This window comes from Ambystoma mexicanum, chromosome 3q, assembly GCF_040938575.1.
Source record: "Ambystoma mexicanum isolate Mex_15411 chromosome 3q, UKY_AmexF1_1, whole genome shotgun sequence".
NCBI classification, from domain to species: domain Eukaryota; kingdom Metazoa; phylum Chordata; class Amphibia; order Caudata; family Ambystomatidae; genus Ambystoma; species Ambystoma mexicanum.
In genome coordinates this window covers 256,570,009-256,642,097 of record NC_090926.1, presented here as the reverse complement: position 1 = coordinate 256,642,097, position 72,089 = coordinate 256,570,009, and the positions used below count along the sequence as shown (strand labels likewise).

The window sequence follows — 72,089 nt, the reverse complement described above, 5'->3', positions numbered from 1 at the left end:
AAGATTGGCAGTAAGTAATTGGTACATGGATGTCCTTGATAAATCAGTTGGAGTGATGTCGAAATATCACATCATGACTATGTACCAGATCTACATTGGAACAGTGCCTTAAATGGAAAGAAAGAAGTGCAGGTACTCACCAAACTACAAAGCCGGACATTCTCGCTCAGCGCTTTCGGTCCTGGCCGTTTCAGCGCGGCACCTTGGGCACAGGTCCCTTTTAGGCACAACCTGTTTGCAGGCAATGCCCAGTGAGATTAAATGATGTGCCAAGGAGCACACACTTCGGCAAAGCAGTGCATCTCAGATCATTTTACACAAACTTCCAGGTGTTATGCATTGCGTTAAGAAAGTTTGAATATCTATATTAAATGAGACTTTCTTTTTTGCGTACCAAGCAAGCAGATAGCAGATAGCATAGCTGTAAACTAAGCTTTAGAAAGGGAATTTAATTATTGCTGGCTTTCATTGCCTAATAAGCAATTCGATAGGTAACTGGAGCTGTGTGCGAGTTTTCAGTCAAAAACGTTCCATCACAACTCCAATTACTTAAACACAGTGCTTTAAGTGGGGTAAGAAATTGAGGGGGGGGCCCTCGTTTGGGGGCGTGGCATCCGCTGTGGGCGTGGCCTAAAAGTGCACAAATCATAGTATGGTGCGCACACAAATATATAAATGTAGTAGAGCATTTATATATTTGTATGCGTGTTAGTATGGTTTGTGTATTTTTCAAGCCGTCTTTTATAAACATAGCAATGTTACATATTTCTATGTTTATAAAAGGTGGCTTGAAAGTGTACAAACCATAGTAAGTTACGCACACTTGTGTGCTTACCTTACTATGGTTTGTGTACTTTTCAAGCCACCTTTTATAAACATAGACATTTGTAACATATTTCTATGTTCATAAAAGACGGCTTGAAACGTACAAGCCATCTTTTATAAAGCGTTTAGGACGGACACCCAAGGTGGTTTTGTCCGTCGACAAAGCTTTATAAAAGATGCCTTGAATTGTGTATGTTTCAAGCCGTCTGTTATAAACGTAGAAATATTTCTACGTTTATAAAAGATGGCTTGAAACGTACACATTTCAAGGCATCTTTTATAAAGATTTGCCAAAGGAGACAGGCACCTCGAGATCACAGAGCCCGAGGCGTCTTTCACCCTCTGGGAACCCGCGGGCCAGGGGTGTTGCTAGGTCTGGAAAAGACCTGGGGCTAAGCTGCTGTCAGAACTGTTGGAACTGGGGGCTAGCTAGTCTTTTGGCTGTAGCTCCTGAGATTCTATCCGGGGCTACAACCAAAAGACCAGGGGCTATAGCCCCCTTAGCCCCCCCCCTAGCAACGCCCCTGCCGCGGCTCCGTGATATAATCTACATATTAGATCATGGAGCCTGCAGGTTCACAGAGGGTCAGTGACCTGGCGAGGGCAAACAAAGGAACTGTAACTTCCCAGATGACCCCTCAGATGGGGGGTCATCAGGGAAGTTACAATGACTGACAGAAGTGCCAGCCAGCCTCAGCGACGCAGTGGCTGGCTGGCACTTCTGTCCACTTGCCTAACGTTACACTGGCGGGCGCATCTCCCGTCGCGGCTGCGGCCGTGGCGGGATAATGCGTCCTGCCATGGTGTGGTGGGACGAGGGGGCTCCGGCAGGGCCCCGGCTCAGCCCCACTTTTTGGAGACTGGCGGGGCCCGGCCCCGGCAGGCCCCGGCCCACTTAAAGCACTGCTTAAACATTTACATATTAGAATAGGCACTGCTAATAACAAAGAAACATCTTAAAGTAATTTCACAGGCTTCGGAAATCAATCCCTGCTCCATCTAAGGACATCAATGGTAACAGGTGAAGCCCACTTAGGGAAACAGTGTTCCATGCCTAGTGTGCTGACAGCACAGTAGATGCATGTTCGCCCTGAAGGGGACATTATGGGCACTGCCGGTGGTGGATAGAGAAGGAGGGAGAGGGTGATGCTTTGCCCAGCAAAGGCTGCAGAAGCTTAGTCCTTTCAGTTGCGATAAAGTGAAATGGAAAGGTTTCATTTTCGCCATGCACAATAGTTCCGGTACTCTCTTTCAGGTGTTGAGAAGTGCAGGTACTGAAATGCTCATAAATAAGAAGTGCCGGTACTGGGGGCCAGGGAAGACTGGCCCATTTAAAGCACTGCATTGGAATGACCGTCTCTTTATGTTTTACTCTAGCAGAGACAGCCAATGAGCACAGTGCAGGTGAGGGGAGAAGAACCCGGCGAAGGAGTGGACGTGTATTTGCATTATATTTTTTCTGTGACATATACACATTCTTGGGAGATGCTACATCGAATTAGGCGCTCGCTTCAGCAATACGCCGGTAAGCCTGAAAGTCGTAGGTTCGAATCCTGAGACTGTTGGCCAGGGACGTCATTTAGGGGTCGCCAGAGGTCACAACTGCGACCACTGAGGTCTCCCTTGCGTGCTTTAAAAAAAAAAAAATCTTTTTATAATGCAAGCTCCTGGTCTGTGGTGGCTGGCTTTCTTGTTCAGGCGCCTTAAAAAATAAGAAAAATAAGAACAGGAGTGCCACAAGTCTAACACTTTCACATCGTGTGATGTCACTTCCGCTACCCCTGGCTTTTTGGTGAAATGACGTCCCTGCCGTTGGCATACCCATTTTTTCTGCTGCCAATACGGTGAATACCATTGCCTTCATTAAGGGAACATTATAACAGCGCTTTGATGGAAGAGGAGATTGGCATGAAGCGCTATACAGAACTGTGATGTGCAGAGGCATGGTTTCCCATTGGGTCCCACTGAATATGACGGGGTTGGGAGCAGAGATCAGATTCCCCGGAAGTCCTTCAATGAACCTATCGCTGCATTCATCACACACATTGATCCTTCCTCCCTACCTGTAAAGCTACAGAAACGCAAAACTGGACAGCTGACAGACCGCCCGCACAGCAGCGCAAGGAGCAGTTAGATTATGCTGCTGATTCTAATCTCGTCCTCCAGCCCTGCTCTTGCTCGTCTGTCCGCCGTTCCAAAGGGAACGCGGCGCCTGCGTCGCAAGCCCACAAGCCCTGCTGTACGTGGCTCCGTGCCGTGGATCAACGTGGACACCCCGGATGAAGAGTGGTCTAGGAGGAACATCCTGCCCTACAGATAAGGGGAGCATCGGCCACTGTTACTCCCTAAAAACGGGCAAATACTCCTCATAAGATAAAAATAGGGACCAGAAATACCCCCAACAAAAACAGGAAATAGACACACAAAGCTCCATGGCTATGGGTAGACCAGTAGTACGCAGAGTGCCAGAGGAAGAAACGACTGCTATTACTGCTTGATCGCAAGTGGTAAAAATGTGCATAAATAAATAAGCAAAGAAGTGTTTATTACAAAAACATGACTGCATTACAGTTGAAACATATTTGTACTCGCTTATTAGATGCTTCCATTGGGAATGGCACTTACCTTTTTACTCCCTAAAAATAATTTTACACCCAACTTTTAAAAATAGGGAGTAAAATACTCGCACTGCAAAATCGTATCTGGCGCACTGGGTACATCATACAGGAGACTTTCAACTTCTTAAAGAAGAAGAAGCAGTGCACTAGGGAACCCATTTTGGGTGGCTATTCACGTGACCTCCATGTTCCTCCCAGGAAAAGACTTTGACCACTGGATATTAACATGCGTTCAGCAAAACAGAAAAAGTGCTTTGAGGAGAATAAATGGAGAATATGCATTAACGTTGGCCAGTTACATAATTTCCCTGTTGTTTTGTCCCACAATGCCCACCGCACCCCATGCTTGCCTCCATATGCGTTTCCCAAGCATGCCACAGCTCTACTCACCAGGGTCCACTGCCCCCTTTGAATTGGGATTCCTCTGCCCATAGGATTTAATGGCAGCTGTGATATTACCAGTGAACCCAATGGCAGGGTGGTGTTGCACATCTGCTGGATGAAAAGACTGCGTATCATGGCATTAGACTCAACAGCTTTGCTGTTGGCGCCTTAAAATATACCCACGCGTCTTGCCGCCATGGCCTGCCTCTAGAGCTTGTAGCGAGACTCACTGGCAGGGTGAGGGAGACTTCTAAAATGTCTTGCTTTGCACTTCATTTGCAGATGAGACTTATAATTTTAATACAGTCAAATCGACATATTTCACAAGCCTACAAATTGTAAAGAAAATGGTAACCACCCCAAATATAACAAGATGACACAACATGTCCCATGTCACAGTCATATCGTCCATTTGTATCAACTCGTGGGTCGCAAAGACACTCGTGAAAGGAGGCTACTTAAACAATGCAGCTCACCTACACATCCTATAGAATGAGAACAAATAATTGTGTTCATGTGCAACCATTATGAAGTTACCGCTGAGAACTTCTAAGTCTATCACCATACTACGGTTCCATGTGTTAATATCCCCGCAAAAATATCACCATACAAGAATGGCGTCGTATTTTTGCGGCGATATTAACCCATTGAACCGGCGGGGGACACCCCTGCAACTCGTATATTATTTTAAAGGGAGCGAGGGACACCTATGCAGCCCCCTGCTCGCATTTACCCCAAAAATTAAACCCACTAATAATATTGCTTATGGCCATTCCCGACGGTGACATTATTGCTGGGGATAATATTACCTGACACCCATGCTACGGCCAGCCACCGCCAACTTACATTCCAAATCTGAGGGACTGCTGCAATGAATACCCAAATGAATGTGCAAGGGTGGAGGGGGAAGGGGCCGGGGGTCAACCCTGCTGCTAGAGGCGCGCAGAGCAGGCAGCTGCCGGGGCGCAAAGGGAGGGAGAGGCCCAACAAAAGCAAGTGTGAATGCGCCTCAGGACGTCAGCGAGAAGAGCGCCCCAAAAGCACATGCACCTTTGATGTCCAGTGGCTATGAAAGGCGAGCAGCACGGCACTGGAATGTCTGGTGCGAATCACTGAAGCCTGGATGCACGCACTGGGTAGGAGTTCAGAGTGCTAATGTATACAAAAGGACAGCAAGCACACGCTGTGAGGCGAAAGCCTACCTCTCGCAGGAACAAAAGGGTGGTATTAGCTTCTCCAGAAAGGAGTCTTCACACTTTGCCAGTTCTTGTTAAGCACAGTGTCTTTGTTCATGTTCCTGATAAAAGCCAAGAATTTCACGGGTTGAGTGCCTCAAAGCCACTTTAATTTATTTATTTATTCATTTATTTATATACAGGAGGAACAATGCTCTTTTGAGCCCAAAAGAATGTACAATAGATAAGAAATCAGATTTGACGGGAATCAGTGTGCTTCTTACAATGAGGTGAGTTTGAAAGACATTCTGACCAGGTTGTGGAGGGGAGTAAATGGAACAGTCACCGGAGACAATGCACCAGTGGATTAAGGACAACCAACACTGGACATTTTTAAGTGCAGGTAGCCGCTACAGCCAGCTGTGCTCAGGTTGTGACCATGATGGGTGAAGTGCTAGAGTGGAGGCAGAGGAAGTGAGGGACAGAGGCAAGTTGGGGGCGAGAGACATTTTCTTGCTAGCAGGCATATGAGAGGTAGGCTAAGAAGGTAACTGAGGTGAGAAGGTAGACTTTTAGTTTGGTTTTGAACAAATACTGGCAGACTTTTTCTCAGAGGTCTGGGGGAAGACAATTCCATGCAAGTGGAGCAAGAAGAGAGAAAGAGCAGAAGCGAGAGGAAGCACAGGGAGGGTGAGGAGCCACGAGGGTAGTTGAGGAGGCAGAAAGGACATTACGAGAAGGCTTGTAGAGTTGGATAGAGGATAGATACAGTGGTGCCTTACCATAAATCTGGTCCGGTTTTACATTGCCAGCCATCCAGCCTGGTGACGGTATGAGGAAGGAGGTGTGAAGTGAGGAGTTCAAAGGGAGTCATGGTAGCAAAGTTAATAATCTCGTATAGAGGACAGAAAACATAGTTGGTGAAACCAAAGAGGATGCTGGCACAGTATTCCAGTTTAGAGAAGACAATTGTGGTTAAGAGATGCTTGGCGGTGTTGAAAGGAAGGAGGTGCCTGATTTTCGTAATATTTAGAATATTGAGGCGGGCTGCTGCTTCAGTTTTGTAAATGAAAGTAGGAAAGGTATAAGAAGGGTCATAGATGACGCTAAGGTTTCTAGCTGAAGAAGAGTAGGGGAGAGTGTCAGGTGGGAACTGGATAGGCAGAGGAAGAAATGAGAGAGAGCTTTTGGCAGGGAAGAAGAGCACCTCTGTTTTGGTAGAGTATAACATCAGAGAGTGCGAAGCCATCCAATATTTAATGGCAGAGAGACAGTTAGATATTTTGATAGAGAGATCAGAGGAGATTTCAGGATAAGAGAAGAAAATGTGGGTGTCGTCCACTAAGAGTTGGTACGGGAACCCAAACTTCAGTTCACACATCATCCATAGGAGTGTAAAATAAAAAAAAAACAGGATAAAAAATACACACACTGCTCTAAGATCACAAGATTCCCCTGGCCATTCATGAGAAGGCTATGCAGTATTGTGTATTTCCTTTGTATTCTAAAACTTGTAGTATTCCTTAATTTGTAACAGAAAAACCTACAAGTCCCAGAATTCAAAGCCAAAACAGGACTGGCCGTCCTTCTCATGCCGGGCACTTGGAAACTTGAGCGCTGCACTTTTGATGAGCAGTGAGTTATGAAAATTATGCCAAAAAGCTAGTCTGTGTGGTACGGATATGATAAAGGGGCAACTATTGCGCCTGGCTGGGGCCTTCTGTCAGCATTTTTAATATAACTAAGTGACTTTACACTTTGCTTGTAAACTTGGGGAAGAGTCAAAGAGGGCCTACACTGTCCCTTTGCTAAAATATACATTAAACAAATCCATATAATTATCCATTGCCTCCTCTTCCGCGCCCCAGTCCTTAACTCTATGAAGCAGGGAGCCTTCACACCAGTCCCTTATTGCATTTCTTTAACGCCACTCCCCCCACCACCCCGGTATGAATACAGCGCAGTACCTGAACACCTCATCTTTTGTCAGCTGCACTGCAGCCTCTTAGGGTATTTTCAGGGACCTGCTGGGCTGCGTCTGTGCACACTGATTTCCAGCATTGTGTAAGGTAGTGCTTGCGCTGAGTCAAAGTTTGAGTCATGGGAGTGTGCTGCAAACTCATGAGGGTGGGGCACATTTTTGTTGTTTGCCCTGGGCAACACATTCACTAGAAACTGCCCTGCGGGGGATGAATGGGTCTTTCTACCCACAGCTTTTCATGCTCCTGATGCCCTTGCCCAGGAATTCCAGGAACAGGCCTCTGGGAAGCAGGTGGCAATCCTGTAGGACAATCAGGAATTGGGAAAACTCTGAACAAGGCCACCACCACTCTGATCTTGTAACTCTCTGGAGGAACATCTGAGGGGTGCAGCCTCTACCAATCAGAGGGACAATGCAAGCTGCACAGGTCACAGGAGTGCAGTAATGGGACTGGAAAGGAGCTTGGTGCAAGGAACGCAGGCGGTGGGCAAGAAAGACAGAGCCGAAGGCGGCACAAAGGAAACCCTTCATGGGCAGGTTTATCACATCATTTAACTGAAGATCTTAGCCAGTGATTGAAGTGTACATTTTAAAAAAACGTTGCCGCCTCACCTGCCGTGCTCCATGCAGACCCTATACTCACCCCCCAAGTCAAACCCCACAACTGGGTCCTGCCTTTCCTCCACTTCACCGCACAAAGCTGTGTTTCTTGCATGGGGACGGGACGGCCTTGAGCCATTTTCAATTCAGGAGGGTCATGGACATGGCTTTGGAGAAAATGAGGTAACCAGAGGGGTCTTTGGTACCGACTCCTTCAGGATAGGGGCTGCCACATCAGCAGCAGAGGTAGGCCTGGGTCCGGAAGCAATCATGAGAATTGGGGGATGAAGTCTGGGTGTTTTAGGGGGTACATCAGGCCGGGCAAAATGTAGTATTAACACCTTCCTTCTCATCTCCTTCCAACTAACAGCAGCACTGAGGAGGCGACGGTCCGTCTGGGTAGTGGGGCATTCATTTGTGTCTAGGGCTGGGGGAAGCTGGACGGTAGAAAGAGAGAAATTGACTGCCAGCGAGTACTGGATTTGGTGGCATGGGGTGCCCGCAATGAGATGGGCATAGCTGCAAGGGCACATCAACAAATTGCTGGGTAAGCAGCACAGGCCTGATGACCTGATTATACATCCAGGCGGCAATGATTTGACAAGCTTGGGGAGGGGGGCTTTAATGTGGCAGATGATGTTTTCATTGCAGGAATTGTCCTCGCAGTTGGGCAAGACCGAGATCTTGTGGTCTGAAATCATTCCAAGACAGGAATGGAGGGGCGCTGAGAGTCATTCAGCGGTGGAGAAGTCGAGGAGAAAGTTGAATGGGTCACTAGCAACATTTTGCAGGAGGTGAGGTTTTCCACAGATCAGGCACAGCCTGATCAATTTGAAATCCCCGGAGTACTATTTGAAGGATGGAGTGCATTTGTCAGCATCAGGGATGGATCTGTTTTACTGGAATGTGTGCACGAAGCTCCTGGAATTGTGAAGTAAGAATGGGGAGAGCAGGGTGGGCGGTAACCCACCTTTGGCGTGGCAGTGTATTGGCGAACAGTGGCAAGAGACAGACTCCGAATGAACTGTGGGAAAGCCGGAAGGGTTTTTGCTCTTCTCGGGATCAGCGCTTCTTGGGGGCCTAAGCGGCGGGGGCGCTGGAGGTAGCAATGAGGGCTCAGCTTCCCCCGTACAAATGGCATTCTCCCAGCCCCCCAGCCCAGGAACACTTGCAAGGGCAGGCAGGGCACAGACAAGAATGGTTGGGGGAGCTTTGGCCTACTGTGGACTTGATTGGAAAAGGGGGGAGCAAGTTTTGGACATGGAGCAGTCGCCGCACCTTCAGAACTATTTTCACAAAGTTTGCTGTGTTTTGAGTTGATTATGTTTTGCGAAAATAAATCTGCGGCCTTTTTATGCCAACAAAGAAGACATGTCACATACTGCGCCTTACTGGGGTGGATATCGAAAGGGGCAAAGAGAATGAGTAAATGTGTTGGTACAAAGATGGACAAAGATGGACAAATGCCCAAGTTATGGGACTGGAAAGGAGCCTGGTGCAAGGGACGCAGGTGGTGGGCAAGAAAGACAGAGCCGAAGGCGGCACAAAGGAAACCCTGCATGGGCAGGTTTGTTACATCATTTAACTGAAGCTCTTAGCCAGTGATCGAAGTGTACATTTAAAAAAACGTTGCCGCCCCACCTGCCCTGCCCCATGCAGACCCCACACTCACCCCCCAAATCAAAGCCCATAACTGGGTCCTGCCTTTCCTCCACTTCACCGCACAAAGCTGTGTTTTATAACAGTTCTATCAAGACTAAAGACAACACAGTGAAATGCATTTAAATGACCACCATTAGTGTCAGTCATTGGCCCCACAGGATGCAGGTTTATGCGCCCTCCCCTTTCCAATCACCCATCATTCGCATCGGTTAAAGTACATGCCCAGGACTATGGCCATACACACCCCTCCCAATAACTGGCCAGACCCCTGTGTTGCAGCCATTCATGCGTAATTGCAGAAGACAGAGGAAGGTCACTGCCAGCAGGGCTTTTTGGCTGGCAATGGGCGTTATATCCCAAGCAGTCGATACCCATAAACCAACTCAATCCGCTCCTGGAGAGAGCGCAGTGAGGGGTGACACTGACTTGCTACTAGCAGTTACCTGTTTCCAATCTCTACTAGGGGAGATATATTACAACAAACAAATGTACCCATGCGGGAACGGTTCTCCGTGTGACTTAAACTAAAGGAACGATTTTGGGCTTCCCTAAAAGTCGTACCCTTTAGTTCTCAACCAGTTCGTCCTCTGCGGCGAGCATGCAAGTGTCCTCTTGCGTCATGCTGGCTGCAGTAGATCGGGTGCTTGTGCTTCGGAGGCCAGCCCCAGCGTCCCATCCTCCTCTGCATATTGATAGGCTGGTATGCTGGGGTAGGAGGAAAAACCAGAGGAGTAGGAAGGGCCAGCATATGGGTAACGGCTTCTACCACTGTGCAACCCCTAGCAATGCCTCTGGTAGCACACTATGCACATACTTTCTAATTCCCTCTTGTATGAAAGTGCTGTCTCCTGATCTAAAAATAGCAGTGACCTATGGGTTATCAGCTGGATGTAGAATCAGTGCAGTGATGGAAGTGGGACATGGAGGATATACATTGTTCTTTTTTACAATAGAGCACTTTCCATGAGAAGACCAGTTTGGGCATTTTTATCTACACCTTGACTAGGAATGCGAGGGTGCAAGCAGGGGTGTTGCTAGTTCTGGAAAAGATCAGGGGCTATGCTAATGTCGGGATTGTCGGGACTCGGGGCTCGCTAGCCTTTTGGTTTTAGCCCCTGATCTTGTATCTGGGGCTACAACCAAAAGACTCGGGGCTATAACCCCCTCAGGACCCCTCTAGCAACGCCTCTGGGTGCAAGATCACAACTGTGGTCCTGCTAGCTGTGAGTCAAAATGAGTACCCCCATTATTCCTGCGGGAGCCTCAGTCGCTCAGAAGAACAAGTAACCCCTGGGAAGTTAGCAATTCAGCCTTTACTCCCTGTTTGCAGTTACTGTCTTGAGAGCAGAGAACAACAAATGGGTTAAAAACAGTCACAGTAACGCTTCCAGACCTTGGTCAGTACCTCAAAGCTGCATTGTTTCCCATGTTATTTACACATACATGCCATCACAAAATAGTACCAACAGTGTTGCATGTCACCCCTTCCAGGGAACATGGTACCTCCCAGGTTTGTGTCATGGTCACATGGGGGTAACCATGTGACCAACTAAATAAAAAGGATGAGCCGTTTCCGGCTCGTCAGTCGATCATAAGCTGACTGCGGTGTCGTTCTTCCAGACACCAAGCTGGTGCCACATCGCGTGCAGGAGGCCCAAGGACGGGGCCCTGCACGAGGACGGTGCCCCTGCTGGGCAACACTGTCGCGCCTGAATGGTCTGGCCATGTGACCATGGCTGAATGTGCAACCCTGTCCTGGGCGCCCCCAGAGCCGGGGCTGCAGTGAGCTGGGTGCGGTGCCCCCAGCCCACGTGTCTGCCTCCGGTGGTCCGGAGAATGCAGGGTGATCCCTGCTCTGTGTCGGCTTCGTGAACGTAGCCCTGGTGTCCATGTTAGGTGACCCCAACATCAGATGGTGCTCGCTCAGGTGGTCTGGGAGTGGGCCACAACAAACACCATTCAAATGAGTACATCCTTGTCACAAAGCGAGCAGTTTAGCTCAAACTGCTAGGCCATACATCTGGGGCTGCTTGCTACCGCGAACTGAGAGGAGATGACCAGCAGTGTGGGCCAGACTGCTGCTTTTCGGCCTGGGGTGGACTGATCTGCATGACGTTGGTGCCCTTCTGCAGTGACACACAAGATCTAAAAACCAATGGAAACTGCTGTTCTATTCGCAATGATTAAGAACCATTCCAGTCCATGTTATTCTTTGGGAGGTCTGCAGAGGTTGTATGAAGTGCAAGGTTGGCATGGTGACAAGAGAAACACAGACACACAAGATATCAGTTTCAAAAACCTTTATTCAAGATAGTGGGTTTGGATGAATGCCTAACTGGCCCTAACTTTAAGGTGGGAGTAATCTCGACCATAAAGAAAATAAAAAAGAAGTCAAAGTCGGTCAGTCGAAAACATAGTGCCTGTCTGTGTGAAATATATACTTACACTCTCTTCTCTAGAATGACAATGTGTCCGGGGTTGGATAAACTTAAGTAGTGTTCAAAGTAGACCAGGATGGCACTGGAGCTTCTCTACAGCTCCCTTCCCCAAGTTCAAGACACTCTGATTCACCACAGTTCGGTAAAGTTCTCAGAGCTCCAAATAAAGTTCACACTTCTTACAATGTAGGCAGGCTTCTCAGGGCTCCCTTTTCCCAAGCTCAAACCTTCTCTTACTTTCACGCACTTCAATCAGCTTCTCAGGGCTCCCTTCCCCAAGCACACGCATTCTCTTACTTTTGCACACTTCAATAGGCTTCTCAGGGCACCCAAGCTGAAGCCTTCTCTTACTTTCACACACTTCAGTTGACTTCTCAGGGCTCCCTTCCCGAAGCTCAAGCCTTCTCTTACTTTCGCACACTTCAATAGGCTTCTCAGGGCTCCCTTCCCAAAGCTCAAGCCTTCTCTTACTTTCGCACACTTCAATAGGCTTCTCAGGGCTCCCTTCCCCAAGCTCAAGCCCCTTCTTATCTTCCACTCCAATAGGCTTCTCAGGGCTCCCATTTCCCAAGCTCAAACCTTCTCCTACTTTCACACACTTCAATAGGCTTCCCAGGGCTCCCTTCTCCAAGCTCAAGCCTTCGCTTACTTTCATACACTTCAATAGGCTTCTCAGGACTCCCTTCTCCAAGCTCAAGCCTTCTCTTACTTTCACACACTTCAATAGGCTTCTCAGGGCTCCCTTCCCCAAGCTCAAGCCCCTTCTTATCTTCCACTCCAATAGGCTTCTCAGGGCTCCCATTTCCCAAGCTCAAACCTTCTCTTACTTTCACACACTTCAATAGGCTTCTCAGGGCTCCCTTCTCCAAGCTCAAGCCTTCTCTTACTTTCGCACACTTCAATAGGCTTCTCAGGGCTCCCTTCTCCAAGCTCAAGCCTTCTCTTACTTTCGCACACTTCAATAGGCTTCTCAGGGCTCCCTTCCCGAAGCTCAAGCCCTCTCTTACTTTCGCACACTTCAATAGGCTTCTCAGGGCTCCCTTCCCAAAGCTCAAGCCTTCTCTTACTTTCGCACACTTCAATAGGCTTCTCAGGGCTCCCTTCCCCAAGCTCAAGCCCCTTCTTATCTTCCACTCCAATAGGCTTCTCAGGGCTCCCATTTCCCAAGCTCAAGCCTTCTCTTACTTTCATACACTTCAATAGGCTTCTCAGGGCTCCCTTTTCCCAAGATCAAGCCTCTTAGATTCATAAACATTCAATGTGCCTCTCAAGCTTCCCTTGCTCAAGCTTAGACCCTCTTGGTATCTTGGTTCAGTTCTAACTTCAAAGTATCCAAATCTTCATATTCATAGTTCACCTTTTCAAAGTACAAATCCTCTAGGGGTACCCTTCCCCAAATTTTACAAAGCGCTCTTCATTTGATTTTATAATTCACACATTCGCCGGGGTCTGAGGCTGGGACTTGGCGCAGTTGTGAGACTGCACTGTCCACCCACTACAGGTCGGGTAACCCAGACCCCTGGGGCTTACCTTCACTCCCTCTTTACCAATCTTTACTTTATCTTCTTGATCAACTTCCTACTTGACACTTGTATGGTTTATTTTACCTTCCAATATTTCTTCTTGGGGGTTTTGCTCACTTTTTCTTTCTCCTGTGGCTCCCCTGCAGACGCTCTCCATTTTGCTGGCTTTTCAGTTTGCACACAGCTCCCCTAGCTTTCAGAGCTTCATTCACTTTCCTTTACTTCAACAGAGGCTTTTGAGAACGTGTAATCTTGCACACGATCACTCTGTTAATTAGCATCAGATGCTTTCTTTCCTTGTCAGTTTCACGATTGCCTTTCACAGAGTTCAATGTGCGCGTTCCTTTTCCTAAGCGCTGGCTTGCAACTTTGTATACTTGTGCATTCATAAACCGGGCTTTTCCTTAGCATACAAACTCACTGGCTGTGATTTGCTTTCGCTGTTCCTCACCCTGAGGTCAAGGGTTACTGCCCACCTCTCAAGCACTCCTGAGCTCCCTCCTTATCCCTGAGGAATGAGCAGCTTCTGGACAACATTTTCCAAGGGATAAACACTCTTCCCAGCTCCCTTTCTCGGACCGTTCTGGCTCCTTGGAGACACGGCTCCCTCACCACGTTTTCGCTTGTCACTTCCTCTCGCAGGCCTTTAGCGCCTCAGCATCCGGTGTTCCTCTAGCAGGCCCTGGGCAGCTCTTGTGCTCCTGCTCCCTCTTCTACCTGCTCTCCGGCAAAACTTCTATTATGAATGAGAAGGGATCCCCTGCTGGACTCAGCCACGCAGTCTCCCTTCTGCTCTCCTAACTGCTTTCCTCTGCACTGCTGAGGGCTCTACCTTTTAAACACCTGTGCCCTGTCAAGGTGTTTCAGGTGTGAGCTCTTGGCTTCCCTTGCCTGACTCAAGTTAGGCCAGGTAATGAGACATGCCCGACTCTCAGCTCTCTTTTTCTTCCATGCAGTACTAAAGTGGTAGGCAATAGAGTGCAGGTGTGTATGGGTGTTGTCAAATGCCTGACTCTGTCTGACATTGTTAGAGGGATATGTTGGCTTCCTCCTCACAGTACTATAGGGACCGTTCCTATAGGAAATCTTTCCTAATCTTAGTTGCCTCTTCTTCGTCTCAGTATGTGTTGGAATTGGGGAGGGGAAAAACAGGATAAGATTTACAATATCCCGTTAAGGCTGAGAGAGAGATTAGGGTGATTGATAATTGGGCAAAAGGGAATTCTGTGTCTCAGTACCGGTAAATGTTGCAGGTGGGAAAACGAAGGGAGATGTTTTACTGCAACCTAAAGAGGTTGTGGGAGGGGTAAGGGTAGATTTACGGTCTGTAGGAAAAGGGGGATACCACGTCTCTCCTGTGGATACTCCACTCCTAATCCCCAAGGACCCTCCACACAGGTGATCCTCCCTCACTTGTCCACCCCCAGGTTATGGATCCAACAGCGATGACCATCCCCTGGCCACCTGAGCAGAGGATCCAGGGGGGGAGGAGTGACAATACCCTCAGGTTTCTCACAGTAGGTAAATACAGCGGCAGTTCCCTCGTGCTATGGCTTACTGGGGAGGGTGAAACCCACCTGGGGTGGCTTTATCTAAAAAGAGGGGATTTAGGAATAACGTACTTGGGCTTTACGACAAACGCATCTAGGTCTGTTTAAAATTGGCATACTAGACTAAAAGCTAAAGCTTTACAGCTAACAGCACAATTGAAGAGAATTAATTTTACACGTTGTCGCTTCTCCATAACCCCACTAATTGATTTTTATAAGGGAAAGTGATCCTATATGGACAGGAGATGTTAAAGATTTCTAGTAACATGAACTGTGATTCTGTAGAAGGGGTGATTTGGAAAAAAAAAAGTATTTAAACTTCCACTGCCATTGCTGATGATTGCATTAAGATATGAATTGGCTTGACTAGAATATACAAACTTTTTACAGGAACATACTGGCCCCTCCTAATAAATCCCTATATTCGGATATTAAAGAAGGACTGATAAGTAGAAATATCGCCCATATGGAAAAGTTTCAAGAAAGATCCAAAATTGAACAAACTAAGGCGGCTTTATTTGAAAATCTCATGAAAGTGATGAAACTCCTTTTTCGAAAGGATCGCGCAATCACGATTACCACAATGAGACGATTAAAAATGCACACTAGTGTAACAATCTTGGTCAAATCACTAGGCGTGGGACCACACTATTTAGAGCAGTGCCCTAACACCTATTATAAAGGGCAATTTCTGCGAGTCAGGCTAAATCTGATCCCAACCAGGCAAATCCGGCATATAAAGGATACAACTCAGACTCTGCACCAGTTTTGTCCATTATTTGATGGGAATCTAGAGCAGTCTGTGGAACACGTGTTATGTAAATGTAACCCCCTGCAGAATTTAAGAATACCGTTTTTCGGTGGAAGTGTACATAATTTGAATTCGCTCGCTACGCAAGATTCTTGGTACAGACTCTCAAGTGGCGAGGATAGCTCCTTGAGTATCACTGTGATAAAGTCTGATGGTTATTAATATGATTCATTCCTAAAAAATTTTGAGTATCATGCTTTTGTCCGCAGTATTTTTCTGCTATTGAGGAATATTTTTACATACCGTTTTAATTAATGTTCATAATGTTTTTATATTGTTGATGTGATGTGAGATTCTTATGTGATTCTATGTGTAAAGTTATTAGGTTAACCATTCACACTGATAACCAAAAATAATAGGGGATCTAGCCTTACCCAGACTTCTTCTTTATGGGTGGTGACGGGCTAACCAATGGGACATGTTGCCCGCTGTACTTCCAATGGCTCAGGAGCTTTGTTAGCACAAGCATTTCCATCCCATTTCTATTCTCCGTTGACTCTCCCTAAGTGGTCTTGAGATGTCTAGAGCCGAACCAATGCTCGTCCATTTTGCCAGTGACAGGCCTGAGGCTCCTTGCCATCTCCTGCGGGAAGGGGACGGCCGAGGAGTTCAAGCTCGACGTCTCCTTTCAGGTTGACTTGACTTCTCTGGAGACGCACAAAAAAGCTGCGATTATTAGACGTAAGATGTTGGGGATGGTAAAGGAAGCCATCCCGGACTGTCCTAAGGTGGTGCTGTTACACGTCTGGGGGGAGTGGGTGGGGTGGTCCGGATAGAGTGCTCGGGACAAAACACTGATCAGGACGGCCATGACGCTGTGCAAGAAAATGCTGGTGAAAGAATGGGGTCCCCTGCAGCTCCCAGTTGTCAGAGGTGGTTAAAAGGGATGGACCACTGCGCAGAGTTGGAGAGGAGGGTGTATAGAGACGGGGGGGGGGGGTTCCCCCTGAAATTCTCCAAAATATGGGCCAGATGGCTGGAGGCAGAATGATTCACCCCTTATACGTGGCTTGGGGGGGGGTAAGAGGGAGGGAGAGCCAAGGGGGGAGAGAAAAAGGCCAGGGGATAGGGGGGCTGCTTAGGGGGGAGGGAAGGGAACAGTGGGGTGGGAAGGGGAGATTGGGGGGAGTTGTTGTGATGTACAGGGATTTTGTTTTTGATGTGAACGACCTTTGGATTCATTGGTTTAAGTTGATGAACGTGTTATTTGCAAAGAAAATCAATCAAACTTGTTTTTAAAAAAAAGCTACGAATAGTGGAAAATAAAATGTCTGCATGGCACGTCCCGAATGGTGGATGGGCACTAGTCAGGCATGGCCGTCATGTTTCTTGCTCGCTCTTTCTGATACGTGGTCACATTTCCCTGCAAACTCTCTTGATAAATAACCAAAGCTAACCTCTGTTGGGTGGCAATTGCATCCATTTTTTTAGCTGTTTTTAATCGTTGATTATGTATACTGTTTGTCTGACTGCACATTAATCGCACATTTATAGGCGCAGAGTCTGTGTTTGAGTATTGTTCAAAGCCAGCGGAGCCCTGTGGTTTCGCTGCTTTACTTCGTAGGTAAGAGCAGAGCCCTACAAGGTTAGAGTCGGTGCCTTGTGCTTCTCTTCCTGCATTGCAAACATCTACAAATGGAAACACATGGTGTCTACTTGACAGTAGCTGGGAACTTTCATAAATAAGATCGGCCTGTCAGATGTCTTAGGAAGATGCTAGCCTTGTAAAAATCATGTATTTTGATTATGCACAAGTAAATAAAAAAAATAAAAAAAAATGGAAACAGCTTAGAGTGGTTCACTCGCAGGTCTGGTGACATTGGAATAAGGACTTCCTCTTCACATGGCCCAGGACCATCTGTGTTTCGGGGGGGATGGCGTGGTTTCGATCTTTACTTCCAGGCTGTTTGCACCCCAGGCATCATCTGCTGCTTTCTGTGGCAGTTTGTGGTGAGCCCAGAGATCCAAGGAAAGCTCCCCAACTGTTGTCCTGTGTTGTGGGTCCCAGGGTTCCAGCTGCATTCCAGGGTTCCAGCTGCATTTCTCTGCTACAGTGGGTCCAAAGCGATCCTAAACAGCTAACCTAAACTGCTCTTTATTGTGCTGAGTGAAGACCCCATGGATCTGCTGGAGACTGTTATTGGTGGTGGGCCACATGGGTACACCCAGGTCTTCCTGTGGTGGCGTGGAATTGGACCCAGGTTCTCCTTGCTGCTTACTGCTGAGTTGCACTTAGGGCCCAGGATTCTCCTGGTGGTTGTATCTTGTGATACATTGTAGATCCCAGAGGTGCTATTATGGTTCGTTGCTGTTCCTCATGGTGGGATAAGGGTTCCGCCCTTGATTGACTGTTGTTTTACATGGTAGGGCTTCTGTTGTCCTGATGACTCTCCGTAGTTCTACAGTGCAGGTCTTGTGTTAACCTAACGGTTGTCATGCTTGCTGGCCTGCTTGGCCCTCATGGCGGTCTGAGTGGCGGTGGAGAGAGAGGAGCGTGACATGCTGACCGTCTCCACAATCTCAATGTCCTTGCAGGTGATGCAAGCCACCAGCTTCTCCCGCGAGGCACTGGAGGCAAAGAAGAACTCGTATGAGACGCCAGCCAGCACGGCACCCAGCATCGGCCCGATCCAGTACACCTGTGCATGGGGGATGGAAAGACAAAAACATGTCAATATATAGACAATCAGCACCAGCACCAAAAGTGTATCACCAATATTCAATGACGCAAGGTATCCGGTCCTCAGCTGGCTTCTTTATAAACATAGCTCATCTGACCCACCTAATGGACACGTGATATGCATGAAGGCCATTAATCTGCAATGAAGCTATGTTGTTTACGCTTTTGCTATTTTATCCGCTTTGGTCCTGTCTGGCCATGTAGCCTGTACATTCCTTCCCAACAGTGTCATTTCATAAACTCACACTTAGATTGGCCCTTGTGCGAGATTGCTTTGGTGCACAGGCCTGTGGCCGACCCCGCATAGTCCATGTGCGTGCGAGAGGTGATCAATCGAACAATGAAATCCATCAATCAGTGCAGCACTGGCCGGGGGTCAGGTACTGGAAAGCTCTCGCCGGGTGCCGGAGTGCGCGTGGTGTGCGTGTGTGGTGAAGGAGTGTCCGTGTGATTTCAGAAGAGCGTGCTGAATGCCGAGGTTATACATGAGCACTGGTCGTCCACATCGTGGGCCTGGCCTCGAGGTTTTAAGTGGGTTACATCCGAAGGCACAGCCTGCCACGCTTGTGTCCTGTTGTGAATGATAGTCTGTAAAGTAGGCTTACCGTTTTCATAAATGTGTTCAGTTCTACATAGTGTTTGCAAAAGAGCATTTGCCCACAAAGTCCTCCTTCTAGTGGAGCGAGCTGCTGGTCTAAACTGCCATTGTTTGCCAGCTGGCCTGTAACATAGCCGTATAGTGTACTGCCCTCGCTGTAAAAAAGTATTGTTCAATAAAGGCCACATTTCCACTACCAGTACAAAGCGAACCCCTCAAGGGCGGCGGGGGGGGGGGGGGGGGCTGGGGGGGGGCGGAAGTCCTGTAGGATTTCTGGGCATCCTCAGAAGTCCTGGTCTGTGCTTGCCCATTTTTGCTGAGTGCAGATGTTGTAAATGTGCCCCTCCTTGGGAATAGCAGTTTGCGTGGCATGACTTGACGTAAAGCGTGGTGAACTCTGGAGAATGTTGTCATAGCTCCCCTACCCATCAATGCAAGGTCCTCCCGCCGGGAACACTGCAAGCGCCAGGAGGTGTCCCGGTGCCCTCCCCACCACAGCGAGTCGGCAGCCTTACTCAGATCCTCCTCTCAACTCCCCACCCTGCTTCAAGCCAAACCGGCCCGTGTAGCTGCCCATCTGAAGGCAGCGATCCTTGGCCCAGGGAAGGTAACCGCACATTGCCCCCAAGCGCGACCCAAGCCACTGTTTCTTCCTGCCCCGCAGTCCTCTGGTGTTTCATCCCACGCAGCCCCCCTCGGTAGAAGTCGCCATGGAGAACAGCAACCACCATCGACTTGCCATGCCCTGCTGTGTGCATTGGTGCATGTGTGCAAGCAGGCCCGCTTCGGGGGTCTGTATGTGAGGTGGCAGGGGGCCACCTGTTATAAATCTGTAGACAACTCCAGGAGAAAGTTGAACAGAGGGCTAGAAAAATGTTGTATAGCCATGGGCCTGGGTTTTATATCGATCTGTTTCACAAAGATGGCACCCATCTATCGGGGCACGGCATGGAACAATTTTACAGAGAAATCTCCAGTACTTTAGCTACCAGAGGCTGCAAATAACCTAACTTTTGGGGGAACACAGGCAGCCGAAAACATGCCAGTGTGTGGCGGCACGGTCCAGAGGGGGTAACCTCAGGACCCGGTGCCCAAAAGTACTATATTATTATGATATGTGATTATTGTTTATGTTTCATAACCATATTTGTAACAATAAAAACCTACGGCCTTTTATTGCTAACAAATATTGTGGTGTAATAATTAATGGGGAAGGTAAGGGTCGTTGAGATATGACACACACATCCCAGCACAACAAATGTAAGTTGCCTGCATATGGGTCCAGCAGTTATGGGCTATGCCGCCGGGCAGCCGTATGCAAGGCCAGGTAACCACTGCCCCATGGAGGCAGGCCTCAGGAGAGGGGGAGCAGCCCGCCCCCAGGGCCCAGCTCCCCTCTCCCCAACACACACAGAGACATGCAGTCTCAGCGCTGCAAAGCGCAGGAAGGGTGAAGTGTGACTTAACACCTCACCCTTCCACAACAGCAAATGGGCGCTAAGCACCCAAGGGAACCAAGGGCAGGCAGGCAAGGGAAATACAAAGAGAAGCCCCCCAGCGCCGAGAATGTGTTTCTCCGTGTGTGTTGGGGGAGAGGGGAGCTGGTCCCTGGGGGCGGGCTGCTGCCCCTCTCCTGAGGCCTGCTGCACCTGGCCTCGCATGGGGCTGCCCGGCGGCATTGCCCAGCAATGATCGTACCGGATATATACGTGAAAGAAACAAATACACTTTGAACACATTTTAGTGACAAACGTCTGAATCAATATTTGTTGCACTATATTGCTGAGAATGTCTTGTTTCAAAATGGCTCGTGCTGTGTAATTTTCGAGTGAAAACAGTGTGAGCAACAATGACCTGTTGGATTGTTATATCGGAGGAGTGGTACACACGTTGTTTACTGTAGTCAGATGTAAACACAGATTTGCAGCTCATGTGGTAAGCACGAGTGTGCCGTGCATAGTGGGACACGTTAGCCTCTGCACGCCATGCTGTATCTTATGGAAAATATATACCACGCGATCCACAATGTGCAGCACAGTATAGACTGTAATATATAACCCCCCACACGCCGTTCCACTGAACAATGCAACATCTCTACATGAAGCAATGCAACATCTCTCAGTGGAGCAATGCATCATCTCAATTAAAATGTACAACATCTCTCCATGAAACAATGCACCATCTGACGTGGACCCGCTTTAGCCACACCTGAAGACTAAGATGATGATTTGCACCATCTCACATAAACAGTGCATGCATCATCTCTCAGCGGAACAATGCATCGTCTCCCAATTGAACAATGCATTATCTTAATTAAAAAGAGCAACATCTCTCCATTGAGCTATGCATCTTCTCTCAAACATTAAATCATACCTGAATTAAATAATGAAGCTCTCCATTAAGCAACGCATGATCTCTCGACTGAACAATGCATCAATTTACATAAACAGTGCATGCATCATCTCTCAGTGGAACACGGCAACATCTCTCAGTGGAACACGGCAACATCTCCCAAATGAACAGTGCACCCTCTCTCAAGTGAACAATGCATCTTCTCTGGCACAGACGGCATGCTTCATAAGTCAACTGCTCCTCACCCAGTGATGCTCCCAGATGCCTGTGATGAGCGCCGGCCCCACTGACCTGGCAGGATTCATGCTGCCCCCAGAGAACTTGCCCTGTACGGAGAGACAATAAAAAAGGGTGAAGGAGCTATTTCATTTGGGGATATCACTCCACACAGCCGATGAAAGGAGGTGTTGTGGGAATGAATGCACAGGAGGTTGGTTGGCTACAAGATGGCAACAGCCGGGGAAGATGGCAAAGAGTAGACACCATGGTGGGAAATAATAATATTAATAGATGTGGAAACCAGGAGCATCAAAGGAAAAACCAACAGAAGGCATCTTTTGGTGTTTATAATGTTTTAAGTCCTGTTTGATGTAGGCTTTTCAGGTTATTCTGGATCTCCTTCCAGCAAGAAGTCCAACCATATGGGGTGAAAGAGGTCATACGTGCCCCAGCCCTGGGGCTACTAGCCTTGCCCAAACAGGTGTGTCCAAGCCCTAAGCACACCAGGGCATGTTGCACCATGATCTGCAGAGAAGCTCAATTCTGCCTGCTCTCAAACAGATCATTAGTGATTTAATGCAGTTGCATTTTCGGTAAATTGAATTTTGCCAATATGATTGCTTTAATGCCCAAGTTAGATTTGATTTAGTCATTATGTTTTACAATGGATAGATCTGTGCCCACCAGGTATGGATAATGTCCATCAGGTATGGATCGTTCCCATTTGGCATGGGAAAGTACATGTCAGGTATGCATGGTGCCCATCAGATATGGATCGTGCCCATCAGCTATGTGTAGTGCCCATCACGTATGGAGAGTGCCCACCTGGTATGGGTAGTGCCCACTAGGTATGGATAGTGCCCACCAGCTGATAGTGCCCAGCCGATATGGAGAGCCCCCACCAAGTATGGGTAGTGCCCACCATGTATGACTCGCGCCCAACAGGTATGGAGGGTGCCCACAAGGTATGGTCCCAGGCAGCAAGGAAGTATGAAACTGCTCTTTTGGAAAAGTTATTTACACTGTGTTCCATGATAGCTGGTGCTCCTTAATACATATTTACAAGCACATTATGTGTTGTGTGAGAAACCTGAGGGTATTCTCATTCCTAAGCCCCCTGGATCCTCTTGTCTGGTGGCCTGGGAGAGGCCATTGCTCTTGGATCCCGACCCTGGGAGTGGTGAAGTGAGGGAGAATCACCTGGGTGGAGGGTCCTTGGGAACTGGGAGTGGGGACATGGTTTCCCCCTTATCCGATTGAGACTCAACCAAACCCTTCCCGACCTCTATCGGTTATTGTAAAGCTGTTCCCCTCATTTGCCCTCATGTGACACTTGACAGTACTGAGACGAGGAAGAGGCAGCTAAGAGTAATGAACTATTTCACCACTTGGATGAAGAGGATGCCTGCAAAGAGTTGTGAAGGTCAGGCATGTCCCCTTAATCATGATTAAGCAAGCTTAATTGGGAAAGCACACCTGCAACCTGTTAAAGGGTTGCAGGTGTATAAAATGAGAGAGGGAAAGCAACATAGAAAGGAGCAGCTGGGAGGAACCTTGTTTTCGGAGAGGCGAGTCGCTGGAGGAAACTGCTGTGAGTCAGACCGCTGTGCGCAGCATGCAGAGACGCGGGGGACTACAGAGAGAGGTGGTCTTGTGAAGTGTGGCATGGGAGCTGGGGTTCTGCGGCACGGGCTGCGGGCAGAGAAGAGAGCCTTGCGGAGAGGCTGTACCTTTCCCTCTGAACAGAAGTGCATGTTCCCTTGTGTCAATGAGCCGACACAGGAGTGTCTGAGGGGCAGGAGTTGGACCCCTAACAGCAGAAGTAGGTGTGCTCCGCGTGGCAGTGAAAACTATCAATGAGACCAGTGAGTGTCTGGCAGTTGAGAAACCCGGTATAACTTGGTGTGACTGAACATATCTATTGTTGAATTATACTTTGTATCAGAGTGGTCGCGTGTCTCAGAGAGAGCGTTTTTGAAAGTCTCTGGATAAGAACATTTCCACTGTTTATTGTTAAAGCACAAAGAAGGAATACTTTGTATCGGAGTGGTCGCGTGTCTCAAGTTAAACGTTTCCGAAAGTCTCAGAGTGCTGAGCATTTTTCTTAAAGTAAAACAAATGAATACTGAACAGCGGGCTGAATGGAAATTGAACTTTAAGCAAAACTAATGCACATTGAATACCGAACTGAATAAAAATGTCACAATTAAGCAAAGTTCATTACATGTTGAATTCTGAATGGACTGGAACTTTAAAATTAAGCAAAAGAAAGGTGTATTGACTACCAAATTGAACGAAACTTCAAAATGCACGAATACATATTGAGAGCAGAATTAAAAGAAACCCTAATGTTAAACATATTAAATAATGAGTAGGAAAGGAGAGTGTTCTCCTGGCTATCTTGCTTAATTGATTCCAAGAAAGTCAATTAAGCAAGATAGCCAGGAGAACACTCTCCTTTCCTACTCAACAATTGGGGTACTGGCTAAACCCCAAAACTCTCCTGTGATCTTGCGACTTATGTATCTTACAAATATGCTTAAGTAACAATAGAGCTTAGCACGGTTGCTTCCAAACCTACAGCCAACCACGATTCTAATATTATATAATGCAAGGAAATAAAGCTTTATGGGCCAAGGAAATAAAGAAAACAGCCAAGGTGCCCACATGAAAACAGAATATTGAAAAGGGCGCAAGTGTGACAGAGAGTAATAAAAAGGCAAGGAAATTGTGATGGTTAAGTTAGAGCCTTGGTAAAGGGAACCCTGAGACTTGGGCCTCAAGACCCTTTCATGTTTGAACTGTAGTGCTTGGAGAACCTCAAGACCCTTTTTGTGTTTGAACTATATTGCTTGGAACTTGGGGAAGGGAACCCCGAGGATTGTTTAAAACTGTATCAACTTGAACCTAAAAAAGGTAACTTTGAGACTTTTTGTGGAACTGCTTTACACTTGAGGGAGGGAGCTGAAAGTCAGTCGCGAGCTGGAGCTCAGAACTTTATTTTGAACACTGTTTCTTTGGTTATTGATATCCCTACACATTGATTAGCTTCAGTTGTGAGGGCAAGGATAGGTTTTGGACACAGACAGACTTTTAAATTGAACTTCCTGACTCAGATTTTCCTTAGTTTCGTTCGGGTAGGGAAATCCCACCTTAGCATAGGGCAGGTTAGCCCTTCAGCCATCCTGACATTTGATTTAATTAACCATCTTATTTTGATCTTTGAATGTGTTGTCTGTGTCTTGCTTCATGATGCCTTCATAGTTGTTGTTTGTTATTAAAAGCAAACACGTTTGCGCCAATATTAAGTGCATTTGAAAAGGAACACCAGTATTTGGAACCGATTGAGGTTGGGCAGAGAGTTCATTCCAGTTCATAATAAAAGAATTAATAAGGCCCATATTTCCCAAATGGGGTTATTTAGGAAAAAACAATAGTGAAATACTGATAGATTCTAACATTTGCTTTATTTGAAAACTAGGAAATAACGGGTAAACATATAGAACAGTTGGTTACGTGTGGCAAAAAAAGAGGATTGCTATAGTAAGCACTTCTATATTTTAACTCAAATACACCAAACTTAGATTTTAAACACGTAACCTATAATGCTTCCAAAACTGCATTGGAATGCCCAATTCGTACATATTAATCCAACACATACTTTACTGTATGGCATGGCTGGGAGGCCTATTGGGCAGGGCAAAGGAGACAGACACAACACATGCTTCTTTTTTTGGAAGGCATTCTTCTGCATTTCTTTATCAACTGCAATAGTTAAAGGCAGCTTGGTGAGTGCACGTCGTGGCAACGTTATCATTCCGTGTTGAGCCGCGGCCCACAACTTCGAGTAAAACCTTTCCCCCAAAGACCCCACTTGTTTGAGCCAGTATACAATTCAATACAATGTGCTTAAAGTACCCCTTCACCCTCATGGACGTTTGACACCTCCAAACACCAAGCATAAGGGATGGGGAGAACCAGAAAATGTCATAGGCAGTATGCTACCTTTGATGATGTTGGATTCCCGAACGAGGCATGACCAAAAAGGGGGAGCACAACCTGGTTCCCCCACTTAGAGGTGACCCTCCGCCTTGTCTGAGACCACCTATCTGGGATTTCTGGCGCAGAGGGGTGGCAACCCATAAAGGTCACATTGTGCTGCTCAAATGACCCTTTACCCTCTTTCCCTGAGCCTAGCCCGGCACCACCTAATAGCGCTCTCCTGATGTCACGCTTGACCTTACGAACAAGCGTTTCACTAGAGAGATGATTCCAGACGTTAGCCACCCAGAACATTAAGGAGAACCAATAAGAGCCACAAGCACGCGTCACCAGTAATTCCCCAGCGTGGGTAAGGTGGAAAATCAGGAGCCTTAGAAAAAAAACACTGCGGAAGTCAGTCTCAGTTTGTCACCAAGGTGATTAGCCACCCATCCTACGGTACTTGGAGTAGCTTGGTAAAATGCTGCCTATCCCAGTGGTATTGCTCTCCTCTTGCTGGTTGCCTCCAACTTGGTAAGGGAGAAGAATTTGCAAGCAAAGATTGCAAAAAAAACTCTCCCAATGGGGAGAGGTAAAATCTATGAAACATTTGTCCTATTAAAATCCCTTTACAGGGAATCCAGTTGTCTCTACGAAATGGAGCAGGCATACAATAGTTGTCTTACAACCGGAACGACTCAGAGCACAGAGAAAAGGGGGGACACCAGGGATCGATATGCTGTTGATTGTGCTCAGAGAGCAGGACATGTGAATTGGGGAATAACCAGTGCAAATATGCTGCAGCACAGGAGACTAAGCGTCGAGATCACGGGAGATGAGGAACACAACAATCACACAGCCAAAAGAGTGTTCGCGCAGGTGGAGAACTCCAAAGAGTAGCGCTGTGAGCTAGATTTCATGGTAACCCCAGAAATCAAGAAAACTGGCAACCATGTAATGAAAGGAAATAAGAGACAAAAACAGAGAAACCACAGGTGGAGTGGGAATGTACAGGGAAAACCGGGCCAGGGAGACTGACGGGCAGAAGGAAACAACAAGAGAGGAAACAAAGCGTAGAGGGGGGACCATAACATCAACCAACAAGAGCCTAAGGAGCGAGGGGTCATGCAAGGTTCTGAAAAACATTGTCAGGCAATGAGTTCTCTACCTGTAGTGATTTTGAGGTCAAAACCTGGAAGTGCACTCAGAGCCAACATCCAATAACTGGACTGCAGCCCTTGGACACCATCTTGGTGAGGCCACCATCAAGCTGGCAATTACCCGCTTTGATGTGCATCCGGCCCCAGTCCTAGATGATTTTGCTAATACTCCCAACTCCATTGGTCCTTCAATTTCTAGTTATTACGTCATTTAGGCTTCGAACTCTGTTGAGCTGTCCATATTATCCTAACAACTGAACTGTTTGATCACTACTGTGGCAAAGGCAGCACTGCCCTGTTTTTAGTTCTCTCCATTGGCTTGTCACCTCAGCCTAAAATTGTGTGTGTTCACTGATCAGAGACACCTATAGACAAACCCTATTAAGGCTCTCAGCTTCAAACCTAAGCAGAACTGGGGAGGAATACTCACAGCTGCCAGAGCACCCGCTGTCAGGGAGAAGCCAATGGCCAAGGGGCCAGTCTCCGCCATTTCCCTCCGCTGGTGATCCTCCACAGCAAAGATGGTGAAGGCCAACTGGAAGGTGGAAAAAACCTCCAGGCCCAGAGCCTGACCGGCATTGCCATCACTGCTGACCTGCAACAAAAAGAAAACAGAAACAGAGTCTAAAGCCACTCCATGTCCCAGCTCAGCATTTCGACAAGGAACAGAGGTGTGCCAGGGAACGTAAGAAGCACACTGAGCTACTTAGAAGATGACAATAAGCCAGTTCACACACTGAGTCGTACATCCCTAGCATCACTCATATCTGACCGTCTTAGTCCCATTTGTATCAAGGAATGCGATTTTTGGACCAAAAACGGGAGCTTCAATTAGAGAAAATTGTACAGCAATTCATGATAATCCTTTTATCACAGTTCTTGGAAAAAAGTTATCCTAAAAGGTATATTGAGGAAAATGTTTTGCATTTTGGACCAGGTTTATAGACAATATTTTCATTGTGTGGATTGAATCTACTGCAGGGTTATATTGGTAAATTATATGGCTCTCATGCATCTATTAAATGTATAGCTGCCATTTGATCTTATCAAGTTCATGTACTCGAAACTTTATTTAGTTTCTTGGATGACCAACTGGTATTGACTCTTGTCAGAAACGGACAAAAACAAAATTGTGCCCATTCACAAATATTTGAACTGGAGTAAGTTAGAGATGCCCCGAGCATCTGTGATTTTCCCCTGTTACGTAATAGCCGAGTCACAAACCCTAAAACGGGTGCAAATTTTTCAATGCCTTGAGCGTCTCCGAGATGCTCTGGAGATTATGCCATTACACAGATTTGCTTGAGTGCCTCTCAGGGATGCTCCAGTATCTTCGGATTAGCCCCAGTTGTTGGCTTTTTGGCTGTTTTAGAGCAAATGAGACCGGTATCTAGATTGACCACATACGTCTAAATTATTTAGGTGGTATTTAATTGTTACTTGATGTTAGGATGTATTTGCTTTTGGCATCTTTGGCATATGCTTGCTTTTGTGTCTATCTCTCTGCTGTTTGATTCTCACGATTATGTTTTACCATTTTGTGTTTGAGTTGGTCTAGATGTGCCCCGAGGAAGGATATTTTCATATCCCAAATGCATTGGCCAAGACATCTGTTCTCCTCTGTTTTTACTGTTAATTTTTGCTTATTATAAAATTTGATTTGCTGAGTTTATACATAAGCCTCTGTAGTAATATTTCATGAACAGCACCTTTTGTGCATTCCTTTGTGAGCACGTAGTATTATAGGCTTTCTGGGGCCAGGGCCTGCACTACATCCAAAGCTCTCTTCCAAAACACCTTCCTTCTCAAGCCCTTCACTCAGCTACCTCCAACTCTCTAAGGGTTAGACTCTTCTCGAGGCAGAGAGTGCGGGTAGATCTCTCTCCTCTGAAGGTGCCTCCCTCTGGAATGGCCTTCCTGCCTCTCTCAAACTTGAGCCGGACCACCTTGTGAGGTTTGGGAGGTGGAGTGTTGGTGTGGTGCACTGTGTGAGATGTTTGGGGTATGTGGGTGGCAGGCCCAGGGTGTCTGAGACACTGTTTGGTGCCAGGAACTACATTTCCCAGCAGGCCGATGGGCAGGTACGAGGAGGGTCACATGCTCAAGGCTATCCGGCGTAACGGCTTATTAAGCCTGATTTGGCCTGTGTTGCTTACTGGTGATTCGCAATTCGCCAAGGTCAGCACCAGGTGAGGACGCGGAGTCGAGGAGGCAGCAGGAGAGTGGGTTTGCAGCAATGCGCTACAGAGCGTGTTCGCTCCTATTCCCTTTCCTTCCGTGCTGGGAGGCCAGCACACGCTGAAAGGGAAGGTGTCGGAGAATTGGACCGCATTCCGCGTTGTGGGCTGGTGATTGAGACGACGCCTGATACATCTAAGCATTTGGAGACCGTGGAAGGTTCCCCGGGCTTGAGCTAAGTACCTGCATTATCACTTGCTGTAACGTGTAGTCGAACTGAATGTGCACACAATAACAGGGTCTGCATAGAACCTGGATACTCCATAGACAAAAGGCTTCTGGAAAGTCATGCATATGCAACTCACAAGGAGCTACTTGCGAGTGAGAGAGGGTGGCATTATAGGAGGAAAGGGTTCATGTTGCCGCTAAATCCATGATCATGTTTTTGTGTTGTACAATGTTGTAATTGTGTCAATGGTTTTCGTTCTTCGATGTCTCAGTTGAGACTGCCTATGTGCATTTGCGTGTAGTACCCTGCCATTGCACAACATCTGCTTTGTTTGTGCCAGCATTTACTTTTGGGGTATGAGAGAGTGGAATGCACAGTGTGAACAGTAGAGTAGGAGAGTGTCCAAAGACTGGAGCCTCTGATTAAGGCAGGGTTTCTATTTTCCATAGAGTTTAGGGAGGGCAGGCGGAGTGGAGAAGATTGAGCAAACAGGTCTGAGTGAGGTTCATGTTTAAAGTAAGGTCATGATGTTGAAGGTTTTTCCTGTTACTTCACCCTTCCCATCCATTGCGTTTCCCTAACCCGCTTTCCGGTGTTCCTAAATCCCCTTACCTTTCCACAATTTCTTCCTAGCCCTCTTCCCCCAGCTGGCAGCCACGTGGTGCCCTGTTATTCTGAAGCAGGAATGCGTGCCAACCTAGGGTGGAGGGTCGACTAATATTCGGCTTCCTTTGTCAGGGGTGAGTTGTGTAAATAAACGGCTAGTGGGCCTTGACACACCTGAAGTTCCAGAAGCAGCTCAAACATTCCTCTTCTCTGCTTTCTCTCTCCCTCCACTGCTGACCTACCTGACCTACCTGTCTGCTGTACTGACTGGTTGCTTGGCTACCCTCAGAGCCTCACTGGGTATCGGGCTCTTTGTTTGTTTGTTTTATTCACTTTTTATGCGCACCAGACCCAGAGGCAACAGGGCGCGGCAGTAAGAAAATGCAAGGCTTACAGGGTTACAAAATATACAGACACAGAATGTTACAACAATTCACAAAAGTACTATAAGAATAAATTACAATATACACTTCTTCACAAAGTCATATACAAGGTTCATAGGGGGCATGGGAATGTATAGGGCAGGATAGGTCACAGCCTGGAGGAAGGGAGACTAGGGGTCCGAAGAGATGATGGGCCTCATTCCGAGGTTGGCGGTAAGTATTGGTTTTTACCGGCATGGCGGAAAGACCGAGTCCGATCTGGTACCACGCCGCTATTTACAGGCTATTCCGACTTCGCGGGCACGAGCTTTCCGCCATGCCGGTAAATCCCCTAGCGGCATACCGCTAAAGGGCCCGTTAAACCCCTTAGCGGCATGAAGCCAGACGTTCTTTACAACACCGCCATCGAAGCTTCGCCGTCCGTAATTAGCGGTGACCGTAATTTACGGATACCGTAAATTACGGTCACCACTAATTAACGGATACGGAAATTGCGTCATCGCACAGGAACGGGAAGGAGCGCGGCGGCCATCTTTAAAAACACAATCCATTGCCATCCTCTTCATACAGGACCCAGAGGTATATTTGGACCAGGAAAATAGCCATTAGAGAAAAGCATCATGCCTCAACAGCACTGAGAAAAGGTGCCGCCCGCATAAGGAAGGAACGCTTTACGCAGGACGAGCTCCAGGTCCTGGTGGACACTCTGCACGAACATGCTGAGATAGTATTCAGCAGTGACATGCGTAGGCCCACCGTTGTCAGGAAGAAGGAGATCTGGGACTTGGTTGCACAGAGGGTGAAACACCCCCCGCACCACGAAGGACTGCAGGAAATGGTGGGATGACCTCCGTCTCAGGGTGCGGGCCATCCTATCGGCCAACCGAACCCAGGCCCTGGGAGCAAACGTGTGCGGACATGATGGGCACAGAAGCCATAGAAGGGGTTGGCGAAATGGAGTGCGGTGCTCCGTCATCTGCTGATGGAGGTGAGTGTCATGAGTCAAGACAGTAAATGCATTCCCAATGTAAGGCACCGCCAAGGGCTGGGCAAGCTGTCACATCACGCATGGGAAACCCCCCCCCCAATGAAATCATGCCGTAACATGCCGTAACAAGTGGGACCCAGGCTGATGTCAGGTGCAAGGCTCCAACCCATATTGGCCATAGCACACAAGGAGGCAGTCAATGTGAGTCAGCACAGTACTCCGCCAACATGAGTGACCCAGACATCTGCATGCATTTTCCATCCAAGCCCAGATCACTGTCCCACTCACCACCCAAATGTCAACAAAACGCTGCAATCCCATTGTTATACCATAGGCTTGAAGAAATGCTGACCCCCAAATCATTGCTCATGCCATCTCTCTCTTCCCCCCCACAGGCAGCGGGCATGAAAGTGAGGACCAGGAAGCCACCCAGCCCTGTACCTCCAGGGGCACAGCCAGGGGACACCGTATACCTGCAAGAAAGAAGAAAACACAGGCAACACCACCTGCTCCAGCAACCCCCATGGAGGGTGCACAACCCCCACCCGCACCCCTGCCCATGCCTGCAGTGCCGCTGGAGACATGCCCCACGGTGCACTCTGAGGAGTCCAGTGTGGCAGGGGAGAATGCTGCCATGTGCCTACTCGATGTGCCAGATAGCCCCACATTAATTTCCGTTTCCAACATGGAGGACCATGATGACATTGGACATAGCCCAGACACCCCATCCTACAGCCAGGTGGCACACAGCGACTCCGGGGAGAGTGACACCCCAGGGCTCACAGGCCAAGGAGTACCACCTGCCTGTCCTGGATCCACCTCCCCTGCAGAAAGTCCCGAAAGGGCTGAAGGCTCTACACCAAGCCTGCCAAGCACATCGGCCACACCGGCCATGGCTGCAGTGCGCTCCCAGCACCTCACGGGCCTGATTGAGGACTTTATCCGGGACAACCGCGAATCTAGGTCGGAGTGGCACAAGGACCTTCAGGCTCTGGGTGAGAGCACAAACCGGCTCTGTGAGGTGCTGGGCCGGATCGCAGATGCCCTGGAGGCAGCAGCCCCCAGACCACAGCCCCAGTGGGAGTACCCACCCTCCCAAAGCTCCTCCACGCAGACCAGCCCTGTCCGTCGGTCACTGCGTACATTGCGCCGCCACAACATGGATCCCCCTGGCTCTGGAAGTACACATTAACCATGCTGCCACACACATGTGGCCTATGTTGCACTGATGGGACTATTGTGGGGTTGTTGTGGGGGGAGGTGAAGGGGGGTGAGGGTGTGTGTGGGAGTTGGGGGGGAGGGGGTGAGGGTGTGTGTGGGAGTTGGGGTGGAGGGGGGTGAGGGTGTGTGTGGGAGTTGGGGGGGAGGGGGTGAGGGTGTGTGTGGGAGTTGGGGGAGAGGGGGGTGAGGGTGTGTGTGGGTGTTGGGGGGGAGGGGGGTGAGGGTGTGTGTGGGAGTTGGGGGGAGGGGGAGTGGGGTGAGGGTGGAGGTTTTGTCATACACGTTTCTACATTATTGTTAAATACACTGGTTGATTATCCCTAAAAAACAGAGTGGACATTGATCATTGTGCATGTGTCTTTTAATGTCGCACAGTGCATGGTGTACATGTATCCCCACACCCAGTGCCCAATGTCCTGTCATCCTCACACCCTCAGCTGACTTGTGAGTCAGAAATATTGTCCAATCAATGCCTGCCGCACGGCACGTCCCTCCTGTGCATCGGCACCGTGATGCTGTCCTGCCATTCCTTCCTCCTCCCCCTCATCATCATCTGGTGGTAGCAGTTCCACGTCAGGGGGCACTGGCACGTTCCGACGGATGCACATGTTGTGCAGCATTACACATGCCATGGTGATCTTGGACACCTTCTCGTGGCTGTAGATGAGTGCCCCACCCGACCGGCTGAGGCAACGAAATCGTGCCTTCAACAGGCTGAAGGTCTGCTCTATCACCACCCGTGTACGGGTATGGGATCTATTGTAGTCCTCCTCGTGCCTGTTCTGTGGGTTGCGGACCGGGGTCATGAGCCACGGCTTCAAAGGGTAGCCAGCATCACCTGCATGAGAGTGGAATGAAGGTAAGTGTTTGTGCATTCATGGTGGAGAATTGTACTAGTCTTACATGGCCGCAGGTGATTACTGGTCATACACACATGTCCCAGGATACAGTCACCCCATTACTGGACCGGCTATGTGTCATGTGCAATGGAATGATGCAGGGGGTACCTTCTCACTGATGGTTCATGGTGTGCACTCACGTCGTGTTGCATGTGCATCGTATATGCATGCAGCAGTGTTGGACTGCATTCATTGATGTCTTGCGCGAGACTTGGTGAAAGGGGGTGTTGGCTGTATTTGGTAGCATACTCGTCACTCTGCACGGATCCCTACCATGGTGACTTGCAGCAATCCTATGGGGGTGCAGGACCAGTGACACGCTGTAGGATCCCTGTTAGACTCACTTCTATACACTCCCAGGGATGACTGTCCTGTGTGTTGAGATGCAGGAGTCAGCGACATTGTACTGCATGGTACAGGATGCCACTACGGTGTGTAAGATCCGCCGATGAGTGGTGCATGTGTTGTGGTATCTGGCCAGGTTTCCTGTTACTCATGTAGTGTTAGGTGTCGGCTCAAATTCATCACTGGGTGGTTATGTGGTCATGTGCCGTGTCACTTGCCTTGGGGCACAGTGTGCTGTGAGGTGAACATCGTGCACTGGCGTCGACATTTCCACCCAGGAGGAGTATGCATCCCCCCCTTTCCCACCCAGGTGGAGTATGCATCCCCCCCTTTCCCACCCAGGTGGAGTATGCATCCCCCCCCTTTCCCACCCAGGTGGAGTATGCAGGCAACCTACTCACAGCCCCAATGCACTGCCATGGCCCATTCAGGTTACTCACCAAGCAGCCAGGCACGTCATCCAGCATGTCGCTCCATGTAGCGTGGTAGTGTTGAGTTCCGCAGGACCAAGGAGTCATGAGTTACTGGCATTACACACGATCTGGACGTTGATGGAGTGGTATTGCTTGCGGTTGCGATACGGCACCTCCATGGCATGCGGGACCACCAATTCAATGTGGGTGCACTCGAGGGCACCTATGCAATTTGGCATGCCTGCCAGTGCATGGAAGGCAACTTTGGTGTCATATACCTCCTGGGGAGTCTGGGGTAGGGATATGTAGTCCCTTGTGTGGGTGAGGAGGGCATCCAGCACTTGGTTGAGTATCCGGGAAAATATGGGCTGTGAAATGCCATGCATGTGCCCCACTGTATGCTGGTAGGTGCTTGTGGCAAGGAAGTGGAGCACAGACACTACCTTCAGTAGAGGGGGGATGGCAGTGCTGATTTCTATGCGGCTCACTATATCGTCATGTATCAGGTCCACTATGGTGGTAATGGTGTCCCAGTCAAGCTGGTACAGGGTGTGGATCTGCTGTGGTGTGAGGTTGAAGGGGGTGGCTCTGATGCAGGGGATTGGGGGCTGCCGGCGTGGTAATGGTGGCTGCACCGGTAGGGCATGCTGGGCTTGTCTCACCCTCCTTCTCCTCCTGTGTATCCTCTGTGGTGGGGGCTGTGGTTGTTGTTGTTGCTGTTGTTGTATTTGCCGCCTTGCAAGCAGGGCCTCCAGCTCCAGGAATGCTGCTACAATTGGTATCATCTTGGTGTGGGAGGGGGTGTGGTGTGTGGGTGTGCTCCTTTTGTGCTGTGCCAGATTCCATTGACTCCACCTGTGCTGATTGAGTGCACCTGTTCCTCTTGGAAACACTGCTCTGGGTTCTTTACACCTTCTCGGCGATGCCAGTATTTACTCCATGGCGGTAAGCAACTTTGCGGTCTTGTGGAGGCCGTTTTTTCCATGTCCGCTTTACTTGGGATCAGCTCCGGTTTACGCCATGCCGCTAATTCCTGCATGGCGTGTCGGGCGCGCGCCACTAAACCGCTATTTACGGCGTCGTAAAGTACGACGCCGTAAATAACGGTCTGGTGGGTCAGAATGGGCCGTAACGGGAAACGATGCCGGTAGTCCTTTACCGGCATCGTTTTTCCCTTACCACCCAACTCGGAATAACCCCCGATGTGTTTGATAGCATTTTTCCAAAGGTGTAGATAGGGTTGGTCTGATCTCAGATGTTGTGGCAGTAGGTTCCAGGTTTTGGCCGCCCTCACTGGGATACTGTTGCCACCGATCGTGGTAAGCCTGAACCTAGGTACTTCCAGGCAATTGACATTGCCAGTTCTGGTAGGTCTGAGAGAAGTTCTTCTATGAAGGTTGTCGGTGAGGTAGCTGGGGGCAGCGTTATTTAAGGCTTTGTGGGTATATCATTTTTAGTTGTATTTTGTTGTTGGTGGAAAGCCATTTGTGGTGACGCCGGATGGAAGAGATATGAGTTCTTTTATTTATGCCAAGTGCTGCTCTCAGGGCATTTTTTGTAATGTTTGTATTCTATGGGTGGTGATTTTGTTGGCGCTGCTGAATAGGGCGTTACAGTAGTCAATTCTGGAGAGTATTAAGGCTCTGGCTAGGATCATGCAGCTGTCGTTGGAGAAGAATGGCTTGCCAGCTCTTCTCAGCTTGCAGGTGTAGGCCGTGGTGGAGGCCAAGGATTTTACCTGTTTGTCAAAGGACATGGTGGAATCAAGGTAGAAGCCAAGGGTTTTTACTTCCTTGGAGACATTAATAATATTCCTGTGTATATTGAATGAGGAAAATTCCTGGCCTAGTTTTTGATTTTGGCATTTGTGCCCATGATTATCAGCTCGGTCTTATCATCATTCAGGCAAAGGCAATGAGTGGCCATCCAAGCCTGGATGATAAGGTATACCCTGTTCATCAACTCTGTGTCCTTACTGTGATCCCCAGAAAGCGGGAGGAGAACCTGTGTATCATCTGCATAATTAGTGTAGGTCATACCTAGATGGTCCAGATCATCAAACAAGGGTTTGGTGAAGATGTTGTATAGTGTCAGGAATGGCACTCTGTCAAGAGTGGCACAGGGTACCCAGGTAGATTTTGGGTGGCTGTGCCGAAGTAAGGTAGCAGATAAGCACACACAGCAGGGAGTTAAACAAGAAAGAAGAGTAGGAAACTGTAGCTGTGAGCCAAAAGGGGCAAAAGATACAAAGGTACAAACAAACCGGATTCCCTCTTGGGGTGTATGCTGAAATAGGAAAGAGTGTTCCACGAACCTTAGGAAACGCCAGCCTTCTGCACAGATTGCTATAACAGAGGCCCACGCTGTATGCTCATGGCTGGGAACAACAGCAGTGGGTGTCTGTAACACTGAAAACGCGACAAGGGAAGGGGCAGAGGTTGCCTGCCGGAAACCAACAGGTAAGCTCTGTACAAAGGGATTACATAAGACACATGAGAAGACAAGAACAGATATATCCAGCGAAAAGGAAGTCAATGAGCAATCTAGCAGAAGGAAATGAAGGAAACGCAGTTAGACTGAAGTAGATAACCTAAGGTGGATTACAGAGGACTCAAGGAAGAGAACAAGGGAGCAGCAGTCAGGAAAACATAAGGGCTGCAAAGTAGGAAGCAGGTCTGCAGTCAAGAGTGGCACTAGGTGCAGGCAAACTGTAGTGGACTGCGGAGGACTGTAGTAGGCTGCAAGGCAGGGAGTCCAGGAGAACAGGACAGAGAGAGATTAGTAGTAGGCGACAGACAGAGAGCCCAAAAGAATAGGGCCGTGAGGTAGGGAGCCCAGAGGAGCAGGGCCGTAGGTAGCTAAGTGTAAAACAGGCTGTAAGGCAGAGGAGTGTAGCAAGCCGCAAGGCAGGGAGCCCAGAGGACAAGGGCTGTAGGCAGCAGAGGGAGACAGGCTGCAAGGAAGGAGCCCAGAGGACACGGGGTGTAGGCAGCGGAGGGAGCAGGCTACAAGGAAGAAGTTCAGAGGACAAGGCCTGTAGGCAGCAAAGAGGTGCAGGCTGCAAGGTAGGGAGCCCAGAGGACAAGGGCTTGGAGACAGCAGAGTGTTGCAAGCTGCAAGGTAGGGAGCCCAGAGGACAAGGGCAGTAGGCAGCCGGAGTGAGGCAGGCTGCAGGGCAGGGAGCCCAGAGGACAAGGACTGTAGGCAGCCGGAGTGAGGCAGGCTGCAGGGCTGGGAGCCCGGAGGACAAGGACTGTAGGCAGCCGGAGTGAGGCAGGCTGCAGAGCTGGGAGCCCAGAGGACAAGGACTGTAGGCAGCTGGAGTGAGGCAGGCTGCAGAGCAGGGAGCCCAGAGGACAAGGGCTGTAGGTAAAAGGCAGCGGAGCGAGATCGGCTGCAAGGCAGGGAGCCCAGAAAGGGCACTGGATCAAAACAGGATAATGCAGCAACAGGAACAGCATACAATGTAGCAGGTCAAGGCACACAGGAGCGGGGAGATCTCAAGATGCAAGACACTGTGCTCCTGCAGGCAGCTGCTTATATACAGCCCTGCCCTGTTCTGAGGCAGGCTAATTGACAGCACCTGGGGCAGCACACTTGATGACAATCTGCCTCCTCCCTCTCTGGTCCTGAGCAGGTGGAAGCAGCACTGGCCGTTAGGGCTTCTGGGGATTGTGGTCCCAATAATGATGAATGAGAATAGCCAGGAATTGAGGACTGTAGCCAGGTGCATTATGGTAAATGTAGTTAATTGAATAAAATAAGAAAGAACCAAAGTTGAGCAAATGGAAGATAAGAGCAAGGCGTGAAAAGGAGTTGTTCAAGGAGTATTAGGAGGATAAATGAGTACCAAGTAGTCCATGATGGTTGCCAATGCGTGTGCCAGTGGCGCGGGCATGACATATAGAATTGGCAAGACACAGGAGCCTTGGGGAACACTGCGTGTGATGGGGATGGGGTCTGGTGCTGCCGAAGGAGAGAATAATCGCATGGTTCTTTCACTAAGGAACGACTCAATCCATCTAATGGCCTCAGATGAAAAGTGGGCAGCCGAGTCCAGGTGTCTGCAGAGGACTTTATGGTCCACAAGATCAAATGCTGCTGAGAGATCAAGTAGGAGCAAAAGTGCTGTCTTCCCTTTGTCTCTCAGCTCGTCGATTTGGGATTTTAGGTCAATTAGTGCAGTTTCTGACCGTGTAGTGGGCGGAAGCCAGACTGTCCATCTCCTAGGAGTTTATGCACTTCTAGGTGTTTTTGAATCTGGATATAAGCGGCTTTATCCAGAATTTTAAGTAAGAAAGGTACCGTGGTAATGGGGCGGTAGTTGGTGGGGATGAGAGGGTCTAATGTCTGTTTCTTGAGGAGTGGGAGCACCCACAAGTGTTTTAGGTTGACAGGGGTAGTGCCTGAAGCAAAGGAGGCGTTGATCAGTTTGGAGATGAAGGGAGATAAGTCTCTGGCAGCATCTTTTATAAGTTGTGGTGGGCAGGTGTCACTTTGCAATTAACGGGTTTGAGCGAGAAAATTATTTTTTCTACTTCCAGGGTAGACATGTTCGTGAAGTGAAATATATTATTATTGCGAGCCGTGGGTGGAACACTGAGCGGCAGGGTATTAGGCGAGTGCTGTAGATTAGGCGTTTCTTTTTTTTGCTGTATTTTATTTTGGAGCATGATAATTTTATTTGCTAGTGCCTGTTGAATGTCTGTACACCAGGATTTTTTCCTTGGTGCAGATATCAGGAATGGCTATTGGTGACTCTAGTTCTTTTAGAATGGAAAAGAGTTCCTTCATGTTAGAGTTTGATTTGGCTATGCATTCGTCATAAGAATTGCGTTTAGCCAAGCAGACTTCATTCTTGTAGTGCGAGGAGAGAGATGTTAATTTGGCTTTGTTGTCGCTAGAGGGGCATAGTCTCCAATTGGTTTCACTTTTTCTTTTCAGGAGGCGTAGGTCTTTAAGTTGTGGTGTGAACCATTTATTTAGGTGGGCTTTAGGTTTGCTGGATCTAAGTGTAAGAGGGGCGATTTTATCCAAGGTAGTGAGAATGATGTTGTTGAATTCGTGGACTAGAGTGCTGGGATCTAGATTTTCTGGCAGAGCATTTAGTATGGGTAGGTTAGCAGGGATTACTTTCTCTACTTCACAGCCCCCTCCAAGCCGTGGTCTGAGCAGGAGCTCTCCCCTTTACACTGCTGGAGCAGTGCTACAGCCAGAAAATGCCCGCAGCAACAACGTGCTGCAAGGTAACCCGGATGACTTAGTTACGTCCTGATTCCGAATTGCAAGATTAATCTCAGCAGAGTTCCGGATTGCCGTGTTATTACTGGCCTTCCACTTCTAGCACCAGCACCCTTCCAGCTGATCCCTGCAACAAGCTATATCTGCATTATTCTGCGCACTGCCATTGCCTACCATGAGGCTGTCTCAGTTAAAGATGGCCGCCCGCCTATTTTGACATGCAGCACCTTTGTGCCCGAAACCCCCACCGAGCAAGCTGCCTGGCGATTGGTTGATGCCTAGTTATCTCGGGCCAATCCCACCCGGCAGGCGAGAGCCGGCCCTCCTAACGAAGGTTCTACTTACAAAGGCTCACCCTGTCCAAGCCGAACTACCTTTTCACAGCCCCTCCAAACCGTGGTCTGAGCAGGAGCTCTCCCCTTTACACTGCTGGAGCAGTGCTACAGCCAGAAAATGCCCGCAGCAACAACGTGCTGCAAGGTAAGCCGGATGACTTATTTATGTCCTGATTCCGAATTGCAAGATTAATCTCAACAGAGCTCCGGATTGCCGTGTTATTACTGGCCTTCCACTTCTAGCACCAGCACCCTTCCAGCTCATCTCTGCAACAAGCTATATCTGCGTTATTCTGCGCACCGCCATTGCCTACCAGGATGCTTTTTCAGTTAAAGATGGCCGCCCGCCTATTTTTACCTGCAGCACCTTTGTGCCCGAAACCCCCACCGATCAAGCTGCCTGGCGATTGGTTGATGCCTAGTTATCTCGGGCCAATCCCACCCGGCAGGCGAGAGCCGGCCCTTCTAACGAAGGCTCTACTTACAAAGGCTCACCCTGTCTGAGCCTGTCCAGAGTCTGCCAGAGCCCAGGGCTAGAACCTCTGCTTCGATTTGCATCTGCACCCATCTGCTGACTGTATGCGGCAGCCAGCAGCCAGCCACACTGGTAAGAATCTCCAAGTTGTTCATCTGGTCGGTTTGACTATATCTTTATCGACCCCTTATCTATTTTACACTAAGGCTGGGATTCATTGCCGGAGCACTCGCGCATTTCGATGCCACCTGTTACACTGCTTCACGTCCCTGGCATCTAAGGTTTGACCCAGCCCACAATGCACCCTTTGCCACCTTTACTTCACCTCTTAATGTTGGGCACCCGTCTTATGCTCCAATAACACTCGTACCATCACCTTACCCACTGCCATTCAGCCACTGTGGTGCCCACCTGACTGGCCGAGCGCCCTTGCCATCCTGACCTGTCTGTGCGCCGCGCGCGTGAGTCAGCTTTGTGATATTTCTCTTGCTATGTTATCTGCGACCGCTGCGATCTAACTTTACCGAGGCTGCTATTGCAGTTCCTTTTGCCTCTACAATTTAGGATTGCTGCTTTTGCATTGTTTTACCGTGATGTGCTCTGCAAACTTGCATTATTGACTCTGTGCTACGGCATTCTGCTCATCGTCTAGAGGGCACATTCCCAGCCTGCTACCAACGCTTTTAACTGTAGCACCCCAATGTTTTAAGGTCTTACGGTACTCGCCCTGCCAAGCATAACACTTCCCATAATGCTTGCTTACCTGCTATGTTCCACTGTTGCGCCTGCTTACAGATTGATGTGTGTGATATCTAAGTTAGTTTCCTTATTTCTTGTATTGTCCAAACCTGTCGCGCCCATAATCTGAACTGTTCCCTATGTATGCTACATTGATCCTTTGCCCGATAATGCTCGTTGTGCAATGCCTTAGCCTGACGTGCCACACATGTTGAACCGCGCCTTGTGCACACTGTACTACTCCTTTACCTGATTTGCCTACAATTTTGCAAGCTGTAGTGTATCTGCACTGTCCAACTTGCTGCGCCTATGATTGATTTTGTGCCCATGTTTGCTGCACTGCTCTTCGCCTGATATACCTACACTTGTTGTTAGCCTTCGTGTACTTACACTGCCTAACTTGTTGTACCTCAGAATTGATGCTGACACTGATTTGCCCACACTTGTCGTAAGACTCAGTGTATTTGCATAGCCCAACCTGCTGTGCCCCACAACGGATTTGTCCCCCATGTATGCTGCACTGCTCCTTGCCTGATATGCCCACATTGTTGCATGCTGGGTATCTGCATTCCCGATTTGGATGTGCCCCTATTGCTTTCCTGCTGCATTGATACCTCCGAATCCCAGTCCTAACCTGTCTGCCTGCTGTACCTATCACTCACAAGCAACTTAATGTGTGAGCTTGCACTACTTAGCCAAGTAGATCTTGCAACATCAGCTAGCGTCTACTACACAGACCTCTCCAACTTTGGTAACATGTTACCACGCCTGTCCACCCTAAGGTCTCTGCTCTCCTTATTACGAGTACCGCTCTTAGTGTAGGTATCTACCTGGACATTCCACCTTCCATCAACTAACCTAGCTGCATCTAGTACCTTGCACACCACAACCATGGCCTCCACTTATAGACTTACTGACCCCTATTCAAGTACTGCACCTCAGAACCCCAACATGTATCTCAATGCTCCGGCCTTATGGCTTGACCACTTCGCCAAAAAACCCACACCTAACCAACCTTGCTCCACTGCCCAAAGAAACATAAGACTAGGCTCTAGACTTATGGGCAAGAAGGGTCACCCTATGTACCCAAACCTACACTTGAAAACCCTGACGCCTAACCTACCTCCCCAAACGTCTACCGCACCCACGCCCCAATGCCTTCAGACTAACCATGCCTCAATAAGCAACGTCGGCTTAATCAAGGCCGCTCTGATCAACGCAAGGTCCTTAGCTGCTCACGCTTTGGACATTGCTGATCTTATTAAGACTCAGGACCTTGACTTCATCGCCATCTCTGAGACTTGATTACATGCTGCGTCAAGCCCTGCACTCTCTCTGGCTATCCCCACAGAGTACTCCATCTTCAGATGCGATCGCACCTCAAGAGGTGGAGGTATTGCATTTATCTATAGAAACTCACTAGAACTTAGAACCATTCCTAGCATCAATGTGGATACCGCAGAGCTACTCTCTGTCAAACTCCAATTTTCGGCCAACCAAACGGTCACCATCCACCTAATATACAGACCCCCTGGTCTTCCCTCATCCTTTGTGGATGACATCTCGGCCCTAGTTCTTGATAAAGCTAAATCTAACTCTCAAACTATCATCCTTGGTGACTTTAATCTAGGCTACCAAGACCCCAATGACTCCGCGGCTGTTCTGACTTGAGTGTCGTGTAGACCGATGAGACCTCCGTCCCCAAGTGACGCACAGGGGGACTAAAGAAACCCGCTGTGCGACCTTTGAGGCCACAGGTGGGAGATGACTTCCCAGATCCACGGAACCTCTGGAACACCGATGCTGCTGTCAAAAAGGAACGAGGTTAAGCACCAGGCAATTACAATACTATTCAGTAAATCAAAGGATCTAAAAGGTCTTACCTATCGGGTGTTCGGAAAACCCAGGGAACCTAGTAGAGGTTCGAGACTCAGATGATGCGGCAGTCCCCGAAATAGTAGGACCGTTAGAGATCGTGGATGTACGATCAGCCACCTGTAGGAGTGAAGGCGTGACTTGGATCCCTAGACGGGAAATGGCGTAGGAGTTCAGTGAAGTACCAAGGGATGATCCAAAAGGTAAGTCAGGAAGTAGTCCAAAGTCCGGCAACAGGTAAACAGTTCCAAGCAAAGGTACAAAGGGTGTCCGAAGGAGTCCGAGGTAGAGTTCCGTGATCAAGGTAACAGTGGAGCAGTAGGTAACGCCAAACAGAGTCTGAGGACAGCTGAGAAGCAATGAGTGTTCTGTCTCTCAGACCTTTATACTGTGCGTTTCTGGGTCACGTGACGTCTCTGGGTCATGTGACGTCCACCAAGGTCACGGGAGGAACGCCGCTCTGGATCACGTGATTGACGTGGAGACGTAACACCGCCCCTTCTGCTATACGATCTCCAAGGCAGTTGCCAATGCAGAAAGGGTTGCAATCGAGACCGTACCCCATAGCTGGTACGGAGTTTCCGGTCCTTTGGGTTCACCGAATCACTTGAGCCTCGAACCGTGAGAGGAGGTGTTGGGGAAATGTGAGCGGTGTTTTGGTGTGTAGCGGACTGGTGTGCAGAGGATCGCCTAACATAGCCCCTCCCCAATGGCCCACGACCCCGTGGGCAGGACGGATGATCCCTATGGAAGCGGGCCACCAACCGAGGGGCGTCTACATCCAAGGTGGAAACCCAAGAACGCTCCTCCGGACCGTAACCCTTCCAATCCACTAGATACTGGAGCCTACCCCTAAACCATCGGGACCCCAAAATGGCCGACACCTCAAAGACATCAGGAGAAGCCAGGGATACCGGCGCAACAGGGGTTTTAAGACGGACAGAGTCGGGACAGGGTTTGAGGAGGGAGACATGGAATACAGGATGGATACGCCAGGAACTAGGAAGCACCAGACGAAACGCCACCGGGTTCACAACCTGAGAGATTACATACGGGCCGACAAAACGAGGCAGCAATTTCCGGCAACCCACTAGGCGAAGGTGACGTGAAGATAACCAGACTTTAGAACCCACCACCAAAGGAGGAGCAGCTAGCCGTTTGCCATCCACACGGGCCTTCATAGACGCTTTTGCTTCAGTGAGATGGACCACAGTACTAGCATGTATCGCAGACAGATCCCTAAGACATGTCGTGGCTGCAGGATTTGATGAAATAGAAGCATCAGGGACCGGCAAGACCTTGGGATGTTGGCCATAGAGGGCGTAGAAAGGCGAACAACCTGTAGCTGAATGAGCCGCGTTATTGTATGCGAACTCAGCAAGCCGTATAACAGCCAACCAGGAGGTCTGGTGTTGCAACATAAGGCAGCGAAGATACTGCTCCATGGATTGATTCGTCCTTTCAGTCTGCCCATCAGTCTCAGGATGATAGGCCGAAGAATACCTGGTATCGATGCCCAACAATTTAGTCAATGATCTCCAAAAACGAGAGGTGAACTGTGATCCTCGATCGGATATAATGACCGAAGGGAGCCCAAACAACATGAACACGTGTTCAAAGAACAAGTCCGCTAAGGCCGGAGCCGAAGGAATACCCTTACAAGGAACAAAACGTGCCATTTTAGTGAACGTGTCCACCACTACCCAGATCGAGTCAAAACCTTGTGACTTGGGGAGATCGGTCACGAAATCCATAGTCAGTGTATGCCAAGGTCTGGGAGGTACCGGAAGCGGAAGTAGTAACCCAACCGGTCGGCCTCTCCGATGTATAGCCTGAGCACACACCGCGCACAAATTAACGTAACACTCCACATCGCGCTTCATAGAGGGCCACCAACACCAGCGCTTGAGGAGATCTAAAGTGCGCTCCTGACCGGGATGGGCATTAAAAGGAGCGTCATGAGACCACTCAAGGGCCAGATTACGAGTGTCAGGTGTGGGAAGAAACAGGCGGTCATGCACGAAAGGCAAACCATTAGAGTACACGGGGTCCCATTCTCGCAACTGGTCGGAATGAGCGTTAGTCCAGGTTCGGACTGAGTCTAATAGTGGCAATGAGGGAGTACAGAGACAAATTACATGACTCTTTCCAAGAACAGTGTCAGGGAAGGTTGGCAACTCGACCCCACCCGGGGATCGTGACAAGGCGTCTGCTTTACCATGTGAAGTTCCAGGACGATGCATAATACGAAAATCAAAAGAGGAAAAGAAGAGATGCCACCGAACCTGTCTGCTATTAATGCACTTCTACGAAGCCAAGTCCTGTAGATTTCGATGATCTGAGTAGACCGTGATCGGATGTTTAGCCCCCAAAAGATGATAGCGCCAAACACGAAAGGCGTCCATGACAGCCAGGAGTTCCTTCTCCGTAACGGTGTAGCGTGTCTCAGTACTGGAGAACTTACGGGAATGGTATGCCACTGGATGTAATTTGCCTGTTGTAGGACATGATTGGGACAATACCGCACCAAGGGCAAAAGAAGAGGCATCCGCCTCAACTATGAATGGGAGGTCAGGATTGGGGTGCTGGAGTACTGGTGCGGTAGTGAAAGCGGTTTTCAAAGCCTCAAAAGCCTCCTGATGTTCCTTCTGCCAACGATAGGGTACCTGAGGACTAGTCAGGGCCGTGAGCGGAGCAACGATTGTGGAGAAGGAGGAAATGAAACGCCTATAAAAATTGGCGAAGCCCAGAAAGGATTGCAAGGACTTGAGTGTTTGAGGTACTGGCCATTCTAAGACTGCTCTGACCTTGGAATCGTTCATGGATAACGCTCCCGGGGTAATGTGAAATCCCAGAAACTCAACAGATGTTTCATGAAACTGACATTTCTCAGGTTTGGCGAATAAGGAATGTTTTCTGAGACGGGATAGTACTTCTCGGACATGTTTTACATGGTCATCGAGATTACATGAAAAGATCAAGATGTCGTCCAAGTATACAACCATGTAAACATCCAGTATATCCCTGAATATGTCATTCATAAAGCGTTGGAATGTGGCCGGGGCATTACAAAGACCGAAGGGCATGACTAGGTATTCATACAACCCGTAACGGGTACAGAAAGCCGTTTTCCACTCATCGCCCTCCCGAACGCGTACTAGATTGTATGCGCCGCGCAAATCAAGCTTGGTGAAAATAGAAGCATGTGATAAGTGGTCCAGAAGGGGCGTGATCAACGGAATGGGATACCTATCCTTCTTTGTGATGGCATTAAGACGTCGATAATCCACACAAGGACGTAAATCCCCCTCTTTCTTCGGTACAAAAAATATCGGGCTTGCAGCTGGTGAAGTAGAGGGGCGGATGTGTCCCAAACTAAGGGCGTTCTGTACATACTCTTTCAATGCTAGTTCCTCCGAGGGAGACAAAGAATAAATCCTGCCCGAAGGAATAGCGGAATCAGGGATTAATTCGATGGGGCAATCATATGGTCTATGTGGAGGTAGTACCTCAGAAGAGCCGCGATCAAAAACTGATTCGAATGCTTTGTACTCCGCTGGAATCCCAGACATCAACCCCCCAACGGTATGAGGAGTCACCACCTCGGACCCCTCAACATCCAGCGTGAGTTGGGCAAGAGCTCCCAAAGCCAGAGAAGGGGTGTCAATTGTTTGATGGGTCAGGAGACAATAGTTCTGACAGTTCTCGGATTCGAAGAGTACAGTGCCTGATTGCCAATTAATCAGCGTATTGTGTTCACGTAGCCATGGTATCCCTAATATGATACCGAATTGAGGTGTGGTGATTAAGTCAAAACTTAAGGTCTCTGTGTGAATGTCTTGGATGGTCAACAAGAGAGGTGCAGTTTGGTGTCTAACAGGACCAGAAATTAACGCAGAGCCATCTACGGCTTGAACAGGTTCAGGTCGGGTTTTTACCACTAAAGGTAGATTGAGGGAATGGGCTAAACCAATGTCTATGTAATTTCCAGTAGCACCTGAATCAATGATGATTGTGACAGTATGCAGAAGGCCTGTAGAGGGGCATAGTGTAGCGTTTACAGAGACGGGTTGAACACGAGCAAAGGCAAGAGGGGTACCCGGAGATAGAGACTGAACACTCGACCTGTTCTCCGGGTCTAAGGTCGAGCTGTCCGAAAAACCTGACTCTTTTTGGGACGTCGAGGACACTCTTTCACAAAATGTCCCGTGATGCCACAATAGAAGCATGCATTATCCACCCTTCTACGTTCCCTCTCAGATGTTGTAATAGGGCTACGTAAACCACCCACTTGCATAGGTTCTTCCGCACTGGAAGCAAGAGTACTGGTAGGTGTAGGATGGGAAGAAGCCCCCAACTCGGATCTACGTTCCGATCGCCGTGCATCTACTTGCAGTGCAAGATCAACTAGTTCCGGATACTGAGTGGGCATAGAAGGGATTACTGCTAAAGCATCTTTCATTGTGTTACTCAACCCTCTATCAAAGACAACTGCCCGCTTGTTTTCTGGCCATGATGTTTCTGCAACTAATTGATTGAACCGGGTGATGTATTCTATCAAAGTCCTTCTACCCTGAGTTAGTTCTAACAACTCCAAATCCCTAGACTGTGCCTTATGTCGGGTATCAAATACTCGAGACATTTCTAGAACCAACAGATCGAAATCATAAATGACTGGGTTATTATCCTCCAACAGGGGATTAGCCCAAGCTGCAGCTGTCCCGGCTAAATAGGAAAGGGCAAAGGCGGCTTTAGCAGTGGAAGTAGGAAAGGCCAAAGGTCTGCACAAGAAATGTAACTTGCACTGATTAATGAAGGTCCTGAATTTCTTGGGGTCACCCTGAAAACGTTCAGGAGCGGCCAGGGGGGTAGGGGTTGGGAGTATAACCGGGGTTGGGACTGTAGTATTAGCCAAGGGAGGAGGTGTGGTGGAGGAACTAGCATCTCCGAACTCAGGGTCTGCAGGAAAGGAATGCTGAACACTCTGTATGGAGTCTAACCTTTGGTGGATCACCGTATTTGCGGCGGCCATATCTGCCCTTAATACTGTAATCGCCTGGACTAAAGCAGCTATGGGTTCTTCCGTGGATCCCTGCATGGTCTAACACGACTTTCGGCTTCTCAGTCTGTTCTGACTTGAGTGTCGTGTAGACCGATGAGACCTCCGTCCCCAAGTGACGCACAGGGGGACTAAAGAAACCCGCTGTGCGACCTTTGAGGCCACAGGTGGGAGATGACTTCCCAGATCCACGGAACCTCTGGAACACCGATGCTGCTGTCAAAAAGGAATGAGGTTAAGCACCAGGCAATTACAATACTATTCAGTAAATCAAAGGATCTAAAAGGTCTTACCTATCGGGTGTTCGGAAAACCCAGGGAACCTAGTAGAGGTTCGAGACTCAGATGATGCGGCAGTCCCCGAAATAGTAGGACCGTTAGAGATCGTGGATGTAGGATCAGCCACCTGTAGGAGTGAAGGCGTGACTTGGATCCCTAGACGGGAAATGGCGTAGGAGTTCAGTGAAGTACCAAGGGATGATCCAAAAGGCAAGTCAGGAAGTAGTCCAAAGTCCGGCAACAGGTAAACAGTTCCAAGCAAAGGTACAAAGGGTGTCCGAAGGAGTCCGAGGTAGAGTTCCGTGATCAAGGTAACAGTGGAGCAGTAGGTAACGCCAAACAGAGTCTGAGGACAGCTGAGAAGCAATGAGTGTTCTGTCTCTCAGACCTTTATACTGTGCGTTTCTGGGTCACGTGATGTCTCTGGGTCATGTGACGTCCACCAAGGTCACGTGAGGAACGCCGCTCTGGATCACGTGATTGACGTGGAGACGTAACACCGCCCCTTCTGCTATACGATCTCCAAGGCAGTTGCCAATGCAGAAAGGGTTGCAATCGAGACCGTACCCCATAGCTGGTACGGAGTTTCCGGTCCTTTGGGTTCACCGAATTACTTGAGCCTCGAACCGTGGGAGGAGGTGTTGGGGAAATGTGAGCGGTGTTTTGGTGTGTAGCGGACTGGTGTGCAGAGGATCGCCTAACAGCGGCCCACAACCTCGCCAACACCCTAACTGACCTAGGATTCTCACACCATATACAGGAACCCACCCACATCAAAGGCCGGTCCCTTGACTGGCTTAGTGACACCAACTGCAATATCCACGTACTCTCAAATGCCCCTTGCACTTGGTCTGATCACCACATCATCACCTTCAGTATTGAAGCAGCCTCTCTACCTACGCCCCCTGTCGCCCCAGCCACCCTCACTAGAAACAAAAAGAACATAACCACTGAAAAACTACTCCCCCTCATCCTCCTCGCTCTTAACAATGCTCCTGACACTTGTTCAGACCCTACCATTTTAGCCGACATTTACAACCAATCAGTGCTTGCAGCAATTAACTCCATTGCACCGCTCAAATTTAGGAGACCCAAACAACGCGCTCACCTCAACTCGTGATTCCCCCCCAGCTCAGAGTGTTACGTAAAGAGAAACGTATTGCAGAGTCACGCTGGAAAAGCCACCCCTCTGACGTCCACAAGGACAGTCTTCTATTAGCCACCCTTAACTATAAAGAAGCCTTACTCCAGGCTAAAAAAGATTCCTACAACAACCGTATTGTGTCAGCCCAGTCTAACACCAAGGAACTTTTCAAAATTCTTAAGGAACTTGAGACCCCTGCGGCCCCCCCGACCAGTGCACCAAAGATAGTACTTGGTGCACGAATATTCAGACTGCACTCCTGGGTAAAATTGCCACCCTACAAGCCAAAATTAGAGATAAACAAAAATCCCTACAGCCTGACCAACTACTAACCACACCTATACCTAATACTCACCAAGCCAATCCCTCTCATAAACCTTTCTCTTTCTCCCCGCTCACCACCCTTGAAGTAGAAGGAATCATAAACAACCTCAAACCGTCCAACTGCCAAGGTGACCCTTGTCCGGCACGCATCATCAAGGAAGCTTCTCACGACCTAGCCCCTTTCATCACAGCTTTCATAAATGCCTCCTTCAAGACGGGTATAGTCCCGGATAACCTCAAGGATGCGTGGGTAATCCTACTTCTCAAAAAACCTTCCCTCGACCATAACATCCCAACTAATTTCCGACCAATCACTACGGTCCCGTTCCTGTTCAAGATCCTGGATCGTGCAACCTACCTGCAGATTCAAGACTATGTGGAATCCAACAATCTTCTGGGGTTAAGACTATCAGGATTCCGCCCTAAACACGGCACCGAATCAGCCCTGATTGATCTGAAAACGCAGATGGAGACACTAAAGGACAATGGGAAGTTAGCACTACTCCTTCTCCTTGACCTCTCTGCGGCTTTCGATTTGGTCAACCACCAAACACTCTGCAAACACCTTAAATCTGCGGCCCACTTCTCTGATTCTGCCAATGCCTGGATCCACTCATTCCTGAGCAACCGATCCATGAGGGTCTTCTCACCTACAGCATCGGCTGACCTCTCCCCCATTCACTGTGGCGTTCCGCAAGGCTCTTGTGTGTCCCCTACGTTGTACAACGTATTCACCAAGCCCCTCTTTGATGTGCTTGACTATCTGGGTGTCTCCTACACTAACTATGCGGACGACACCCAGATACTCATTCCTATCACTGGTGATCACACTGCCGACACCAAAGCCTTGAATGATGTCTACGTGGTCATTCAGGCCTGGATGGCACAGCACGAACTTTGCCTTAACGATGAAAAGACCATGCTTCTTTTACTAGGATCAAGCCATCGTCTTTACAAATTAGATCAAACCTACAAGTCCTTCATCATCGACAGCAACAATATCAAGGTCTCTAAAGACACTAAAACCTTATGCGTCTATCTGGATTCAACGCTCTCCATGAACAGACAAACAAATGCAGTAAGGTCGGCTTCAGTCTATACCTGCAAACTTATCACCGCCTGCAGACCCTTTCTAAACTCTCCTAACTGCATTACCCTTGCCAGAACACTCCTTATGGCCAAAATTGACTACTGTAGTGCTCTCTACTTAGGGACCAGTCAATCCAACCTCAATAAATTGCAAACTGTACAAAACAATGCCATAAGGGCAGCCTTAAACAATCCAAGACGCTCCCATTTCTCCACCATCAGATCTGACCTTCGATGGCTCCCGGTAAAACAAATAATTGCCCTGAAAACTCTAGCATTGACCCACAAATGCCTGAAAAACAATGCCCCACTTTACCTCTACTCGCGCCTTACACTCCACACCTCTTCTGGACCTACTAGATCCGCCCAAACTCACAGCATCACCCTGCCCAGATTCAAACTACATAAAGCAGGTGGTGTGAGCTTCCCTGTCCTAGCTTCCAAACTTTGGAACACTTTGCCTACTCCCATCAGAACTGAACCATCGTTCCTAACCTTCAAGAACAACGCCAAATCTTGGCTGTTCTCCCACGATTTATGAGGATCCTCACTCAGTCTTGCCCTCCACGTGAAATATAGGTTATGGATATATGCACTTCTCATTGTACCTGTATTATAATCTGCCTAGGGCATTTTCTCTGTATATTATGCATATTTGTGTAAATTCACTGTGAATTCACTGATTATTGTAACCTGTTTCAGGGTATTTTCTCTGTATATTATGTATATTTGTGTAAATTCACTGTGTATTCACTGAGTATTGTAACCTGTTTCAAGAGTATGCGCACGGTTGCCCCTGGGCCTGGTCTGCGCTTTATAAATAAACTAAACTTCAAACTTCAAACTACTGTGATGCTCTTTTTGCTTCTGGTTAAACATGGTGGCGCCAGTATAGGGGCCGTGGGAGGGGGCCTAGCGGTGGATAAGTTGAAGGACACCAGTCAGTGGTCTGTCCAAGGCAGAGGCATGATGGATGAGATAGTGGCTATGCAGTTGTACTCCGCTATCCAATCCAAAGTTCTCCCCTTCAGGTGGGTGGGTTTGTTGACTTTTTGAGATAAACCTAGTACATTGATGGTGTTAGCTATGTCAGTGGCGTTTTAGTCCTTCGGGTCATTAAAGCCTAAGTTTAGGTCCCCTAGTAGGAGTAGTTGAGAGGATGGTTTGAGGTTGTTGCTGAGAATATTATGCAGATCTTCTTCGAAGGTACCAAGGGGACACGGAGGTCTGTAAATTAGGTGAATGGTGAGTGATTGTGAGTTGTTTATCTGTAGTTTAGCCGATAGAGATTCACAGGATACTGGCGAAAGGGTGGGGGCTAGTCTAAGGGAGAGGCACATTTTAGATATAATGGCGATGCCACATCCTCGTGTGCCATCTCGGTCTAGTCTGGATATTGTATAGCAGTCTGGGATGGCTAACATTGGGGATGGTCCTGCCGCATTGTGTAGCCATGTCCAGAGGCGTAACCAGGATTGTCGAACAAGTCGGGCCTGAAGCTAATGTAGTTGGGCCCACAGAGGGACATTAACATCTGTGAATGCCCTCACAGTGCTCCTGACTGGGCATTGAAAGATTTTGAGTGGGCCTTGCCCGCTCAGGCTCTACCCTGTCTACGCCTCTGGCCATGTCTCAGTAATCGCAAGGAAATCCAAATTAACTTCTGTGATTAGGTCAGCTATGTCAAGGGCGTGGGCGACAAGCGATCTCGCATTGAGAAGTGCTCCTTTAAGGGGGAGTGCCTCAGTGACAGCTTCGACCTGTATAGGTTTGGCTATATTAGAATCAATTGGCTTGAGCTTGAGAGTATTGGTTTGGAGGGCATTTATATTGGAGATGGGATGAGGCGATGGCGATTTAGATAGGCCAGGTCTCATAGTATACTGATAGTTGGTTTTCAGATTAGTGGGGAGGTAGAGATCTTCTCGGTGGTTCATGTAGTTTGGCAAGTCTAGCATGGAGTCTGTGGTTTCTGTTGGACGTGGCACAGGGTATAGAGGCATGGGTTGTGGACCCAGGGATACTATAGTATTTAGATTGGAGGGGAGTGGTGGGATTATTCGTGGCTGTTATGATTGCGGTAGGAGGAATAGGAGCTAGGATGGGTCCTCGCGGGAGCTTAGTAAGGTAAGCATGGCTACTCATACCAGAATGTAGGGTGGCGGCCATTATGCAGAGCAGAATTGTTGGTCTTAGCATCTTTCACGGTTAATCGGCAGGAGTATGGCAATACGCGGGGAGGCACCTGGACCAGAACACAGCTCAGTGACACAATATAAGGCAGTACATGTGGGAACCTGGGCTAGATCAGAACTCAATATGGCCAATACATGAGGGCCTCTGGGCCAGAACACATGCGGGCACCTTGGCCAGAACAAAACTCAGTGACACAGTAAGGCAGTGCATGCAGGCACCTGGGCCAGATCAGAACTCAATATGGGCAATATATGAGGGCCTCTGGGCCAGAACACATGCGGGCACCTGGGCCAGAACAAAACTCAGTGACACAGTAAGGCAGTACATGCGGGCACCTGGGCCAGAACAAAGCTCAGTGACACAGTAAAGGCAGTACATGCGGGCACCTGGGCCAGAACAAAAAACTCAGTGACACAGTAAAGGCAGTACATGCGGGCACTTGGGCCAGATCAGAATTCAGTGATGCAGTATAGGCAGTATGGGCCAGAACAGAACTCAGCGTATGTGTCAGGGAACAACGTTTGGCACTAGTATAGGATCAAGTACACATGCAAAGGATAAGGGAGATGTCGGTTCAGTGCTTGTGTAAGCAAACAGTGTGTGTGCTCATTACAGCTGCGCATTAAACGGTGAGTATGATTGTGGTACACAGCGTTATTTCATGGTCTATGGCTCAGGCAGGCTTGAGTTAGACTGAAGGTGCCACAGTTCAGTAGTCACTGTGTGCTTCTGGTCAGGGAAGATAGTTGGCTCGTGAAAGTAGAGCAGGTCAGGCATAAAGACAGGGGCATAAACAAAGTGGACAGAATGGGATGCCTCTAGGGTAGGAGACGACGGGTGGGGAAGGCGGTGGGTAAATGTTTCTTGATCAGTCACCCTTGCACTGCCTCCAGGCCTACCACGCACTTAGGGGCTGTAACTGTAACCCTACAGTCCCTTGTTCTTCTTGCACTACACAGAGCCGCGCTGCCCTGGCTGCACTTACTCAGAGCATTGCTGCCCTGTTTTTCCCTCCCCTCTCCCTTGCACTTCCCCCCTCCATGTCCCCTTGCACTTCTCGTTCTCACACTTGCACGATCTGAATGACACAAGGCCTAGTAAGATGGTTTTTCTTGTCCTCCCTCTGTCTTCCCTCCCTTGTGTTTGTCGCGCCTAGAAACACTTGTGTACAGGCACATTAAGAATGACTTATCATATCATATCATATAACACTTATCAAGCTCTGTGGTCTGTGTTAACCTGGCAGTGCCTCCAGGCTTTCTGTAGTGCACCTTATATAGTGACTTCATTGTTAAGTACTTTCTTCCGTATACACTACAAAAACAGGGGTGGTGCCCACTCCTCTCTCGCTTCGAACACACATACTTTTGACATTATTCACTTCTGATGACAGGGTAAAGATTGGGAGAGGGAGACTTAAGCATTAGAAGTGCCCCAGGGGGATCTATGTGATTACTACGACCCCCATAATTCCAATGGCTGAAAATGCGGACTTTTTTCCCTCCCCCCTTTACACCACATACATATGCAGGGGGACACGCACCGCGGCCTCCCCACACTATTATATCTGATATCCCGCACAAATATATGTAAGGGGTGGTAAAAAAAAAGAAAAGGTCAGAATTTCGGGAGACAGAATTCTGAGGGCGACATTTTGGGCCATTACTCCCCAGAGGCATTGAGATATGCTGTGATTTGATTAGCAGCTTCAGATAATCGTGTTTGTTTCAGAGTGTAAATGTATGAAGTTTTAAGATCATTTTCTTAATTTGTCCTAGAGCACCTGATGAAGATACTTGCCTGAAACATTGGGTGCATGAACTTGGACTGTGGAATAAGGCTCGATGAACTACATCTGAATAAATGAGAAAAACATATGTTTGGGGGGAATTGCGTGAAAAACACCCACACCAGTTACAGCCTTGGGAATGACAGTACAGTGGGGTTTCCGGTGAGCTATATTGTTTACTTAACCCCCTGAGGAAGACTTCCAGACCAATCTTATCAGTGGTTAGTAGAAGTTCATTGAACTTACATTATGCAAAGCAGTGGACATACACACCATGTTACAAACAGAAGCTCAGCCGTCTTTGGGCCCAGTCCTCCAGTCAATAAAGGCTCCGTGGTGCAGCCACTGAGGCAGCTTAGGGTCAGAACCTGGGCTCTGCAGACAAGGCCTTGCTGTCCCAAACTAGGAGAATCTTGCAACCTGTTTCTTGGAATCCTGGGGGAGGGCGCTACTTAGAACCCTGATGGCCTTGTCACTCCAGAAGGCTTGTCTATCTAGTGAAAAGAATTAGGTGGTCCTTGCAGTTTCCCCTTCTCATCCTCTTTCATCGGCTCTGGTCCCACAGGAAAATGTACACTTCCTGAAGAAAGTCAGGGAACAGGGTTGGCCTTTCTGAAAACACTGCGGGTAAGAGGGACAATTCATCCCAAGAAACTCGGTGTCCTATTTCCTACATCATTGTGCTCCCCAAATTTTAATTTTCTGTCAAAACAACTATCTTTTTATATATAGCCCGCTGATCTCTATTCCAACCTCAGTCATCCCCCCAATCCACTCCTCTCTTCCCTCCTATGTTTCCCTCATAGTGGTTTGAAATGGACTGAAGTCCGTACTAAGCACCATACAAGAATCCTACATACATATGTAAGTTAGTAGGAATGTTAATAGTGGACTCTCGGGCATAAGCAAAAGAATGAACAACGGAAGTGGTGAGTAGGGGTATGTTAGTGAATAGGCAGGCATTAGAGGATGGACAAGACACTTTACAAGCCAAGAAACCCACTTGTGATTTAACAGTTTTGAGGAGAGTAAAGATCGTTCAGCGTTGAGCCAGAAACTTCAGAGAAGTAGAGAGAATTTTAGATCAGTTAGACTTTTGGACACCCTGTGATTAGTGAAGGAAGAGCAGAATAAATACGGTTGAAATATAAATTCATGGTCACAATGCGATTTGTGGCTGTCATGGCTACCTTCTCTGGGCATGTTGGGATTTGTAGTTCTTTGTTAGTATAAGTCACAGTAAAGGAAGGTGTCCAGTAATAAAACAATCGATTCTTATAATACTACAAAAAGGCATGAGGAAACAGAGTTACCTTTGTGACGAATTGGGTAGATGTGGCCAGAGGCACAGCGAAGTAGAACATGCCGGAGGCAAGGGTGGCCCCTAGGCACTGTGCCAGCATGTAGGCCACTGCATGTAGGAGATCCAGCTTGCGGGTACACAGGAAGGCCATGGTGATGGCAGGGTTCACTTGAGCACCACTAATGCCGCCAAAGCAGTGAATGAGGCCGACTGCTGAGAAACCTGCAGCCAAGGCACCCTGCAGCAAGGGCGGTGGAGCTGCAAGACCCGGTCCCGGGCATGAGGACCCCAGCACCACAGAAACGAACACGAAGGTTCCCAACACCTCTGCCAGCACACATCGCCAAAAGCGTCGACTCCTCAGGTCCTGGAAAGAAGCGGTACAAGAAAGAATGAGAATCAGGGAGCTGGGGAACACTGCACAACAATAAACTCAAGAACAATAGAGAAGAGTCAACCAAAGTACCGTCAACTAGAGAACATGGAACCGCAAAGAAGAGCATCAACTTAAAGACAGGGGAGCTCATTCTGAGTTTGGCTGTGCAGTAAATAAGTGGCAGTAATTCACTTTTTTGGTAGTAATAGAATTACCTCCATTTTTCCCACACCATCAAATTACAAATTTTGGTGGAATTACCAGCAGACTTGGTAATTCCGGCAGTGGTAATTATGCCAAAAATCCCCAAAGGAGGACTAACACCGCTCTAACATCACTTTGTCCGGGGAATGGGGGGGTGTTACCGCAGGATTACAAGTGGTGGTAACGGTATCCCATTTTGGCAGTAATTCGGCTAAATTACCGCCAAACTCGGAATGAGCCTCAGAATGTAAAACATGGAGTGAATGAGAAAGTGCAGTGAGAGAGCGAGAGAGAGAGAGAGACTGACCGAGACTTCGATGCCACATAGACCAAGAAAGTGCGAAAGAATCAGAGAAAGTGTATGAGAGAGCAAGTGTTGGGAGAATAGGTAAAAAAGGACTTGTGAAATTCATGTGGGCGTGGAGGGAGAGGGTGAGAGAAAGAGAGAGGGAGAATGCTGACTCCAGGAGGATTCCAAAACTCCTCCTCTTTGCCTCTGCCTTCCTCTCACACTTCAACCTGTGCCTCTCACAGCTCATCCCCCCACCTCTGCACAGTTTTTAAGAATTATTCATGATTACTAATTGTAAATGCCCCATGTTGGGTCTGTACAAGGATTTAAACTGCCCATGGAGACGTGGCATGTAGGGCTACGCTGACGCCTGCACCGACCCCCCAGCTATCTTTGCCCATCACCGAGCAACATCTAAAGGGTGGGATTTTGGCACCACCATGGAAACACCCGTGCATCGCTTACGCATGACCCTTTCAATTCCCCTCACCCCCTTCTCTGTTCCCTCACTGCGTCTTTGCCACCTCAACGCACTCAGGGCCCTTCCAAAGCATCCATGCTCACCCATCCTGATCCCACGCTTCCCCAGACACTGAGCTGCTTCCCTGCTGGTGCCCTCGACTTCCTTCTTCCGGGACCACTGCGTGCCACACCTGTCCTAGTGCAATCCTCTCTGTGCAGCGTTTCCTGGTGGTCCAGCAAAAGTGGTCTAGAGACCGTACACCCCCAGAGCTGCCTAGCAGTAGAACAAACGCTGTCCCCGAGTTACTGGAAGACCACTATTTCCATCTGACACCTTGCACACCTTGAGACCTAAACCCTGTTGTCTGTAAAGTGGCCCCGCTGCCTCTAAGGGCTTGACCCACACTACATGATTATCCCCAAAAAAATAAAACTACAAAAGCCATGATCAAACAAGAGGGAGAAGTGAAAACAGTCAGCTGGACAGAATAAACCATATGCTATCTCATGTTAAGCCATGTTATGTGGTCTTGCACTTGTACAGCTCCTCCTGCCATACGCAATGCTGTCGATGCGCTGTAGGAAGCATGGCCCTTCAGCAGACCGGGGTTTGGAAGGCAGGAAAGAGAAGCATCACAGTGCACGCACAGTGCATGCAGCGGACATTGTAGAGCAGGCAGTGCACGGATACCCGCTGAGAAGTGGATAGAGTAAGAGTCAAGGAGTGCATTAAAGTTGGTAGAGGCTAAGTGACAGCTGGATCCCAATGTTACCCTGGTACTCAGCTGCATGCTATGGGGCGTAGTGCTGTGAGAGGTATGTAGAGTGAGGGAGTGACTGGGTGAAACCCTGTGGCAACTGTCCACAGCGCCGCAGGGCTTTGCAAGAGCATAATTGCACTAATCATGCACTAAACATGCATGTGGTAGAGTATGTGACAGCCGGACTTTTCACGGGACTCCGATGTATAGGGGCGCAGTGTAACATGCAGTGCACATGCACCGAGGATGACATGCAGTTACATGCAAATGAAAGGACACGTTCACTCGAGTCAGAGATGCACACAGGCAAGTTCGCTTGTTGGTCGTATTATGGGACAATCTAAGCTAGAGGATAATTAGTGATCAGTCAGCCAATGTACATTAGTTGAACAAGGAGAGCGATACATATTATGGAGACTAAGTTGCCTAGCCGCGTAAACCAAGTGACTCACAATTATGTACAATTCTTATGAGATTCTTGCGATGTGCGGGTGATGGCTGGATTACCCTGCGCCTAGAGAATAAGGCTTCATCACACTCCCGTCCAGCTCCCTCTCCTCCCCTGTAGCATGTTTACTTGAAATATATCCCCCCCGCCGCCCCACAGGTCCCCATTCTTTCACTGTCTGGGGATTGCCAGTAGTGCAAAAGCGCCAGAAGATTATGGGTGTGCAAGTTACATTATGGGCTGCAATGTCCAATGAATATAGGAGTGTACCGTGACGAATCCGGACCTTCTCTCCTGAGGGGAGACACGCCCTGTGAGGCTCGGCAGGTGAGCCTAGGGGTCTGGGCCAGTGGGGCCTCACAGCCAGTGACTCCCATCTTGGGAACAAGGACTCCCAGCCCAATGATGACCTTCTTGAATGGACTACATTGTCTGCCTACGTGGTACTTAAAAGAACTGCCTATTCTCAGATTTTAATTACAAATACCAGAAATCCTCCTTCCACCCTGTTGGCTTCAGGTAATGTTGGCTTTCATCTGAAGGGCACCGTAAACGAAGGACACGCCTTTTTTGAGTGTGATGACATACCAGACATTAAGAACTGTGAATGGAGAGAGACGCCAGACGCCATGCATGACTCCTACGGAGGGAGGAGAATCCACGATACACAGAGGCGAGCCTCTGTGAACACGTCCTGGAGGGGTGTGGCTACGCAAAGCCAGCAGAGGCGTAGCAGGAGCAAGACCCATTGTTGTTTGAGTTAAGTCATTCTTCTGGTTCACCAGAGTACACATGTGCAGCCAAAGTTACAACTGGGCCCAATTACCTAGAAATTGATTTGTCATTGAGCATTTTATGAGTCGATGTGGCAAGAGGTTTCCTAATCCACTTGTCCATATCATGCGGGTAGGTGCCTATAAAGTGCTGATGAGGCATCATTATCCTTGGTGAGTACGGTTATCTAAACGTATTGTTTCAGGCCTATGATCTGGAGGTCAAACAGTTCTCTACTCGGGTGCACTAAGCTAACCCTGTTTTCTTTAACAGGAATGAAAATGTATCGTGTGCCAGGGCAAATTCTTACGTACAGTGAAAATTCATGCACTTCAGCAAAAAGTTTCCTGAGACTTCTGAGTAGTTCCCGCTGTAGCACTGTAGCAGGAGTAGATGAACAGGTACAGATTATTCCTAGTGCTCCAATGATGATAGAACACACCGTAAAGTTAACCCTGTAAAAGGTGACAAGCCTGGGGAACTGATGGTGAACAACCAAGAGGTGGTGACCACACTTTGAAATGAAGACAACTAGAATCACGGATGATTTGTAAATATCAAACTGTATATCAAGGTTTAAATACCGATCAGGAGTTTTCTTGTAATCATCTCATGTCGCAATATGGTTGTTAATTACATGAATATGTGGATAAATTATGCTGATCATTGGTTCGTAATTAAACAATATATCAGTTACTTCAACTAAAGTATGTATATTTCATGATTAACATGTGAATTAGATTGGGAAGTCCAGCTCATCAATAATATCACTGTATGAGAACTATGTGTATATTTTTCTTATTCTAGGGATATTATGGCTAAATGTCTGCATGTGGCAGCATTGTAATATGGTTCGATTTGAAAGACATCACAGTATAAACCAAATCTCACTGATTAAATGCCAAATTTGGAGATTATTTTTGTTTGTTGTTATAATGCTTTAACGAACTTCAGAGTCAAGCAGGTCTGTAGGTGAGCAGTGAATGGCATGCAACAAACATTGCCCCAAGATGGAGGACGGTGGTCAGAGATAATAGACTTCTGCTTACAGGCTCCAGTCCATCTTAAAGAGTATGGTCACAACCCTTGGTTTCAGTCATAATTTGTGGGACTATTTAATGCTACAGGATTAGTACACAGCTTTTAAAATTATTTGGGCTGCCATACGATCTCATAATTATATATCGGAATTGGCAACAAATACGCCACGAGAGAATGGACATCACGTTCAAGCGGCACTAAAACAGATATTAGGTAAACTATGAATGGAACGCACAAATCCTGCTGCGATGCCAAACTCAAACGGGATATAGACGAATAGCAAACCAATGTTAACCGACTCCCCTTTAAGATGGTGGCCTCGGTTCCTACATACGACACATCCGGTTACATTCAGCGTCCTGATAAGTAACAGGAATTCATAACGGTCAAGGGATTCAGAAACGCTTAGACCAACAGGCATGAGTCGAGAGGTAAGCCAACAGCAGTCAACTGAATGTGTGATAGAGTGCTTTCTGTTAAGCATATATAGAATGCACAATAATTGGTTTTTGATAGATCAATACAGCAATGTCGGCATAACACAGGAACTATCAGGTAGGCTCTTAACTTACGTGGAGGGTATCACGGAAGTCAATATAATGTCCTGACATTAATCTAGGTATTCACCACTCTTTTACAGTTCTCTTTTCTGTTTACCCACCTGGGTTAGCTATTCATGATCGAGTTCAGGTAGGCACTAATCCCTTCCAGCTGGCACCACCAGCACTCCACAATGCATGGATGGGTGGCACACTGGCACCAATGATTCCGAGGATCATGTTAAATGCTAGGTGTTGCTTAATAAGAGTAATTATTCATGATATATCAAGATGCTGGCACAAATAGTGACATCACATAACATTGATGAAATAGATGAGGGGGTGATACCTGCACAATTGGTGCTGCATGAGGCTCAGACCATCTTGGCTGGGCTGTTATTCAAGGTTTAGTGGAATTGCTATTCACATCAATGTTGGCACATTTGTTCTTATTGGTAACACCATTACGATATAGAGATTATTCATTGTTATCTTGCATCATATTTTCTGTTTTTGTTTACCATTTTTCTTACATGACACTGGATGGGACTCGTTGGTATCCTTTTTTGGAATGCTATTTGTATTACATTGTCTAATTGGTTTAATTGACGACTTACTGAATTGTTTACCCTGTTGTGTTACCACTGCTGAATTGTGCATGGTCATGCATTGAAAGGCCATTTTCAAATGTTATAACTTATTTGCTTGTATTTACTAAATCTGTCTATATGTGGTCCATGACTGTTTGTTAAATGATGGACATGTAATTTCGCTAACAGCCTGGAGGAAGACCCATGGTCAAAACACGTGTCGGCTGTTTTGAATCACATTAAAAAAACACAGACTGTAATCAAACAGAAGTCAGCGCAGTTTTGGTAATGGGTTTCATGTCTAGTTTTGTTCAAAAGACACGGATGGCTTAGTGTCTTACTACATAACCGACTGCAGCAGATTTGGCCACCATTAATTAGCGATATTACTTTAAAATTGATAAGTGCCAGAGGTTCCAGCATCACGCCCTACAGACATCGAACGTATTTGATTGTATAGTATAATGATGAAAGTAACTACAATGGGCGTCATTCCGAGTCCGATGGTAACCCTGTCAGTGCTACCAGCGGGTTGCCGCTGGACTCGGAATAATTTACCGGCTCCTGAACTCCTGGTGCCACCGGCTCATTCCGAGTCCGGCAGCCGGGAAGTCAGGTGCCGGTATATTTGTTAATCCCCATTCCCATAGAGGTCTTTTGGACTCTATGGGAGTGGGGACACGGGAGCACCGGCACCGTTCAGAACGGTGCCGGTGCTCCTGTGAAAAGTCTGCTTACCGTGACCGATGCGCCTCGCAGGGTCACACAGCGGCCCCGGCAGGCAGGCTTGTTTGCCTGTCCGGAAACAAGAGTGCCGCTGAGCTTAACAGCATCCTTGTTTCCGGACCAGCAAACTTATAATGAGGCGCAATATCTTTAATTATATCTCCTTTGTTATGCACCGAATACCATGCTGCATACTTAACACACCTGTTTTTTCAATGACTCTGCGTCTCTGGTTGCTACATATATCTCAACACGTCAATGTTAAAATGTGCACTGCCTCCTGGCCACCCCTTGCACTGGTGGACTGTATCTGTACCCATACAGCCCCCCCCCCCTTTTCTCTTTTTCTGCACTTGTCAGACTCACCCAGTCTGCTGCCATAAACACAGCACTTGCCACTTGCTGGCTGCACTACCACTGTGTATTGCCTCCATTTTCTATTTATTTTTATTTATTATTTATTTATCTTCTCTGCACTTCCACTTTCCCCCTTCCATGCACTTTTTCCCCTTTTCCCTTTCCCATGCACTTGCGTGTTCTCAATGTCATTGAGCCTAGTAAGATTGTTGTTGTTTTTGTGTTCGCCCCTGTTCCCCTCCCTTGCCTAGTCACGCTCTGAAATACTTGTGAATGAGCGCGATACAAATAAAATATCATATAATATCATATACTAGCAAAAAGTACCTGTGCTCGTCCGCACTGGTTCTGTAGACAGACGTGATAATACTTATCAATTGTTGACCTCAATGATCCTGTAGGTCGCTGTTCTGAGTCACTTACCGCTTCATGTGATTTGCACTCTGAAGTGAACTGCACTAAGAATGTGTGTGTGTGGCTGGCTGACATACCCCAGAGCAGACATGGAAGGGATGCGAGAGTTGGGGTGCTGCAGCATGCTGGGACCTTCTGTGCGCTCTCCCCACCTGTCGCCTCACCCTGACGTGGTGCAGTGCATTGCAGTGCAAATATCTCAGAAACTGAGCTTCCTAGGTCCATGAACCATGTTTTTTTGCGTTTTCTTCTTCAAGTTAAGACACTTAAAATGAGCTTTGCCTGGTCCTTTTATGACAACATTGATGTTTCGCCGATTTGAGGTAAGTGTCTCATTTACAAAGGGACTGAAATCCGTGGAAAGGGGTGAGGTGTCCAAATTTCATGTAGCCAGTAATATCTGGGGGGTCCTAACAGGTAACTATGCAAAATTTGGTGCAGATTGGTGGAACGGTGTGAATTGTATAAGGAACAAACTAACAGATGTTCTGCTTTATATATGATAGATTATGTTGCTGATAAATAAAAGATGATAATACTGCTACTTACAAAATACTGGGCTATTTTACAAGAATTCTTTTCCAATAACTTCAGTCGAGGGTTGGCTCTTAGAGACAAGCCAATCTTACGGCTCAACTCTGGCTTGACTCTTCCTATCAGCGCAGGCCCTAGGCCTGGGCAACCTGGGCAGTGGTGCAGGGTGCCAAATTAATATAATTTACATAGGGATCCATAGGCTCTGCCCCGTCAGCATAGAGGAGCCTTTAAAATTCTCCTTTGTACTGGCGCGGCGTGGTGGCCCACGTAAAACAAAAGGCTCCACTGTGCTGGGCGGTAGCGGTGCCCAACTTAAGTGAAAACCTCCTCCCCCCGGGTTAAGTTGGCTGCTGTGGCCGCCCAACATGACAGAACAGCTTTTCACAAGGTGCCGCTGCCACGTCAGCTTGGGGGAGTCTTTGAAGGGCTCCTCCGAGCTGGCATGGTGTAGGTGCCCTATTTAAAGGAAAAGCGCTCCACTCTTGTGCTGGTACCATGCGCTTCGGTATAGGAGCGGGGCACTGCTGCCACTCCAGCACAGTGTAGCCTTTTAAAGGCTACCCCATGCTGTCATGGCATGGCAGTGGCGCCCTTTCCAAATGAAAAGTGCCCTGCCACAGCACAGAAGTGGGGAGCTTCTCACTTTAATAGGACACAGCTGCCACATCAGCACGGGGCAGCCTTTGGAAGGCTTCCCCGAGCTAGCGTTAGTGGAAGCGCCCGATGAAAGTGAAAGGCTCCCACTCATCTTGGCTGTCTCCTGTTCTTTCCTTTCAGGACCTCCACACATGAGACAAAGAAAATGTTCTCTTCCTCTTCTTCGTCAGCCTCCTCTGCCTGGACATCCTCTTCGCCCTGGTCCACTTGAGCAACATTGGGCGGTCGACCCTGGCGAAAGAAGAAGGGCCGGGCGGGGCCTCGCAGCACCAGCACAGGCATCGCCGCCTTGCACACTCTTGAGAAATGGTCTGGTAGCCCACACCGTCCACAAGTCTTTCCGGCCGCAGGGCATTCCGTTGGGTGGGGCAGGTCGTAGCCACACTTCTGGCAAGACTCTCCTGCCCTCCCAGCTCTGTCTCGTGGGCCACCGCCAGGTCTTCTGGTGCCCCTGCCACCGCGCCACATCACACACACCTCCTCGGTTTTGATGGAGCGTGACCCAGCCTCCATTCTCGCTGCCCTCGCCTCGGACACCTCATGGCACCTCCCCAGTTCAAGGATGCGTGGGAGTGTGATTCCGGGCTCCCTTAGCACTTGTCGCCTGAGCTTTCCTGAAGAACACGCCTGTATGAGCATGGTCTTGATCATATCTTCTGCATCACCCCATGCGCAAGCTAACGACAGGCGCCTCAGGCGTCTATAGAAAGTGTCCAGAGTCTCGTCCTATTTCTGTTTGGCGGACCACATCACGAAGCGCTCACAGTCCGCGTTGGCTAGAGGCAGAAAGTGAGCTTGAAGGGCGGCCTTCGCCTGACCGTAGGACCCATCCCCCGGTGGAAGCGATTCAAAAATTTCCTGAACTGAGGGCCCTGGCGAATATAACATGGTTGCCAGTCTGGAGTCATCATCAGCCACTTGAGCGGCTCGAATGTACATGTCCAGGCGGTCGACCCACCTCTTCCATCTGGGCCCCAAGCTGGAAGGTGGGCCCGAAACATCAAACTCCGGGATTGGCTGCAGGGCCGCGAGTGCACGAGGCTGGGCCATAGCTGGAGGAATCTGTTGGACAACGGGTACCACCGCCGGCTGCACAGGAGGTAGCAGACCTGGAGGACCTGCCTGCCCAACTAGAGGCTGTTGCACCTGCTGTACTGCTGCTGCTGCTGCTGCTGCTGGTGCACCGTCTTGATCCTCAGTGTCACTCATGAGCTCGAGCGCACAGGCACCCCCAGTGTGGAAGATGGGGGCCGCAACTCAGTCTCAAACCACCTCCAGGGAGGAAAACAGTCACTGCAACACACCTCTGTGATGATGAAGAGGATGAAAAACAGTAGGGCCACCAGCAGTCACACTGAAAAAGTCACTGTAACACACCTCTGTGATGATGAAGAGGATGAAGATGGTTTCAGCCTGATGAAGAAATATTAAAGTCACTGCAGCACACCTCTGTGATGATGAAGAGGATGAAGAAGGCTCCAGCCCTCGACTGTTCCAAAACTTGAGACAAGAAAGAATAATGGGCTATGCAGGCCCAGCCATGTTAGCCCTCCTCCTTGCTTGCACTCGACGTAGGAGACCCAAGAAAATGAAAGAAATCACAAATTGGGCACATGTGTATGCAGGTATAGCTGCCTGCTGACAGAAGTTCCATAAATTAGGTCTGGATTCACTTCAGAGTTCAAACCGGAGCTTCGTGAAGTTCTACGGCCTGATAGACAAAATGGTCGCCAGCCGCATGGGTGACGCACTACCCGCGGCTTGAAACGAAGTCTTAATCCAACCTCGTTTCGGTGAGAAAAAATTATATCAATAATCACCGCCGGGCCCAGGCATCGTCTCCCCCACTCGTCGCCACTGTTGGGGGTTACTGGCGCCCCCCCAGCGCTGCCCGCAAGCCCCGGATCCCCAAGGACACAGCCTCACACGTCCTTGCGATTCGGGCTTCCCGGTCGCTCAGCGCGGCCGGGAAACGGCCCGTTTATTTATACTGCACGCAGCAGCGTGCAACGTCACGCTGCAGCTTGCGCGCCCCGTCATCGGGCAGTGCCAATCCCGTGCTGGCGGGGGTAACTTGTCACTTAAATAAGGTGCCTCTGCCCAACAACAAATGCTCTGTACTTCTTGTGTGATAAGAAGAATAGGCAGGCGCACAAACACCATTGGGCTAACCTGGCTTCAGCCCACCCCGTTATGTGAATTGAGGGGCATGTTTTCCGCACTTGCTTTTTGTTAGGCACTGAGAGAAGCCTTTCCTGAAACTGGCAGCGTTAAAGCTTCATGGTGTTCATGCAGACAAATGTATTTGAACAAATGCAGCAAAACTTTAAAGCTGCTAGTTTCAGGAAAGGCTTCCTTCACCTCTCTGACTGACAAAAATCAAATGCACACATCAACTCCCTCCCCACGGCTGCGAGCCAACATATAACAACGTTATGTGTTCTTCCGAGGGAAGCGGGCTGATGTGCGCACTTGCTTTTTGTTAGGCAGAGAATTGAGGGAAGCATTGTTGCCTGTTAGCTAATTATGTATGCTTGTGTGCAAGGAGTGGGCATGTGTATTCTGTAATGTGTGTGTGAATGAGTGAGTGAGTGTATGTGAATGAGTGTATGATGTATCGGGGACTTGGTGTGCGTGTGAATGAGTGAGTTACAGTGAATGGGGGCGTAAATGAATAGTAATTTTAGTCAGGGCCTTCTTAAGCATTTTGTAGGACCAGCTGCATGGATGCCTCTGTGGCCCCCTCCAACAAACCAAAGGAATTAAGGGATCCAGAGTATCTGGTCACGAAAACTACACGACCCAACTACAATCACGATCACAACCCCTAGCTTTATATTCTACCTCGCAGCAATCAAAATAATCCTGGGTGCTCCATTTCAGTCCCATTACCCTCTTCATTCTTGCTGCAATCAGAATGATAAACCAGTAGCATTCCAAGGCCAACATTAGCAGTCCACAACAAGCGAACGTGTGTTCTAGCATAGCTACAGGACACTTTTCATCAAAAGCAGTCATGAGGACGGTCTACTGGCAATAGTATAAATTCAGGACAAAGATCATACAAAAAAGGTGCACATGGTCCAGTTTAGCAGCCTCAAAGAATGCAAAAGTGCTCAATCATGGCTACAGGAGACCAATTGGAAGCAAGGGGAAAGCTAGACATATCATAGCAATGATAGTGGATGAAGATTAGAAGCTACCAGGAAGGTGTCTGCATCCAAACAGACTGAGAGGAAGAGGGACATGGTTTTCAAATACTTTTGCCATTAGAGAGCACATGTATAAGTGGCTGTGGTGTGTAATATATCAATGTTCACTATTATTATAGAGGAAGCAACACTATAGCCAGTGGAACTATGAGTGAGGCCTTTTTGAACATCAGACTTTGAGAACGAAATCGTTCTGATGGGCAACAATTTTGAAGAGCTTGTGACAATTTTAACAGGTGAGGCAAATCGAGATTAAATGAGCTGCCCTGAATCAGACATTGGTTAAGAGGTTACACTGGGATTTGTGCCCAGTCTTCAATTGCTGCACTTTACCACTTTCTTTTCCAATTATTACCATGAACTGAAACAATCCAATTATATAAAACACATTTAGAACATATGCAAATCACATAATCCGATTTGACCATTTTTAAAAACAAAATTTCATAGCATATTAAGCAAAATGGGATTGATTCTAGCTTCATTGTCTCCATCATCAAGGGAAGTTTGTTTGTTTGTTTTATTGATTTATAAAGCGCACCAAGACAGCTTGGAATCACAGTCGTTACATTCAATAATAGTAGGGGCAAAGAGCAAAGAGTACATAGGAAGTAACATGTGACATAGAGTTGTAAAAGACATTTAAGGCAAGGGCATGTTTACACAGGCAAATGCGATCATAATAATAGGGAGGGGTCTAATAGTTATAGCGGGGATCAGGATATAAGTGCGTTTCTAGAGAGGGATGTGTGAATGGGTACTGGTGTTCTAAACGGTCAGGTTGGTAGTGTCATTCATTTGTAGTAATGTTTTGGTGTTAGACCTAAAACTATGAAGGGTCTGGTTGGTGCGTAGATGCAGGGGGAGAGTGTTCCATGCAAGGGCCGCTTGAACAGGGAAACTGTTGCCGCCAGCTCTTTTCAAGTTGAAACGAGGAACTGAGATGCAGTAGGAATTGGCTGACCTCATTGGTCTAGATGAGGTTTTCATGGTGATTTTGTCTTTAAGATACTGGGGTGCAGCATTATTTAGGCATTTATGCGTGATGGAAACTAGTTTGTAGTAGATCCTGTCCTTAATGGATAGCCAGTTATAGTTTCTTCTAGTTTCGGAGATATGGGCTCTCCTTGGGATGCTCAAGGTTGTTCTAGAGCATTATTTTTGTAGCTTGTTCAATGCTTGTTTGTTTGCTCCTGCATATAATGTGCTACAGTAATCAAATTTTGACAAGATTAAAGCTCTCACTAGTATAATGCAGCTGTTGGTAGAAAGGTATGGTTTGCATGCGTGTATGAGCTTACATGCGTATGCAGTAGCCGAAGCAGTCACGTTGACTTGTTTTTGGAGGTTCAAGGTGGAATCTAGATAGAAACCTAAGGTTTTGGTTTCCTTAGCAGTTTGAATGATGTTACCATCTATGTTGAAGGACACATACTGGGTGTCTAGTTTATTAATGTAAGTGGGACGCCTAGGATTAGAATTTCCGTCTTCTCATCATTCAAACAGAGGCTATGAATGATGAGGTATATTTTGTTTAAAAGGGCCAGGTCCAGGTCATAGTTTCCGAATAGGGGTATGAGTATATGGGTGTCATGTGCGTAGTTTGTGTAGATGACACCCAGGTGATCAAGTCTGTCAACTATAGGCTTTGTAAAGACATTGGTCAACGTTGGAGAGACGCACAAACCTTGTGGCACTCCACATGTAATGGGGATTGGGTTTGCAGCAGCAGAGGGTGAGAAGACTCTCATTGTTCTATTGCTTAGAACGATTTAATCCAGTCTGCGGCCTCTTGTGAGAAATTTGCTGCTATTGACAAGTGCTCGCAGAGTATGCTATGGTCCACCAGATCAAATGCAGCTGAGAGATCTAGCAAAAGGAGTAGAGTGCATTGTCTGTTGTCTTTTAGTTGATCTATTTGCATTTTCAGATCGATTAAAGCAGTTTCCCTTCCGTGGAAAGGTCAAAGCCAGATTGTCTAAGCCATAGGAGATTATTGGCCTCGAGGTAATGCTGAATTTGGGCGTATGCCGCTTTATCTATTATTTCAAGTAGGAAGGGTACGGTTGTTATGGGCCGGTAATTCATTGGAATAGTAGGGTCAAGAGTGGCTTTCTTAAGTAAAGGTAAAACCCATACGTCTTTGAGGTTTGTGGGTACCTGGCATGTCCTGGAAGAGGCATTTATTAATTTGGTAATGAATGGGGCGAGGTCTCTGGCTGCATCTTTGATTATTTGTGCTAGGCAAATGTCGCCTTGGCAATTCGAGGGTTTCAAGGAAGCAATGATTTTTTCGACCTCAGAGGTGATAACTTGGGCAAATTTGAATTCTTGAAGCGTGTTAAAGGCTGTGTTTTTTTTACGGGTTCCTGGGCTGTCTCAGAGCTGCTGATGTTGATTTTTTTGCTTGCTATTTTATTTTGTAAGGTGACCATTTTGTTAGCGAGAGCTTTTTGAATGCTAATGCACCATTCTTTGTTTTTGGGAAGGGAGTCGTCAGGGACTATAGGTGATTCTAGTTCCCTAAGGATTACAAATAATTCCTTTGAGCTGGAACTGGCATTCTGAATCCTATCTTTATAGGTTTTTTGTTTAGTCCTAATGATCTCAGCTTTGTAGTTGGCAGATGTTTCAGATACTTTGTCTTTGTTTTCTTTAGAGGGTAGATTTTTCCATTTCGCTTTAATTTTTCTTTTTTCCAACCTAAGGGCCTTGAAATGAGGGGTGAACCATGTATTAAGGTGTGCTTTGGGCTTACTCTTTCAAAGTTTGAATGGGGCGGTGGAGACTAAGGCTTGGGTCATAGTATTGTTAAATATGTCTATCAGTTCTTCTGGGTCTTGTGATTTGGTAGAATTCAAGGTTGGGACCAGTATATGCATCAGCTTATCCGTGGTGATGTTACGTTTGTTTCTTGTGAGAAGGGGAGGTGCAATGATTTTAGGTTTTATAGCTGGTTGGTTGGCGCAGATGGAAAAGGAGATGAGAGAATGGTCAGTCCAGGTCTGGAGTTCTATATCCGTGATGGAAGTAACACAATTGTGATTGGCAACCCAGTCTAGTGTTCTTCCTTTCTCATGGGTGGGTTGGGCAATTCTTTGCGTAAAGACTAGTTCTCTTAGTGAGTCTGCAAGTGAATAAGCTGCGTGTTCGTTGGGGTCTGAGAATCCTAAGTTAAAGTCGTCTAACACTAAGATTTGTGAGGTGGGTTTGGTGTTGTCGGAGAGTATCGTGATGATGTCCTCTTCAAAGGTCCCAGTGGGTCCGGGAAGTCTGTATATAAGGTGCATGCTGAGAGTGCTAGTTTTAGAGGTGGCTAATTTGACTGTGAAAAGTTCACAGGACTTGAGTCGGGGGGTGGGGGGCGGTGGTTACTCTAAGCGCAAGGTTAGTCTTGGCGATGAAGGCCATCCCGCCGCCTTTTGAGTTTTCCCTGTCAGATCTTATTATTGTGTAGGAGTTGGGGATGGCTAGCAGGAGGGAGTGCCCACCAGCAGCATGGAGCCATGTCTCTGATATTGCTAGGAAGTCAAGTTGTTAGTTGTTGATAATATCAGCTATGTCTGTCGCATGTGCGATGATGGATCTAGCATTTATTAGAGCGCCTTTGATGAGGGGAGTCGCCTCCTAGGGAAGGCTAGACAAGTCTTTTACTAGATTCAGCGTGGGTGATATATTAGTAGTGCGACGCTCTGGTTTTAGAGCTGTAGGAGCTGAGTTATTGGGGCAAGATGTTATGCCTACTTTCTTTTGGTAAAACTCCACTGACAATGCATCACTGGTGAATCTGGAACCTAGCCTTTTGTTCCTGAGGTCACCACGACAAGGTTGGTTGGGGGGTTGGTCTAGAGGCAAATAGATTGATCCATTGCCTGGGGGTACGTGGGGATGAAAGTTGAGGGATTTACTTTGGCTGGCGAGGAAGTTACTGGGGCTGGGTAGAAGGTTTGGTAGGAATGAGGTAGGTTTCATATTTGGTGCATGAGGATGTTTCATAGGTGGGAGAAATGTTGTGGTTTTGATCTCCATAGAGGGTTTCGTGCTTAGGGTGCTTAGATTCGTGCTTAGGGTGGTGAACGTCATCACTGGCTGAGGATAGTTGAGCAGTATGGCAGAGAATAGACACGAGATTAAGAGAGGCCAGAGACTAGCAGTATGGAGTTTAGTGTTGCACATGCTATATTCAAAGTAGTTACAAAAAGAGATCAATTAGTTATCTGTAACACACTTGTTAGACAATACTCTTAGTAGGAGGTATGAGCTTAGTATATAATTACCAGCATACAAAGTGATGTGATCCTAAACGATTTTATCTGGATTTCTCTTTTGTATTTTAAAGCATGAAATACACCAAAAACACAGGCTTGTGAAATAGTTATCTATAAATGTGCAGGAAAACCTATGAATTGTACAAAAAAGCTGAGCCCTGCCATATCTGGTCCACTTTCTTCTGTCTAGAATCCCTTCCACTCCAATGGCCTACATAAAATGAAAGATTGAGTAAAGGCTAGACAATGTCACCAGCATGTGAGGAGTCAAATCTTTTAACAAAAGACAGCATAGTAATGTCAGTTACATAAGATGATCTGGCCACGATCACTGTATTGTCTGGTGGCAAAGCCAGGGCACAAGCATGAAAGCTTTGGTTCCACAGTCTTGAATTTGGATACCTAATCACTTCTCCGGATTCAAACTTTATGCTCACCATAGAGGTGGATACCTAGTATTACAACTTCCCACCTGAACAAATCAATTTCTAGACCTTCACCATGCTGATGGTATGTTTGTTTTAATAGCAACCGCTATCTGGTGCAGGCACATTGCTGATACTTTCACCTGTTCGGTTACAAAGTACATATTCATCAGCTTTAGACATAGGAAAGTTTGAGTCAGCCTTGCTGGAATTTGGTATTGTAATCTTCCATATGAACACAGATCTCTGCAATGCATGCTTAACACACTGATCTATTTTATGAACCATCACAGCACTCAAATGTATCAGTATGTATTTCAACTTTGGCTATTGCAGATGGT

General features: G+C 48.0%; 1 protein-coding gene across 1 annotated transcript; it reads right to left on the bottom strand.

Moving 5' to 3' along the window:
* Positions 1 to 17,990: 17,990 nt before the first annotated feature.
* On the bottom strand, positions 17,991 to 56,262 carry LOC138447965 (aquaporin-4-like). Its single transcript, XM_069604492.1, has 5 exons — positions 56,257 to 56,262; positions 55,676 to 56,032; positions 26,988 to 27,152; positions 21,443 to 21,523; positions 17,991 to 18,206 (listed from the first exon to the last, which is right to left on the bottom strand). The coding sequence occupies exons 1-5, from the start codon at positions 56,260 to 56,262 to the stop codon at positions 17,991 to 17,993; spliced, it is 825 nt and encodes a 274-aa protein (XP_069460593.1).
* Positions 56,263 to 72,089: the final 15,827 nt, after the last annotated feature.

Excerpts from the sequence above, each read along its gene's own strand:
- LOC138447965 (XM_069604492.1), bottom strand. Across the intron at positions 21,524-26,987 it reads CAGCGGGTGCTCTGGCAGCT|GGCAAGTTCTCTGGGGGCAG; the intron begins GTGAGTATTCCT and ends CTCTCCGTACAG. Across the intron at positions 18,207-21,442 it reads GCATCTGGGAGCATCACTGG|GTGTACTGGATCGGGCCGAT; the intron begins GTGAGGAGCAGT and ends CCCCATGCACAG.